Raw genomic sequence first — 72,089 nt, 5'->3', positions numbered from 1 at the left:
GAGTTTGAGACCAGTCTGGGCAACTGAGTGAGACCCCCATCTGTACAAAAATTTAAAAAAATAGCAGAGCGTGATGTCACATGCCTGTAGTCCCAGCTACTCAGGAGGCTGAGGTGGGAGGACCGCTTGAGCCCAAGAGTTGGAGACTGCAGTGAGCTATGGTTGTGCCACTGCACTCCAGCCTGGGTGACAGAGCAAGGTCCCGCCTGGTAAGAAAAAGCCCAGAATTTTACATGAAAGAGGGAGGCATCTGTGCGTGAGTGTGAAACAATGAATTCCATCATTTCACAGTATGTGAAAGAGAGAAAGAATCATCCAAGATTCCACAGAGAAGGAGAAAAAGAAGAAAACGGAATTTCTCTCCAAAACCTCTGCACAGACAAGTCTCTTTCCGGAAGCAAGGCAAGGGGTGGTGTGGGTGGGCCCGGGTCTGTCCAGAGCCCTGGAGAAGGTGCAGCTTACCTGGTTGGCCCCCGCGATGGATGCTATGGCATTAGAGACTTTAGCAGTGCGCAGGGACTCTGCAACTGTTTGTTGCTCAGAGACCAGCCAACCAAGGGCCTCTTCAGGTCTCTTAAGTCCGAGAGTGGGATGAGAGGCGGGGGACGGTCCGAGAGCGGGATAGGAGGTGGAGGACGGTCTTTGTTTTTCTTTTAAAGAAAGGAGATGGCTCTTTTACTTTCCTTCCTTTTTAAGGAAGGAAATTTCTGGTTATTGTCCACTCCCAATTTCCTTTCCTGTTATTTCCACTTCCTATTCCCACACATCATGTTAAGAAACACAGCTTCCTCCCTAAACAACTGCCCTGATCTGAGGCCTTATCTTGCTGTCTGACACAATCTTGAATTTTTCATGCCAAAACTTAAAAATCAGAGGAGAAGACAGTTAATAGGTACCAAAAAAAAAAAAATAGAGTGAATAAGATCTAGTATTTAATAGCACAACAGGGTGACCATATTCCAGTATGTATGTATGTATGTATGTATGTATGTATGTATGTATTTATTTATTTATTGAGATGAGGTCTCACTCTGTCACCCAGTCTAGAGTGCAGTAATGTGATCACGGCTTACTGCAGCCTGGAGCTCCTGGGCTCAAGTGAAACTCCTACCTCAGCATCCCAAGCAGCTTTGATCACAAGCACACACCACCACACCCAGCTCATTTTTTAAATTTTTTGTAGAGATGGGATCTCGCTATGTTGCCCAGGCTGGTGTTGACCTCCTGAGTACAAGCAATCCCCCTGTCTTGGCCTCCCATAGTGCTGGGATTAGGCGTAAGCCACCACACCCAGCCTCAATAATAATTTAATTGTACATTTTTAAAATAACTAAAAGGCTGGGCGTGGTGGCTCACATCTGTAATCCCAGCACTTTGGGAGTCTGAGGCGAGTAGATCACCTGAGGTCAGGAGTTCAAGACCAGCCTGACCGACATGGAGAAACCCTGTCTCTACTAAAAATACAAAATTAGCCTGGCATGGTGGCACATGCCTGTAAATCTCAGCTACTTGGAAGGCTGAGGCAGGAGAATTGCTTGAGTCTGGGAGGTGGAGGTTGCGGTGAGCCGAGATTGTGCCACTTCACTTCTGCCTGGGTGACAGAGGAAGACTTCCTCTCAAAAAAATAAATAATTAAAATAAAATAAAATAACTAAAAGAGTATAATTGGATTGTTTGTAATACAAAGGATAAATGCTTGAGGGGATGCATATCTCATTTACCCTGATGTAATTATTACCCATTGTATGCCTCTATCAAAATATCCCATATACCTCATTAATATATACACCTATTTAAAAATTTTTTAATTAAAAAATTAAAAATCAGAAAATCAGTCTTCAGAAAAAAAGTTCTTTAACAAATTTCAGCAAATGGTTTGTGAAAGTCAAACATTCCCAATGCCACCTGCTACAACCCTGTGAACTAGGTGTGCTTTTTTTGTTGTTTTTGTTTTTGTTTTTGTTTTGAGACAGAATCTTACTGTGTCGCCCAGGCTGGAGTGCAGTGGTAGGATGTCAGCTCACTGCAATCTCCGCCTCCCGGATTCAAGTGATTCTTGAGCCTCAGCCTCCCAAATAGCTGGGATTACAGGCGTGCACACCACACCCAGCTAATTTTTGTCTTTTTCATAGAAACAAGTTTTCACCATGTTGGCCAGGCTGGTCTCAAACTCCTGGCCTCAAGTGATCTGCCCACCTCAGTCTCGCAAAGTGCTGGGATTACGGGTGTGAGCCACCACGCCCAGCTGTGAAGTAGATTTTGTTTACAGGAAGAGTGTGGGGCTCAGGGAAGTTTATGAGCATCATGAGTAAGGATATTTCACGGTGACACCCGAGGCCAGGCTGTTGCACAGCCCCAGAGGCCTCAGTCTCTCCTTTGCAATCTGATAAGGACCTATCACTCCGAGGCATTAGGGTAATGGACATATGGAATATTTTTGATGAAAAACTCAGAGGGAAACCTCTTTGAAAAATTCCTGAGTCTCTCTGTTTTGCTGAATTTCCCTCTTAATGTTAATTTCTACCAGGGAACATTTCTAAAAGAAGGCTGGGAGGGTGCCTGTGATGATCTTGAAGAATCCTCCAGGTTTCCTATGGCTTCCGCTATTCAGTATCTGTGCTTCCTTATCCCACCCTGTCACGATCTGCTTTTCATTCCTTAGATATCTTAAGAGGGAAGAGCAGAGGATTCACATTTAGAAGTACTATGTGACCGTCACTCATGTGCACCCCACACACATGCACACGAAATTGTATGTGTGTGTATTGGTTTATTTTCTATACATTTGTTTCCTTTAATGCTCACAGTAAGCCCTTACAAGATAATGATATTGCCATTCCACAGATGGGGAACAGGAATTTTCAAGAGGTTAAGTAATTTGTCCTTGGTCACTGCTGCATTGCTGTGCAGTAGTTAACTCACTCTAAAATTAAAGTAAATTACCACCCTGGCTGGAGTGCAGTGGAACGATCATAGCTCACTGCAGCCTCCAACTCCTGGGCTCAAGCTATCCTCCTGCACCAGCTTCCAAAGTAGCTGGGACTACAGACATGCACCACTACACCCAGCTAACTTGTTTTGTTTTTTGTAGAGATGGGAACTCACTGTGTTGCCTAGGCTGGACTTGAACTCCTGGGCTCAAGCGACCCTCCCTCCTTAGCCTCCCAAAATGCTGGGAATACAGGTGGGAGCCACTGTATCCAGCCAACTTTAAAAATATGTCCATAAAGCAGTGTGATACTTGCACAAGACGCTTCTAATTTATACACTGCAGACAGTTAGTGAGCTTTCAAGGACAAATCATGACCTAGCCTTCCAGGAGTGGTTAACAGATGAAGTGACCTAATCAAGGATCAATATCTTCAAAGGTAGTTACTTAGCATTTAAGTTATAGATGAAAAGCTACACTAGAGAGTTTATTAGTTAGCATAAGGGACGCTAGAAATATTTGTATTGGCTACATGAATAGGTGATTCATTCTAAAAGAGGTCATTGGTTAGAAATATTACACAGCCTCCACTGGCCTTGCATATTTGAGGCTAAAAAGGTGGGCAAGTCGGGAATTTTCATGCCAGAGGACATTCCTATTGATTCTGTCTTTCCCATTCCCTGTGGACCTAACAAAAGATGTGCCCTGCACTTCTGAGCAAACCTTCCAGGCAAGGCGCCTGTCTGAGTGACACAGGACAGGTTGGGTGACCAGGTTGCAGGACTCTTTGTACCAGCTTGCTAATAAATATTTGTATGCTTAGTAGAATTTAGTTGAAGACTCTCTTTCATCATTATCCACTATTAGGAACATGGCTGAGGAAAGAGACCTCAGCCCGCTTATCTCAGAAGGTCGCTGTCTTTGCCAGGTGACCCCTGCTGCTTGCTGAGTGTCTGGACTGGCTTAGGTGTGTCAGCAACAGTCCCACAGCTGGTGAGGGACAAAGGCAGAATTTGAGACCAGCTCCATCTTCTCCAAACCCCATGGACCAGCTGCCCCTTGAAAGAAAGGATGGTGTTGTTGAGGCTCAGAAACGGATACCTAAAATACGGCACTTTGACGTGCTGGACTACAGAAGCAGCCTCCAGGTCTCTCTGACCTCCGCCTCCTGTCTCTCAATCTTCTCTCTGTCCCAAAGTGCAGGATGAAACTGTTCTCTGAAGTTCCCTTATCTGCCTAAAGTCTGCACCCACCAAAGAAGAAAACAATCACCTCTGGTCCCTTCCCTGAGTTTTCATTAACCAAGCTCATATCGCAGGAAGAAAGGCTGAAGCTTATCAACACACCAGGACAGACTTGTCACAAACCATTGTCTTCTGCTTCAGTCCCATTCAGTATTTCAAAGAGAATATTTTACCAGCTATTGTCTGCTCTGTGGGCCCAACAGACTTTGTCCCAGGCTGTCGTAGTTTCTCCAAGTCCATTGAATTATCCTAAAAATCATTTACTATACCTCTCAAAGCCATCCACATTTCTCCATCTTTCCCCTATGAAGGGTATACAAGCATCTGTAACCCATCAGGTTATGGGGTCATTGATTTCCTATGGTTCCCCCCACGCAGGTTAAAATAAATTCTGTATGCCTTTTTTCCTGTGAATCTGCCTGTTGTCAGTTGGTGTTCTGCAAACCTTCAGAGGGTGGTGAGAAAGTTTTCCCTTGGCCCCTGCAGTTTTGGCACTGTGAGCAGGACAACCAAATCCACTCTGCTTTTCTGGAAGCTACAGTCAAGGGAACCGAGGACCTGACAAGCTGGCAGAAGGGTAAGAAATTCTTACTGTTCAGATTCCTGGTCTCTTTTATGTGGAATCCAGTTGAGCGGATGATAAAAGTAACCGTTTGTCTCTTTTTCTTTTTCCAAGTTTAAGATGAATGGGACAAAAGTATTCGTGTGACTAGTGTTAGGTTTAGCAACTCTGATGTATTTATTGTTAAGAATATTCATAGTCTGATCTTTTCCCCCCTAGAAATAGTCCTTGTTTTTCCTGTCTTTGTGTTCCTGTGTCATTTTGTCACAAAGAGTGGTATCACAGGTAGAACATGAGCCTGATGCCCCTCTAAGCCTGTTCCTTGAGCCCTTACAGATTGGTGATTTTGATGGTTCTTGTCAGACTAGCAGACAAATTGTACTATGGGTCTCTGAGATAAAGACTGGATGAGGTTCACCTCTCATCTTCTTTGATGTCCTTGAGAGCTTGATTTGTGATCAAGTGGGAGCCCCCCACCATCTGCTATCCGAGGGGCATGATTTTCAAGTCATGTCTGGTGGCCAGTCCAAAATCACTGGGGATGACAAGACATGTTCAAATTTTAAGCAGCACACTCTCTGTTCCTAGCATGCCAAGCTCTCAGGGGAGTTTATCTTAATAAGAGGTTCCCCTCCATGAGGGGCTTTTGTTGTCTCAACTCTTGTTGCCTGGTACTCCTGGGAAAGTCCAATCCCAGGAGGGCCTACCTGGTGTCACAGATTAATGGGTCTGCAATTGGCAAGCCCTCCCACCCAACGAGTCTGTGGGTCCTGGAGGCACCATATGCACAAACACCATTCTTAACCATCTGTGGCAACAAGAGTCTTTTTGCTAGCTTAGCCTATTTCTGGTAGTGAATTTTTGGAGAATCATGGAGGCTGCATTTTCTGTGACCATTTTTTAAAAATATCACTAACATCCACGATATTCTAAACCTGGAAATTTACCTCTGGGACTTTTTATGAAAAAGGCTCATTGGCTTGAGTCACTTATGGGATAAGTATATTGGCCATGTATATTTTCAAAACTTTTTAGAGAGCTCACATCTTAAATAGCGATCTTACTGGTACCTATGAAAAGATAGGAAAGAAATATAGCCTTAAAAATTATTTTGGACCAGGCAGGCTCACACCTGTAATCCCAGCACTTTGGGAGGCTGAGGTGGGCAGATCACTTGAGGCCAGGAGTTTGAGACCAGCCTGGCCAATATGGTGAAACCCTGTCCCTACTAAACATACAAAAAGTAGCCGGGCATGGTGGTGCACACTTGTAATTCCAGCTACTCAGGAGTGTGAGGTGGGAGAATCGCTTGAACTTGGGAGGTGGAGGTTGCAGTAAGCCGAGATCACCATTGCACTCCAACTACACCTCAGCCTGGGCAAAAGAGCAAGACTCTGCTGGAGAAAAAAAAAAAAAAAAAAACAGAAAGAAAAAGAATTCATTTGGCAAGATTTTTAACAGATTGAAAACAAAGTGGCCAGGCATGGTGGTGCATGCCTGTAGTTGCAGCTACTCAGGAGGCTGAGATGGGCCTTGAGCCCAGGAGGACAAGGCTGCAGTGAGCTATAATTGCTCCACTGCACTCCAGCCTGGGTGACAGAGTAAGATCTTTCTTAAAAAAAGAAAAAAAAAAGTTAAAAATCCCTTTTATACTCACACTGCCTGCTTTGGGTTCCCTTGTAGTATTTGCAAAAAAAAAAAAAAAAAAAAAAAAAAAAAGGGCACTCACTCTACCCTGTTGCTTGCCTAGTGGTTAAGATTCTGCACTTTCACATTGTAGCTTGGGTTTGATTCCAAGTCAGGGAACCAATTTCTGGAAGACGTAAATCCCTTAACTCAGATCAAAACAAAAAACAAAAACAAAAACAACAAAAAAGAATTTGTTTGAATTATTTGTTTTGATTATGTATTTGTGTGACTCGACTTTTTGCACTACGTATTTGTTCTTGATCCTCTTCCCTCCTATGGACAGCTCTTGTCTTCCTGCTCATCTCTAGGTGCCTTTGTTTTGTTGTCTTTGTAAAGTGGCTCTGGATCTTGTGAAGACTCCTTCTTTGCACCTCTTTGGAGATGGCTCATGCATCCTTGGTTGTCATACAGGCTTACTGGTTTGGTTGAGTCACTTGGTAGGCATCTTTGATTCAAAAGGAAAGAAAAAAGGCTGGGTGTGATGGCTCATGCCTGTAATCCCAGCACTTGGGGAGGCCAAAGCAGGTGGATCACTTGAGTTCAGGAGTTTGAGAGCAGCCTGGACAACATGGTGAAATCCTGTCTCTACTAAAAATACAGAAATTAGCCAGTGGTGGTGGTGCATGCCTGTAATCCCAGCTACTTGGGAGGCTGAGGCAGAAGAATCACTTGAACCCAGAAGGTGGAGGTTGCAGTGAGCCGAGATTATGCCACAGCACTCCAGCCTGGGCAACAGAGCAAGATTCCATCTCAAATAAATAAATAAATAAATAAACTCTGTTGGGTTGTGGGGTAATCACACTCTTGTGATTCCCCCTGCTTCCTCCCACCCATGCACATTAAAGTAATTTGTATGCCTTTCCTCCTATTAATCTGCCTTATTTCAGTTGATTTTTCAGCAAATCTTCAGAGGGCAAAGGGATAGTTTTCCTCTGGCCCCGACAAAGCCAGCAAAAGGAAACGTTTGAGGCCATCAGTTCTGTTAGTCAACAAGTAGGAAAAAAGAAAATCTTTTTTATTGACTGAACGATCTTTAATCTTCAAGATCTTCCATAAAGTGAATCCTTCAAAATCCTATTTGTGTCATATCTTCTTTAAAGGTCAGGCTGAATATATAAACCACTTTAAGTCCTAACAGGAAATAAACAACGTTTACACTAAAATATGTACTCAGATATTTTATATGAAATTCAGTACAAGGCCATAAAATGAGAGAGTGGGGAAAGCCCTGGCCCCAAGGTTCTCAATGTTCCTTTGCAAAAGGTCAACTTTATTATTATTCTGGTGTCCTGGGCCCAGCCAGGGAAGTGCACCCTCTGTTCCATGTGGTGAAACTCCAGGCTGCTGCTTTTTCAAGCAATCAGATTGTCCAGATCATCAACAAGGACTTATTTTTAGACCTGCAAGGATGAGAATTTCCTACCCTTCTACCGCCCATTGAAGGCGTCGGGGCCTTGTTTGTGAGTTTTATCAACAAGGATATAAAACAGAAAATCTTCCAGGTTTTTTTTTTCCACCCACACTGACATATTGACTGAAAACATTTCTGAATTGGACCCAAAAAGAGAAAACATGAGCAGGAAAATCGCCTCAATGGCAATGACTGTTGAATTGTAGCCTTTAAAACATTCATCTCCGTCTGTGACACACATGAGCCCCCTGCAAAAAGATTGCTGGGAAGTTTCCCTCAAATGCATTTATAGTGGTGAGATCAATGGTATCTGTGCTTAGACTTCATAATACTAGAAGCACAGGTTTCTAGTTGGAAAGCTGGAAGGGGTCTTGGAGGCTGTCTAATCTAGCTTTCTCACTGTACAGATGAGGAAACCCACTCACTCAAGGTCCCATGATAGCTAGAGGCAGAACCAGAAGAATGCAAGAGTTTCAAATCCTAGTGTCCTTTTCCCAATATCTTTTATCAGAAACTAAATTGCTTGTGAGCTCCAGACCAAGCTGGGGCATCCGGAGTTAATAATATCTCTAGCATCTTCCATACTAATCTTTCCATGATAAAGAGTTATGCTGGCCCGGTGCAGCGGCTCACACCTGTGATCCCAGCACTTTGGGAGGCTAAGACCAGAGCATCACTTGAGCCCAGGAGTTCAAGGCCAGCCTGGACAATATAGTGAGACCCTCTCTCTATTTAGAAAAAGAAAATACAAAAATTAGTCAGATGTGGTGGCACGGGTCTGTGGTGCCAGCTACTCTAAAGGCTGAGGCAGGAGGATTGCCTGAGCCAGCAGGTTGACACTGCAATGAGCGGTGATTGCACTGCTGCACTCCAGCCTGGGCGAAGACTAGAATCTAGTCTTTAAAAAACAAACAAACAAACAACAACAACAAAAAAGTCATGCTGAGGTCAGAGTGCCTAATATACCTCCTCTTCTCCACACTTCTCTTGACCTCTTTAGTTCCTGCCTAGAAGAACTTAAAGTTTTCAGGATTTATCATTTAACAAAATATATTTATCCCTGCACTGGAGCAAACATTCTGAAATGCGGCCATATTTTCTATCCCTTGTGAAAGCAACTTCCCACCTAAAGCCAAGTGTCTGGTTTCCTGAGGAGCTAAATGGCTGCAGACCCTGGCTGGGTGAATGAAAGCTATTTACCATCTGCCTTTGTTTGATGCCTTAACAGAGGACCTGAAGCACCAGTCTGAAGCTACTCTGAGAAGTGAGAGAGGCAACAAGTCCTAGACATGACAGTGAGCCAACTTAGGTGAGCTTCCTGGGGATCTCCAGGTAAATTTCTTTTTTCTTTTCTTTTCTTTTCTTATCTTTTCTTTTATCCTTTTCTTTTCTTTTCCTTTCCTTTTCTCTACTCTTTTCTTTTTGAGTCGGAATCTCACTCTGTCACCCAGGCTGGAGTGCACTGGCATGATCTCAGGTCACTGCAACCTCCACCTCCGGGGTTCAAGCGATTCTCCTGCCTTTAGCTTCCCGAGTTTCTGGGATTACAGGTGTCCGCACCACCATGCCCGGGTAATTTTTGTATTTTTAGTAGAGACAAGCTTTCACCATGTTGGCCAGGCTGGTTTCAATCTCCTGACCTCAGGTGATCTGCCCACCTCAGCCTCTCAAAATGCTGGGATTACAGATGTGAACCAATGCATTCAGCCAGATGAATTTCTTGGTCCTAAATGGGAGAAGTGCTGTGCTTGGTTCTATCAGTATACAGGAATAAGAGCAATAAGGTATGGGGCTTGGAGGCAGGAGAGAGAACCCCTCTTATTCTTTATTCTGGAAACTCTCAACCTCCTGGTCCTTATCTCCAGCCCCATCCCCCAGACATTCCTCCCTATTTGACATTATCCTTTTGTCCCTACATCCTGGAAGGTTTGTTTTTCCAGGAAGTAAGGATAATGTGGAAGCAAGAGGACCAAGTGGATTCCACAGTGGGCAGTCTGCTAACTCCTTTTCATTCATTCATCTACACATTCTGAACATTTATGTGCTGGGCTCTGTGGTTAGCACTGAGGCTCTGGTGTGAACCAGCTCCTACAACTTCCCTAACACTCAGCCTTTCTCCTATCAGGATGACTGGGACTGATACCCCTAAGACCTCGAACTAGGATCGCAGAATTCTGCATACTCCTCTTCCTGACCTTTCATCCATTCAACCAAGACTTACTGATCACCCGCAATGTTCAAAACACGGAGAGTATGCAGACGAATCAGGTAAGCATCTGTCCTCACTGTCTAGAAAGGAAGATGCTCATATAAAAAATAAAATGCATGCCGGCACAGTGGCTCACGCCTGTAATCCCAACACTTTGGGAGGCCAAGGCAGGCGGATTACTTGAGATCAGGAGTTCGAGACCAGACTGGCCAACATGGTGAAACCCTGTCTCTACTAAAAATACAAAAACTAGCCGGTCGTGGTGACGGGTACCTGTTGTCCCAGCTACTGAGGAGGCTGAGGCAGGAGAATCGCTTGAACCTGTGAGGCAGAGGTTGCAGTGAGCCAAGATCATGCCACTGCACTCCAGCTTGGGCGACAGAGGGAGGATCTGTCTCAAAAAATAAAAATAAAATACAAATCTAGATTGTTTCCAATTTGGAGGTATTATTTTAAAAAGCTACAATGAATATACCTGTATGATTTTTTGTGGACATATGTTTTCATTTATCTTAGGTAAATACAGCATCCAAAGGACTGTTATTGGATGAATAGATAAATTGTGGTATATTAGTTTATTCAATGAAATATTATTCTGAAATAAAGAGGAAAGAACAACTAATATTTGCAGCAATGTGGAAGAATTCCAGAAACACTGTGATGAGCAAAGGAAGCCAGGCACAAAAAGAGTTCATTCTGTATGATTCTATTTCTATAAAGTTCTAGAACAGGCAAAACTGATCTGTGTTGAGAGAAATTAGGACAGTGGTTGCCTGTGGCAGGGAGCATTGACTGGGAAAGATGCATGAGGAAAGGTCTATATCTTATCCGGGGTGCTGGTGGCACAGATGTACATACTTGTCAAATCTTACCACATCGCACACTTAAAATCCATTCATTTTGTTATATGTAAATTATACCTTAAATAAATATTTCGTTCGAAAAACAAATCTGCACAGGGTTTATTTGTATCGGGAACAAACACGGCAAAAAGTTAGGATCTGGCAGTTAGGGGGTGGTTACGTATGCATTTGTTATTTGTAGCATTATTTTTGTGCCTTTCAGTATGCTTGAAACAAGTCCTAATAAAAATGTTTTAAAAGTTTAAAATAGAAATACAGAATAATCAAATCTCAAGTTAGAAAAGATCTTAATGTTCACTTAGTCCAACTTCCAATTTTGAGCTTGCATTCCCTTAAAACATCCCTGGTAGGTGGTCTTCCAGACTGGATGGGAACTCACTGAAGGAGAGTGCTTCCTACCTCCTAGGGCAGCACATTCCAAAACTAGCATGGTGAGTGCGGCAGGCAGAGACGTACAAGGATAGGATGCTATGGAAACTCAAGGGGAGAAGGAAGCACCTGCCCTCCTTAAAAGCACATGGGCTCCAGAACCGCCAGGGCTGGCACTGGAGATGTAATAGGCAGCAAAAGCTGACCCATCCTTGCAAGCAGCAGAGCTGCAGCTGATAGTTTGATACTGCTTAAAGGTCTTGTTCTTTCTTCTCTAACACTTTCCATGTCTACTAGCACTGAACTAGCTTCAGGGCTTTTAGGAGTAGATCAAGGAGGGAGACAGCAACCCTGGAGCCAGGCCTGTTAAGAGTCAGAGCTGGGAGGCCAGGCCGGACGCTGGGCACATACTGAGAGGGGCCCCCTCCCTTCTATCCAGAACAGGGGTAAGGTAAAATGGACATTCTGGAAACCGTGGTGCAAGCTATCAAGGAATTTTCTTAATGGCAACATAGACCACCCAGCCAAAGAGTAGGGGTAGGCCAGCTCTTCCACAACATCACAGGACAGGAGTGGCTCTGCCTGCTGGCCTTCCTCCTGCCAGGAATTCACCATCACTGGGGAAAGCAGGGCTCTGGGGACCCTGTGACACTGGCTGGACCTATTTCAACCTCTCCCTGTGCAGGATCAGGTCCAAAGGCAAGCCACAGATTGGCTTTCCTATCACTTAGGGTTCTCAGGTTGCCAGCAACAGAAAACAACCTAATCTAGGCAAGAAAATGAATGTATGAGACAGATATAAGGTAGTTCCCAGAGTATCAGAAAGAACTGAACAACCAGGCTTGGAGGGACAGGAATCACGGCCAGCTGGGATCTGAGTAGCACAATCACATGAACAGTCCCACTGGGACAAATTCATGCCAGCTGTTCCCATGTCTGCTCAAGAGAAAGAGAGTCTGATAGGCTGGCCTGGGGGCGGGGGTGTATCCATTGTAGGCAGGCATTTTGATTGGCAGTTCCACCAAGACCAGGGATTTCTCCAAGGGAAAATGATGGTGCAGTGGCCAGAAGAAGTGCTGGGCAGGTGAAAATGCTTCCAGTGCCCTCGGTGTCTAATTTGTGTCCTCATCTGCTACAGGGCATTTGCAAGGCCCTGCGATATCACAGAGCGACATGGCGCACTGAGCCCGAATGGCCCAACTAACCTCGAGGCTCCCCCAGGGCCCTCTCTCCTGTTTGTATCCCAAATAGCCCACCAAAGACCTGGATAGTGTGGAGTTCAGAATGAACTCTCCAAATCCACCAGACAAATTATTGTCCACAATGTGAGCTTCCCAGGATGTCCGTTTTGGCCCAACCTAAGCTCAAATTGCGTGGGAGATTTTCCTAAGCAAACCCCACGCTGACTCTTCCTGAGTCACCTCCGTCTCTGTCTGGCTGAGCACGTCCAGGTCTTCCTTTGCAAGCTCTGCCAAAAACCAGGCTTTAGGGAAGTCTGTTCCTTTTGGAGGCTGTGATGTGAGCCGTGCAGGTAGAAGAGGCCCACAGCTCCGGATCTAATCTTGGCCTTCCCTATAATTTGTACTGACTGCAGGGGTGGCCAGGACCAGGAGGCAAGATAAGGTAGCCCAGGCAACACAGGGTCTGGAGTGCAGGCAGGACACAGGATGGTGATGCCCCATCGGACAACCCCAGCTTCAGGCTGCATAGAATTTTCACGAATCTGGTTAGCATCACTCATTCATTCACTAGAAACATGTGATCCTCAAGTGCAGGGTTTCTCACTCATTTTTTTCACTGCTGTGGCTCCACTGCCCAGAGCAGCACCCAGCCCATCTGGGAGTCACTATATCTTTGTAGCATGAATGCGTAATAACATGGCATTGTCTTCTTTGCAAAACCAGGGTGGGATCCTCTTCCCCACCGGCCGGGACTGCCTGTGGAAAGGGGCTCCGAAAGCCCCCCTTCTGCTTGGTTCCGGCCATCAGAGGCAGCCGTGTGACCCAGCCAGGCAGCTGGCCAGCGGCTCTGCAGTACTCAGGGCTGAGGATGAGTCAGGAGTTCCTCTGCCCTCAGTACTAGGCTGAAGAGGCTGTGACACGCCTGGTGGCCCCTCTGGGCAGTGGCTGGCAGCAGAAACACACACGCAGCACACACACTCCCAGAGAGCCGGGAGAGAGCAGTCTCTTCTGTTATGTAAGAAACAGAAGGGGGACTGGGGGGCCTGCAGCTGTACAGGGCCTGCTCCCACTCGGCCTTCTTCCTGAGATCCTTTTCTTCCTTTGACTCCAGAGGATGTGATGAGGAGAAGGGAAACTGCTGCCGAGAGCAGCTCCATTCACTGAGCCCTGGCCCCTTAGGGGCTGCAAGGGCACTCACCTCCCACTCTCCCTGACCGAGGCCACGGCCTGCAGCGGCTGCCTGGGAAGCACCCTTGGCAAGGGCCCTGCTTGCCACACCCCTGGGCAGTTAGCACCCTGCCTGCCCACTCTGCACCCCTGGCGCTGGGGGCCCGCACCTCCCTGCAGCCTCTCCACTTCCTTCCCTTCTCCTCCTCCCCGGGATTTCCATGGTCAGGAAGGATTTCCCCTGAGTAACCAACTGTCTCTGGGTACAAAGAACTGCCTGTGAAGGCCGTTTCCCCAACAGCCTATCAGAGCTCACCTCCTGCTCACCCTCTGGGCCAGTCACAGAGGCTTGCTGTGTCTCTGAAGGGCTATCCACGGCCCTTCCACCTGTGCACATTAGTGAGCACTGTAGAGGTTTCAAGAGTCTCTGGGGCGAGCCCACCCGAGCTCACCACCTGCAAGCTCCTACCAGAGAACCTCGAGGAGTGACCTAAGCTGTGCATTCCTCACTGTCCTCATCTGTAAATTGGGAGCAATCGCAGGGTCCCCCTCATAGATCTGTGGTGAGGATCAACTGGGTTCGGGTATCACTTAGAACAGCTGCTGGCAGGTAGCATAGGCAAAAGAAACATTCACACCTGTCCTCATCCTACCTGCCCTTCAGGGCCTACCTGGAAGTCTCATCTGGTCTTTCTCTTCTTTTTTTTTTTTTTTTTTTGAGACGGAGTCTCGCTCTGTCGCCCAGGCTGGAGTGCAGTGGCGCGATCTCGGCTCACTGCAAGCTCTGCCTCCCGGGTTCACGCCATTCTCCTGCCTCAGCCTCTCCGAGTAGCTGGGACTACAGGCGCCCGCCACCACGCCCGGCTAATTTTTTTTTTTTGCATTTTCAGTAGAGACGGGGTTTCACCGTGGTCGCAATCTCCTGACCTCGTGATCCGCCCGCCTCGGCCTCCCAAAGTGCTGGGATTACAAGCATGAGCCACCGCGCCCGGCTGGTCTTTCTCTTCTCCAGACCCCCAGAGTACTTCCATCTGCAGCACACAAGACATCACAGATTGTCAACGCTGTCACACAGTACTGCTCCGGTTATTCCTGGTGGTTATCTTTGCTCCTCAGGGAGATGGTGAGTGTCCAGCTCCATGGAAGGCCTCTTGAGGTTGCCAGGTACACAGACCCCATGCGAGTCTCTGTGAACTTGGGCATTCTGTGTGCTGGGCTCTTGATTTCTTGCAAACTGATTTCAGAATTCACTTATATAAATTTTTTTTTATTTTACTTTTTCTTTTTTCTGTTTATTTAGAGACAAGTTCTCCCTCGGCTGCCCAGACTGGAGTGTAGTGGTGTGATCATAGCTCACTGAAGCGTCAAACTCCTGGGCTCGAGAGATCCTCCCACCTCAGCCTCCTGTGTAGCTGAGACTACAGGCATGCACCCCCACACCTGGCTAATTTTTTAATTTTTTGTAGAGACAGGTCTCACCACGTTGCCCAGGCTGGTCTCAAACTCCTGAGCTCAAGCAAACCTCCCATTTCGGCCTTCCGAAGTGTTGGAACTCCCGGTGTGAGCCACCACACCTGGCCCACTTATAGGTTTTTTGAGCTATAATAGCCACTGCACTCCAGCCTGGGCGAAAGACTAAGACCTTTTCTCTTAAAAAAAAAAAAAATATTTTATATATATATATATGTAGGTTTTTCATATTTTCATATTTAAGTGCAAACAAGCAAGGCCTATTTTTCAGGAACCTATTACATGGTAAGTACTATGAGGATGAAAAGACTCATCAACACATCTGCTCAGTTCCAGCCAGAAACCTGTGAGTTACCCAGGCCTGCCCTCCGCTAGTCCCCATCTCCAGCAGTCACTGAGCCCTGTGGCTCCCACCACGTCCTTCCCCTCCTGAACTTCCTCGCAGCCGCTGCCCTCATCTTGGCCCCCTGTTTCTTGCTGAAACCATGGCAAAAACCCCCCACTGGTCTCTCTGCCTCTAGTCTCTAACCCTAAGACCCCAGAAGTATCTTCCCCAAATACAGTTTAGATCCCGACACTCTTTCATCTCACGCACAGGTGGAATCTTAAAAAGTTGAACTCTTAGAAGCAGAGAGCGGAATGGTGGTGACCAGGGACTGGGGACTAGGGGAAGGGAGTGGGAAGATGTTGGTCAAAGCACACAAAATGTCAGTTACACAAGAGGAACAAGTTCAAGAGACCTATGGTACAACACAGCACGATAGTTAAAACAATGTGTATTGTGGTCTTGACAATCACAAAAATGTAGATGAGTGTTCTCACTACAAAAAGTAATAAGTATGTGAGGTAATTTATATGTTAATTATCTTAATTTAACACACAAGGCATACATACTTTTTTCAGTGTTTTATTTTGTTTTGTTTTAGACAGGGTCTCACTCTGTTGCCCAGGCTGGAATGCAGTGGCACGATCCTGGCTCACTGTAGCCTCGACCTCCTAGGCTCAAGTGATCCTCCCACCCCAGCCTCCCCAGTAGCTGGGACTACAGGTGCACGCCACCATGCCTGGCTAATTTTTTTTGTATTTTGTTGTAGAGACGGAGTTTTGCCATCTTGCCCCAGGCTGGTGTCAAACTCCTGGGCTCAAGTGATCCTCCTGCCTCAGTCTCCCATAGCACTGGGATTATAGGCGTGCGTAAGCCATGTCAGGCTGGCATACATATTTCAAAACATCATGTTGTGCACCATAAATATATACAATTTTTATTTGACTACTTAAATAATTAACTAATTATTTTTAAAAAGACTCCCAGCATTTCCTGTGGTCTCTGGGATAAAAGTTCAATTTCCACACAAGGCCATTGTCTTGTTTTTTTTTTTTTTTTTTTCGAGACGGAGTCTCGCTCTGTCGCCCAGGCTGGAGTGCAGTGGCACGATCTCGGCTCACTGCAAGCTCCGCCTCCCGGGTTCCCGCCATTCTCCTGCCTCAGCCTCCTGAGTAGCTGGGACTACAGGCGCCCGCCACCACGCCCGGCTAATTTTTTTTGTAGTTTTAGTAGAGACGGGGTTTCACTGTGTTAGCCAGGATGGTCTCGATCTCCTGACCTCGTGATCCGCCCGCCTCGGCCTCCCAAAGCCATTGTCAATAAAGTCTACAACCTTAACAGCCTCGGCCCTCACCTCCCTCCACTGCATGAATTCCAGACATCCCCCACCTTGTGCCTGGACACACTCTCTTTCTTCCATTGAGAACAACTTTCTTCCCTTACTCTACCTGGCAGCCACCACCCTTCCTTTACAACCATCTAAAATGCCACTTCCCTGGGCTTCTACAAAGCTTGTCTCTGCCTCTTTATGCTCCCACAGAACTTAGTACAATCCTGTATCAGAATACTTGTCACTTGGAATTGTCATTGTTTGCAGAAGAATTTCCTCTGCTGGGGAGTGGCTAGGCCTTGTTCGTCCAGCACCCATCCCTAGCCTGTAGTAAATGGTCAAGAAATATAGGAATGACTTCATTCAAATAGCACTGGAAACTCAAGGACTTACCTCCCATTTTTCTCTTGCCATTTTCAGCAATACTGAACAGAAGAGTGGTTTATAATCACTGTCTCCAATTCTGCTTCTCCCATCTTTCTTGAGTCCACCCCAATTGTTTATCTGCACTACTTCTCTCCAAGGTCACTGGTGGCCTCCACATTGTTTAACCCAGTGGTCAGACGTCGGTCCTCCTCTTCCTCAGGTGATCCCTCCTGTGCCTGATCACTTGCTTCTCTGGCGTTCTTTCCCATCTCATCTCATCAATGGCTTCTCAGATTTCTTTCTAATTCTCTCTTATCTCCCTAAACTCCTAATGTTAGAGAGTTTCAGAGCTTGGTCCTGGGGTCTCTTCCCTCTCTATTTTTTTTAGAGACAAAGGTCTCACTGCATTGCCCTGGCTGGAGTGCTGTGGCACCATCATAGCTCACTGCAGCCTGGACCTCCGGGACTCAAGTGATCCTCCCACCTCAGCCTCCCGAGTAGCTGGGACTACAGATGTTTGCCACCATACCCAGCTCTTTCCTCTCTTCCACTTGCACTCGCTTTCTTGGTTATCATATGCAGATACATGGCATTAAGTGTTATCTCTATGTGGATTATCCCCAAATTTACAACCCCTGCCTATTCTCCTCTCTTAAACCTAAGGCTCCTATGTGCAACTGTACACTCCGCTTCACCACTCCACCTCTCAAGCTTGTTCTGCTGGATTCCCGATCCTCTCCTCCCCTCCCCAACATCTCTTCTCCAGCAGTCTTCCTCGTGTCAGTGAATTGCAGCTCCCATCTTCTGGCTGCTCAGCTCAGACATCTTAAGTTAGCTTTGGGTTCTTTTTTACTCTTGAGACCCCACCCCCATCCATCGCCAAATTCTGTCACTCTACCTGCAACTTATCTGCAGATCTGGCTAGTCTCACCTGGACAATTTTCAGCAGGCTCCCAACTGGCTTACCCACTTTGGCCTTTGTCTCCTACAGCCAATTCTCAACATGGCGGCCTAATTGATCCTGGAAAATCCAATCCAGGTCATGTCACTCTTCTGTGCAAAACTCTCCAAAGGCTTCCATCACCCAATGGCCAGTGAGGCCCCAGGTGATCTGGTCCCTACCGCCTCTCTAGCACCACATATTCCCCTTCTCTCCCTCCTGGACTCAGCAGCAGCTACTCTGGCCTCCTTGCTATTGTTCAGACAGGTCAGGCATACTCCTGCTGAGCTGACCATCGTGCACATGGTCCCCTCAGCCTAGCATGCTTCCCAAAGGATGCAGGACTCACTCCTGCACCACCTTCCAGTCTTCCCCAACCACCTTTATAATATTTGTAATTTACTTTAAAATACTTCAGTACAATTAGTGGGACATTATATATGTGCCGGCTCACTGAAGCTTTAATTCTAGAGCCAGTCAGCCAACGTGCAGTCGAGAGCGCACGGTTCAGCTGGCCCTCTATCAAAAAGACCACCCTCCAAAAGCTGCTAAATCTGAAGAGTTTCTGTCATCTGCATCTCAAGCAACAACCAATACTTTGCTAATTAACACATTAAATTTTTTTAAAATGTCTTTATTGGCGAAACTAGCAATATGCTAAATAATGCGGTGAAAGTTAAAATCAAGGTAAAATTAGAATTTTTTTTTTTTTTGGATTGGCTCAAATCATTGACTACAATTATTTACAGACAACCCTCACTCTTTTTTTTTTTTTAGACAGAGTTTCGCTCTTGTTGCCCAGGCTGGAGTGCAATGGCGTGATCTTAGCTCACTGCAACCTCTGCCTCCCAGGTTCAAGCGATTCTCCTGCCTCAGCCTCTGGAGTAGCTAGGGTTACAGGCACATGCCACAACACCCAGATAATTTTTGTATTTTTAGTAAAGACAAGGTTTCACCATGTTGGTCAGGCTGGTCTCGAACTCCTAACCTCAGGTGATCCACCCACCTCAGCCTCCCAAAGTGCTGGGATTATAGACATGAGCCACCACGCCCAGCTCAGGCAACCCCTACTCTTACATAAACAGGGCATAAGAATTACACAAGGCTTATAACCTGTACTCATCAGGAGAGACTTGAGGCCTAATCCGCCCTGTGTCCATCTGTTGGTTTGAAAGAATGTGTGACTACCTGATCCCAACTACAAGGCCAGAACCTCCGAAATGTAGAGAGTGATGAGAATTCAGAACAGGTTGTGTGAACAATTTGTGGTCTGCTTTACTAATAATCATTTGGTTAATAAATACACAAGCAGAATTCCGTTTGAGATATGCTTTGATTATTCCCCGATGGTGGCATTATGGCTGAGTGGCTCATGATCTCGCCTACCTCAAACTCCTTAGTGTCTACTACTATTTACTAAAAACAAGTTAAGAATTTCACATACCCAAACTGGCTTAGGTCAAGCTCCCAAGACCTTCCTATTCAAAATTGGAAGCATTTTCCCACACTCCCTACCCCGTTCCACTTTGCTCCCAGCCTGTCACTATCTAACACACCATGTATGTCACTTCTTATGTTGTGGATTGTCCGTCTCTACCCATAGATGATGTAAGCTCCATGAGGTCAGGGATTTGTGTCTATATTTGTTTGCTTTGCTCAATACCACAACCCAATGCAAATAACAGAGCCTAGTGGAATAACAATGGCTCAGCCAGGTGCGGTGGCTCATGTTTATAACCCCAGCAATTTGGGAGTCTGAGACAGAAGGTTCACTTGAGCCAAGGAATTTGAGACTAGCCTGGGCAACATAGCAAGACCCCATCTCTACAAAAGAAACGAAATTAGCTGAATATGATGGTGCTTGTTGGTAGTCCTAGCTACTCAGAAGGCTGAAGTGGGAGGATGGCTTGAGCACAGAAATTCAAAGCTGCAGTGAGCTATGAGCTATAAGCACACCACCACTGCACTCTACCCTGGGTGACAGAGTGAGACCCTGTCTCAAGGAAACAAAAACAAAAAATAATGTCTGAGTATTTGTTAAATGAATGTATAAAAGAAGATGAGGGATCACTGCAAGAGAACAGATGGAACGCTGAAAACATTCAAAAGCAACTCCTTGGCTGGAATATCAAGAAAATATAGAATGTGGTCATGTCACGGAACAAAGATAACCAGTGCAGTCTCAATTACAGACACAAACTTGCCCAGTAAGGAGAGTCACATCCTTTAAGAAAAGTCAGTGAGTCTCCCTGAACTGAAAGTGAAAGGGACAGACATAATGTGGAAAAGAAGTTTTGTCCAAATTTCCGATTGATTCAGAAGTGAAATTTGAAGTCTCTCTTGAGATGGGTTCTTACTTTTGTTTTGCATCATTGAGACGTGGGGCAATTCTCAAACAGATCCAGGATTTGCATAAGGCTTCCGGGGAGCATGCTGGAGGTAACACTGAGGGCAGATTTGTACGTGCATTCTCCAAGCTGGGCAAAATCTTCCTTGAACTATCCCAAGAGGCCCAGGAAAAGGGCAACTGGGGCAGAGAAAACAGTGTGAACCAAAGCATTCAGGAGATAGAGTAGAGAATGCAGCCAGGAAGACACGTGGTTCAAGGGAGCTGAGCAAGGGGTGGTTCCAGATGAGGGGTGGGAGATGTTAGGAAGGGAGGTCAAGGTCCCACTGTAGATCCCATGAATGTGGGAGGCAATAGACAGTCCTAAAACATTTGCAACCAGGAAATAGAATTGGAATTGTGAAACTGGGGGCAAGAGGGCTGGTTTGGAGGCTGGTGTGATATTCCAGGTAAGAGATAGTAAAAGCCTAGACTCAGAGCCAGTAGACAGACATGCCAGCTGCCAGGGAGGGGGCCAAAGAAGAGGGTAGGAGGAGTCACAGATGGCTCTGGGACAGGCTGCCGTCAATCTGAAGTCCACCGATACGTATGCTTCTCCACACAGTCACTCTCTCAGGTAGTAAGGCTGTGGCTCAGCCAGGAAGCATGCTGAACTTCACAGGGGTAGGTTGGTGGCCTGGAGGGATTAACCTGGTTCGGATTAGCTGGTCACTGGGTGGAGGCAGAGGGAAGGAAGGGCAGGAAATGCAAATCCCAGTGGTCAGTGGTCAGTGTAACCGGCTCCAACACTAGGTGTCACTCTGGGGGTACAGAACCTGGTGGTTCATCCCCCCCCTTATTTAGGAGGTGGGAATCCAGTGAGCAGCATTTAGTTCCCCCCGAGGAAAGTCCTGACCACCAGACCCAGCCAAGGAAATAAGATACAGGCAGAAAGAACCCAGGCCCAGAGGGGGTGGAGCAGAAATTAGAAAATCATGGTGAAAGGTCAGGTCTGGGCCCTGCCTGGGCAGACCCAGTGTAAGGCTACCAGACCCATGCAGGGCTTAGCAGCTGGTGGGGAAAGAGCTCCAGGCACCCAGCCAGGCTTGGCTGAGGGGCAGTGGGGCTAAGTGCCTTCATGGACAAGTGGTGGAAGGCTGGGAAGCCTACTTCCAATCCCACATTCCCTTCCCCACTCCCTGGCAAAGCTTCATGCAGACAACTGGGCTATGGAATGGCCAATGATGACTTACCCTTTGTCTATGTCCTGTTGTATTGGGACGAAGGGGTGCTTCTGCATACACAACACCCAAACAGCTCTAACACAGCCACCTGTGCCAAGCAAAATGGACTTGCTTCTCTGTCACCTCTTCCTTTTTGTGCACCTTCTGAAGGTGGAAACCAGCCATTAAAGGGCAGGAAAAGGCAAGACAGGGAAGCCAGGGAGAATACGGCTACTAGCAGGGCAGCTTACCCCAGGCAGTGCTGGGTCAAACACGTGCAGCTGCCCTTTGCCTGGCTGGCTCTTCTCCACTCCCCCATCATTCTTCTCTCAGAAGGTGTTGCTGCTCAAAGTCCCCCAGATGCCGCTGCCCCTCAGAGCCCTGGACCTCAAGAAAGCCCCCACTCGTAGCAGCACAGAGCCATGGGGGAGATGTGTGGATGGCACTTGGTGCACTGATTCCAGCAGCTCTGCAACCTCCTTCAGAGAGAGAAGCTCCTTCCCTGTCTCCGGGGACATCCTCCACACACTGTCTTCTACAGCAAGGAGGGTCACGTTCTTCCAACTAACCTGGCACTCTCCCTTTTCTTCCCCACCTTCTTCAACTGCTCTTAGCAATTGTTTCTGACTCTCCTGACGAACAGGTCACCTAACCCAGCCTGGGGAATTGCTAATCACTGGAATCCGACAGCCAGTGCAAGTGGCATTGGCCTTGGCCCCAATTCAAGGCTGGAGGGCTACTATTTCAGGCTTCAGCCTCTCTGGCATCCTCACCAGATCTCTGCCTCATCCTCTGCTTGTCTTGTGGCATATACCTCTGGAGAATGGAGGCCCCTAGTCCTCCCTCAACTCCAAGCCCAGCAGGGTAAGGAGCTGCTGCTGTGGAGAAGGTTTGGGAGGGGTGAGACCAAGCAGGAAGCTGGCTCAGCTGTGCCTGCAGGAATCTGGAAGAGATGAGGGCCCCAGGAGACTGAGATCTTCCCTAGAGATTCAAAGATGTCATGAGATGGGCACAAGCCATTGACCCAGGAGACAGTTGCTCACCTTATCAGGAATAGATGTATCTGTCTGATCCCTGAACAGGTAAGTCCTTGGAGACCTCAGAGAAGTTAAGACATATTCCTGAGCCTAGAGTCAAGGTAAGAAAATTGGGTATTGAGCCAGACATCATGCGAGGCTGTTTTATATCACCTCATTGAATCCTCAGGCTTACCCTCAGGTGGTATATTTTGTCCCCATTTCAAGGCAGAGAAAACTGGAGATCAGAGACATTAAGTAACTGACCTAAGGCCACACAGCTGGAAAGGTCGGAGCTAGGGTCCAAACCCAGCCTTGGCTGACTCTAGAACATGTAGTCAAGCTCTTGTCAGCCTTGGCTTACTCTCTCTACTACACAGAACTGCCTTCTGGTAAGAGTATAAGAAAGAAGAGTGCTGCCAGGTTCAAGCCTCTTTCTGAGAAAATAGCAACAGTTCTGTTATGTCCTCTCCAAATTCATATATAGAGGTCCTAACTCCTGGTATTTCAGAATGTGATGTGTTTGGAGATAAAGTCTTTAAAGAGGTAATTAAGTTAAAAAGAAGTCATCAGGATGAGCCTTAATCCAATATGACTGATGTCCTTATAAGAAGAGAAGATTAGGACACAGACATAGACAGAAGACAGACACAGACAGAAGACCAGAGAGAAGACAGCCATGTATAAGCCAAGGAGAGAGGACTCAGAAGAAACCGATCTTGTGACATCTTGATCTTGGACTTCTAGCCTCCAGGACTGTGAGAAAATAAATTTTTGTTGTATAAGCCACACAATCTGTGGCACTTCACAACGGTAGCCCTAGTAGACTAATACGAGTTCCCATTTACTGAGGGTTTTTTGTTGTCTATTCCATGGTCTTGGACTTCCCAGCCTCCAGAACCATAAGCCAAATAAATTTCTGTATATTGTAAATGACCAAGTCTCTGCTATTCTTTTACAGCAGCACAAAATGGACTAAGACATGTAGGTAGGAAACCTCTCATAAAATTCAGCATGTGGCATATGTGGCATATGTCTCTGTCAACTCTCTTTCCATATTAATTCTCTTGGCCACAACTGCCCTTGGACTTCTCTCAAAACAGGACTTGACTTACAGGAGGAGTACAGAAGGGAGCGGGATAAACACTGGGTGAGACTTCCTGACTGTAGGCCTAAGCTGACCTTGAGGGCATTAGCAGGGTGGGATACCAGGCACTTCTTCGCTTGGCCTAATTTGAGCAACTGCCTTTCTCATCCACAATAATCACAGTGAAATGCAACATGCTCCACTCCTGGGGGTGCCCCCTGGTCTTTCCTGTTCCTGCCTATCAATCACCACTCAGTGACTGCTGATAACCTCCTCTAGTGAGAAAGACTCACTGAAAAGTGAGCAACTCAGACTGGAGGTGGAAGGAAATTGGTACCTAAATTTTGTGAGCATTAAATTTGAGTATATTCTGCGATGAATGAACGATAACATAAGTAACACTCACAGAAAGGGGGAAGGAGAAAACTCCTTTGAATTGCAAGGGGTGGAGAAGGAACTAGGGCTTTGTTTTTTGTTTTGTTTTTTACAAAAATGAATCCAGGGATAGAGGGAGAGGTTGGAAATGGGTGTTTCAAGAAAAAAAAAAATTTCAAGCACACATACATACATACTCTTCATCTTCTGCAATGTAAGGTCTTGGGGAACTTTATACACAGAGAAGGCCTTAGCCAGAACTGTCCATTAGGGAATATTTAAGCCCATCTCCAGCATTTTTCTTGATTCAAAAAAAAAAAAAAAAAAAAAAAAAAAAAAAAAAAGAAAGAAAGAAAGAAAGAAAGAAAGAAAGAAAGAAAGAAAGAAAGAAAGAAAGAAAAAAAGGCACCGGAATAGGAACTCTCAAAAGTAAGGGGAAATCTATGTTTTTAGCATTCTGCAGTTTGGTATTCTTCAAACTTGAGAAATTCCAAGTGGAAATCCTGGTGGGATTTTTTGTTGTTGTTGTTTGTTTGTTGTTGTTGTTGTTGTTGTTTTTGAGATGGAGTCTCACTCTGCCAACCAGGCTGGAGTGCAATGGCGTGATGTCGGCTCATTGCAACCTCCACCTCCTGGGTTCAAGCAATTCTCCTGCCTCAGCCTCCCAAGTAGCTGGGATTAAGGCATGTGCCACCATGCCCAGCTCATTATTTTGTGTTTTTAGTACAGACAGGGTTTCACCATATTGGCCAGGCTGGTCTCGAACTCCTGACCTCAGGTGATGGGCCTGCCTCAGCCTCCCAAAATGCTGGGATTACTGGCATGAGCCACCATACCCAACCGATCCTGGTCATTTTTATTTCTATTTCTGTGTTTTACACAGCCCAAAGACTGTGAAGGTACTGCTAAAAACCTCTGTCTTTCACCTCAAACCAATGATAGAGAAGTTACATTATATCTTCCAACATCCTAGAAAAAAGAAAAAATCTGTTCTAGAGTTGCCTACACTGACATGGGCATAAAATACCTAACAGCATGCTTTGTTTATTCCATCTTTATTCACATGTATAAAACAGAAGAAGGAAAAAAATATTTGCCTGACCTAATAGTCTAGACGACAATATGCTCTAACCACAGTTCATTCCAAAAATTAAAAATATCCCTTCTGAAAGGAAAAAAAAAAATGTATGTGATGCTTATGCCTTAGGCCAGGAAGTATATATCCTTTAGCTTAGGTTTGCTCTAAAGAGCCAGCTACACACATAAGCATGTTTCTGTGTGACAGACTTGTGCACCTCCATTGTGCAGAAGCAGCAAGTTGTGTTAGAAGTTCCTGCAAAGGGCCGGGTGCGGTGTCTCACGCCTGTAATCCCAGCATTTTGGGAGGCCTAGGCAGGTGGATCACCTGAGGTCAGGAGTTCAAGACCAGCCTGACCAACGTGGTGAAACCCTGTCTCTACTAAAAACACAAAATTAGCCTGCGGTGCTGGCGTGTGCCTGTAATCCCAGCTACTCCAGAGGCTGAGGCAGGAGAATCACTTGAACCCGGGAGGCAGAGGTTGCAGTAAGCCAAGACTGTGCCACTGTACTCCAGACTGGGTGACAGGAATGAAACTCTATCTTTAAAAAAATAAAATAAAATAAAGAAGTTCCTGCAAAGCATGCGAGAGCATGAAACCTGCATCTCTGGGGCAGGACTGGAAGTGCCTGAAGCTCTTGGACTGAGGATGGAGTAGAGGGAGCTTAAGGGGAGGTGGCTAGGGTGTATCAGTCAGGATGGGTATCTCCAGAGAGAGAGTCATGGTCCTGGGTACCCAGGCAGGAAACCTCAAAGTCATACAAAATGAATAAGAAATGGAAGCCAGCAACATTGATGTGTGGTAGAGAAGGTGGATTTGCAGGTATTTGAAAGAATGTAGGGGACACAAAGGGAACAGAGACACAGGCAGGGTGGGGAAGGTGGGGGATTGGTGCTTGGCATGTTTCCCGGGCACAAAGTCATAGTAATTAATCAGTTAACTGATCTCTGTTCCAAATATTTGGTGCACAGCTGTGGCCTGAGAATTGCAGAATGTTTGTCAGCATCCAAGAACAGATCTTACAGTGCCTGCTGGGTAGATAATATGGGCAGCCGCTGTAAGGTGAGTTGGCTGCAATATTTAGGAATACTTAATTTTGCTATAAAAAATAAGAAAAACTAATGTTAGCCATAGAAATAAATAGAATATGTGAGTATTGAACACTGATTTTAAAAAAGAATGAAACCGGGAGTCTCTCAAAAAGTTAAGCAGAATTACCATGGGACCCAGCAATTCCACTTCTAGGTATATACTCTCAAAGAAATGAAAGCAGGGACTCAAACAGATACATGAACATCCATGTTTGTAGCAGCATCACTCACAATAGCCAAAAGAAAGAAACCACTCAAATTTTCATCAACAAGTGAGTGAATTAAAAAATATATGGCATATGCAAATGATGGAATATTACTCAACCCTAAAATGGAATAAAATTTTGACACATGCTACAACACGGGTGAACTTGGAAACATTATGCCAAGTATTGAAATAAGCCAGACACAAAACGACAAATCCTGTATGATTTTACTTACATGAGGTCTCCAGAATAGGCAAATTCATAGAGACAGAAAGTAGAATCAAGGTTACTAGGGGCTAAGCGGAGGGGAATGGGGAGTTAGTGTTTAATGCACACAGTTTTTAGTCTGGGGTGATGCAAAAGTTCTGAAAATGGACAGTGGTGATGGTTGCACAACATTGTGAATGCGCTTAATGCCACTGAATTATACTCAAACATCGTCAAAACAGTAAAGTTTATGTTCTGTGTGTTATATCACAATTCTTTAAAAAGAATAAAACGAATAAGAATGTTGCTTACGTTACAGGAAAGGGGTCCCAATCCAGACCCCAAGAGAGAGTTTTTGGATCTTGTGCAAGAAAGAATTCAGGGCAAGTCCATAGAGTAAAGTGAAGCAAATTTATTAAGAAAGTAAAGGAATAAAAGCATGGCTGATCCATAGGTAGAGCAGCCCCAAGGGCTGCTGGCTGCCCATTTTTATGGTTATTTCTTGATCATATGCTAAACAAAGGGTGGATTATTCATGCCTCCCCTTTTTAGACGATATAGGTTAACTTCCTGATGTTGCCATGACATTTGTAAACTGTCATGGCGCTGGTGGGAATGTAGCAGTGAGGAAGGCCAGAAGTCACTCTCTTGGCCATCTTGGTTTTGGTGGGTTTTAGCCAGCTTCTTTATTGCAAACTGTTTCATCAGCAAGATCTTTACGACCTGTATTTTATGCTGACCTTCTATCTCATCCTGGGGCTTAGGATACCTTAACCATCTGGGAATGCAGCCCCGTAGGTCTCAGCCTCATTTTACCCAGCTCTGATTTAAGATGGAGTTGCTCTGGTTCACACACCTCTGACACTTACAGTGAGAAAAAAGATGAATGAGCCAAGTTACAACGTGTGTATTATGTCACCTCTATATGACAGGCACATTGTCGCTGAATCAGCCGTTGGTGAAACTACGTTAATCCCATCTGTCCCCACATGAGCTTTGTCTAGAAACACAGAGAAAAGCAATGGCTGCTTAGCAAGCTCTTTATTGGCCAGGCATACTTGCCCCTTCATCTCTCTGGTAGAGCAAGATCATTCTGGCTTCAGGCAGTTTTCTCTGCAGAGCCTCCTTGTTCCAAAGTAACTACCCCATGAGCTTGGAAGGTCAATGTAGCAGAGAACACCGGTCACATGAACAATGAGTCACTGATGATCTGGTCGTGTGGTCCTGCCACCTGCTTGCACCCCAAGCTAAGTGGGCGAACCTATCTCACATCTTTCCCCTTGAAAATACTGGATATTTTCAGCTGATTCAATAAACCTTGCTATATGAGTGACTTAACTTGGTCTGAGAGCCTTTCTGTTCCACGACCTCTGGGCTGGCTTGCCCAGTAGCATAATTGGAGACTACCATTGTATCAAAGAAATTGCTCATACAATGTCAGAGAAAAGACAAGCACTGTGCAGGAAATAGTAAGAAATAGATGTGAAAAGAAGGAAGGGTGAGAGAAAACTAAAAGAGGGAAGGAGCACCTTTCTCTGCTTGGATAAATGGGGGTAGCATCGAGTTGAATCAAGGAGACAGGGAGGATGGGAGATGGAGCAGTCCAGGTGGATGGAAAGCAACAGAGAGAATCCAGGAGCCTTTCCTGTTCTGTTGACTGACAGGCAAACACCTGGACTAACAGCTGGGCCCACTGAGCAGCCCAGCCTGATGGCACGAAGACCCACCTGCGCGTTTCCGTGCACCTGAAGTTTTGCCAAATGCATCTCCACGGAGAAAACAATGTATAAATCAGAAGTGTTGCCCTATTGACACCTCTCAACTTAAGAAGAAAAAATTGTCTAAGAGAATAATAATGCATTTTTTGAAAATGTTCCCAATGATGAATCTAGGTGTTAATAACATTCCCCGCTGGGCGTGGTGGCTCTCGCCTGTAATCCCAGCACTTTGGGAGGGCGATGCGGGCGGATCAGGAGGTCAGGAGATCGAGATCATCCTGGCTAACACGGTGAAAACCCGTCTCCACTAAAAATACAAAAAGTTAGCCAGGCATGGTGGTGCGCACCTGTAGTCCTAGCTACTTGGAATGCTGAGGCAGGAGAATGGCGTGAATCCGGGAGGCAGAGCTTGCAGTGAATGGAGATCGAGCCACTGCACTCCAGCCTGGGTGACAAAGCAAGACACCATCTCAAAAAAAAAAAAAAAAAAAAAAAAAAGAATAAAATAATAATAACATTCCCAATGACAAGATGTGAAAAGCAACGACCAGAAACGTACCCAAAGTTCCCCAGCTACTTAAACAGTGGCTCTAGCATCAAAACCCACATCTCTCCGGCTACAGAGCCTGTGTCCTTTTTCAGAGCAGAAATTAAGCTCAGGTCTGCAGAAGATAAAACTCAGATTCAAGGCAGGGGCATCCAGACAGTCCTTGGAAAAGGGATCTTGGGCTCCTGGAAGAGAAGACAGACCTCTTCGCCTGGTTACTTGATGAAGAGTTTTAGGACTGTGCGACAGAGAGGACACAGCATTGTGAGTTTAGGGGAGGAGATAGAGAAACAGATTAGATTAAAAATGGAGTTGGCAGGGTGCTAATGAGTTAACCTCCAGTAAATGGGCTGAATAGCAGGATGTAATTACCCGCTGCTTAAAGGGGACTCTTGGTGTTTCCCTCAGTGGGTAAACCCTTGAGGACTGTTATGCTAATTTCAACGGAAAAGGTAGAGAGAGACTATAATTCTCTTCTGCAAAAGAAAACAGCACATTTTGCTGTATTCTTTTTGTATTACTGATTCCGGAGAGCCCAAATAATTGTTTTAAAATTAGATTACATAAATGAAATAAGTCAGGCACAGAAAGATAAATACCGCATGTCCTCATTCATATGTGGGAGCTAAAAAAACGTTGAGCTCATGGAAGTAGAGAGTGGAGTTGTGGTTATTAGAGGCTGAGAATATTATTAGATGAGGGAGAGGAAGATGGGGAGGGGTTGCTTAAAGAATACAAAATTACAGCCAGATAGGATGAATAAGTTCTTGTGCTCTATAGCAACGTAGAGTGAATATAGTTGACAACAATTTATTGCATATTTTGAAAGAGCTACGAGAGAGGATTTTGAGTGTTCCCAAGACAAAGAAATGATCAATGTTTGAGGTGATGGATATGCTAATTACCCTGATTTGATCATTACACAATGTAGATTCATGTATGAAAATATCAGTCTGTATTCCATAAATATGTACAATTATTATGTGTAAACTAAAAACAAAAGGAAAAGAAATTTAAAAATTTAAAAACTAGACTCACAGAAGATTAGATTACACAGAGGAGAGACGAGCAGCTCCATGGTGCAGGATGACCAAGGCACCCGTGGGTGCTCAGGCAGGTGGGGCTGTGGCTCTGCAGGTGTCATATCAGAATGGCAAATGGTTGAGAAGCGTGGGGTGAGATAGGCTTCTCCTTTTGTTGCATTCCAGGGCTGGTAATCTGAGCGTCCCATCCAGTGGGGAAAGGCTGTTCATGCCTTGACTTCAGAAAACCATTATTTCAACTGAAGTGAGTTGATCAATCTCATACAGTATTAAAGGCCTTTTGCTTTTAGCTAAGGTGGAAATTTCTTATTTAGAAATTGTTCGTTGTTGGCCTTTTCCTTCGGCCTACCAGAAAAATCAGAAGGAAGGACTTTAGGGTTTCTGAAGGACTCCAGGGTTTCTAAAGCCACTGATTAGCTGCAGGAGACCTACTCACCATCCAATCAATGCTTAAGCTGAAAGCTCTGACACCTTTCTTTGCACAGTCCAGCACCTGGTCAGCCATGATGTGCTTACAAGAAGAATTAACTGACCATTAGACAGGGCAGGGAAGACTGTCCAGGACCTCTGCAGAATTAATGTGGAGACATCAGTGGATGATGATGGCCTGGGGCTCTGGTAGCAAACAGGTGTCATGACAAAGGTCTTCTATCACTTTGTCTCATTTATTATTTTGTCAGTGAAGACGTAAGTCCCAGATTTTCTCTGATAGACTTGCTTTCAGGTTGTCTTATTGTTTTCAATAAAAGAAGATTTAGTAAACATATAAATAAATGTGTTTTTTGTGCTTCCTCCTTGGTAAGAATTTTTATATAAGTAATTTCACAAGTCCAAAAGACATCTTTTCTGACCATGTACCCCAACATTGATTTGGAAAATACATTCACTGTTGAAGCCTTGGAAAGGTGATTTAGACATTTTGTTGTCCTGAAAAAAGTAAATATAAAATGTAAACAATAATTACATTATTTTCCCTTTGTTTTACAGACGGTAAAATCAAAGTACAGAACAACTGACTTGGTTAAGATGGCAATGAAAGAGTCGGGCCCTTACTTAGGTCAGCTACCATCTAGGTCGGTTGCTCTTCCATGGCACAGATTTTCTACAGAGCTTTTGCATCATCTTAGCTCCCTTGTAGTTTCACACCAATTGCTCATCTATTTTTAGCAGGCAAACCCACTGGGGAAGAGAGATGCTAACAAACGAGAGGAAAAGAATACAAGGCACAAGGGCAGAATGAATGTCAGAGGTGAGATAACAGTTTAAAAAAAAAAAAAAAAGAGCCTACAAGAGAACTCAAGGACATTTCAAGGATAACATTTAAGTAGATGAAATGCACTTTATTCATGATGGCCTTTTCCTCCATTTCCCTAATCCCACAACACGGCTCCATCCCTTTCTCTTCTGACTCTTCCTGGCATGCTGTTTGTTCTCTAATGACACTTTGTTAGATCCTCCTTTCTGGCAGTGTACAGTGGCAATCACACCCTGACTAGACCAATGAGACTGTCAGCTTTTTGAAGGCACAGTGTTTTGGACAAATTTGTCCCCCTACTTCCTGCACCTCTTGCTGAGTCTAGCACATTTGTTGAATGAATAAGAGAATCTGCACAGTTAGAGTGACCCCAAACAACCGAGTTTTGTTTTGTATTGTTTTGTTTGTTTGTCTTTTGAGATGGAGTCTCGCTCTCTCGCCCTGTCCAGGCAGGAGTGCAGTGGCCCAGTCTTGCCTCACTGCAACCTCTGCCTCTCCGGGTCAAGGGATTCTTTTGCCTCAGCCTCACGAGTAGCTGGGACTACAGGCACCCACCACCATGCCTGACTAATTTTTGTATTTTTAATGTTGGTCAGGCTGGTCTCCAACTCCTGACCTCAAGTGATCTGCCAGCCTCCCAAAGTGCTGGGGGATTACAGGCATGAGCCACCATCCATGCCCAGCCTCCGAGTTCATTTTTATCCTGTTTGGAGAAGTGTTTCTTTCCAAAATTTGTTTCTGAAATTTTGAAGACATTTTATCAAAATGCTTGGGACGTTAGCACGTGACTAAACAAATAAATAAAAACTATGAGCCCTGCTCTCCATGAGTTTATCTTCTAAAGCAGGGACAAGAAGGAGCTAGAGATCGTCCTTTATCTTATGGCATTATAGCATGCTTGGCTCTTCAGAGGGCGAGATGGGAAACCTAGTGAAACTTGGACTTGGAGCTGACAAGTCTTCTTCTGCTCAGAATCATACAGGGTCAGAAATAGACCAGACCTGAGAAACCATCCTGCCCAAACTCTTCATTTTGCAGGTGAAGAAAGTGAGGCCAAAGGAGACTGTCTTGCCCAAGGCCACCAAGGTAGATGGTGGCATAGCCTAGATTGAATAGTTTTAAAATAAAGCAGTAAATAAAGCAATGCATTAAAACCTTTCTGCAGAGACCCTGGGTTAGAAACTTAAACTTTTATTATTTTTTATTTGTATTTATTTATTTATTTTGAGATGGAGTTTTGCTCTTGTCGCCCAGGCTGGAGTGCAGTGGGGTGATCTCAGCTCACTGCAACCTCCGCCTCCCGGGTTCAAGTGATTCTCCTGCCTCAGCCTCCAGAGTAGCTGGGATTACAGGTGTGCCCGTCATGCTGGCTAATTTTGTATTTTTAGTAGAGATGGGGTTTCACCATGTTGACCAGGCTGGTCTCAAACTCCTGACCTCAGGTGATCCGCCCACTTCGGTCTTCCAGAGTGCTGGGATTACTAGCGTGAGCCACCTCGCCTGGCCGAAACATAGCCTTTAAATCATTAATAAGTGCTAGAGTATCAAGCATAGAAAACAAATAAGATCTGTGACAAAGTGAGGACTTAAAAAAAAAATCCTCAGGCTATGTCTTTGAGGGTTTTTGGTTAGGTTCAGTGTGAACTTTGAAGACTTTCCTCCGCTTTCAGTCCTGACTTGATGGGCAAAGGTACATAGGGAAGGACAGGCATTTCTCAATTCCATTTCTAAACGTTGCCTAAGAACACGCTGTGTAGCCCACAGGCTTCTCTACTTTCAGGAGCAGGAGAGGGTCTCCCAGTTCTTTTGAGCCTTCCCACTACCAGGGGCAAGTTCCCTCATTAGTTGATCTAAGAAGCCTAACCAACAAGATCTGTGCAAAATAGATTATTCCTGTTCCAGTTCGGCGTAATAGCAAGGCTCCCTCTTTGCTCAGGAAAGGAAAAGCCACAGGACTTTTCTTTCCATCACCACCTTAATTAATTCATTAATGATTTTTCAGGCAAGTTTTATTCAGGCACTTTGGGACAGAGCAGTGAGTCAGAGGTTGGCATCAAAACTAGAATAGAAGCTGTACTTCTCTCTGGGGATTCTCCTCCGGGCTTTAGATTCCCCGATCATACAACTTCCTAATTGGAAAGAAAGGTTCCTAAACAAGAGCGGGCGTTTTGCTGGAGCCTGACAGTGACTAATAAGGTCGGTCTAAGGACTGTCTGATGAAAGAGAAGCTGGATTTACTTGTCACAGTGAATTTTCTAAAGTTCTTTCACCCCGAGGTTTACTGCTGAATATAAATAAAAGACCTCTCCTTGGGCAATCCCATCCCAATTCCTACAAATATGCCTCAGTTAATTAAATTAACTTTGAAATGACATTCCATGTCTTGCTCCAAATTGCCTTTATTTTCTCCAAGATCTGCTTATTGACAAGCTGTTTCACAAGGTTCCTGTTTAAACTGGTTATGTTTCGTCCACAGACTGCAGACGAATTGGAGACAGGTTTTATCATTATCTCTATAGCCGGCATGGAGTAGCCCTTGCGTTGTACTCATTTAACTGTGGACCAATGGCTCACAAACATACAATTAAAAATATATATATCTAGGGTGTTTACACAGTATCCCGATAAATACAACATGGTAATTTAAATCTAATTTGCTGAAATTCACACAACTGAAGGCCAATTCCTGAGTTGGAAATAGGGTGTGGATTTTAAAAATTAGTCTTTTTTAAAAATCAGGGCTTCGCTTTCGCAATTCAAGTGGCTCTGGGCTTAAACACATTAAGTCCCAAACTGTGACTCCCTTCCAGGGAACAGCCGCGTAGGCGCGGGCACGCACACGTGGACACACACACTCACACGCGCCCTCCCACACCCCTTTCCGTGTGAATCGCCTGCGGGATTTAGGGCTTCTCCACCAGCGATTACTGTCAGGTGCAGAAAGCAAGCCTCTTTGTTCTATGGGTATTTTCTTTCCCCTGGATTTGACTGTTATTTACTGGCCACGTGAGCGCCAGGCGCGGGTCTGGCGGGGGAGGCGACCCCAGAGCAGGGGAGACAAAGGCTGGCCCAGAGCGCGACCCATGCGCCCCAGGGACGTCTCCCCAGCTCCTGCGACACGCGTGAAATTGGCCCGGACCTGCCTCCTGAGAGGCTTTTTCCAGAAATGTCTTGTTAAAGCCTTTGTCAAGGAATCGGTGTTTACTTGCGCCGGGAGAGCTCCGGCCCTGGGTCCTGGTAGGCGGCGGATTTCTGAGCTGCTGGAGAGCAACTCGGGAAAGCAAAATCAGCCTTGGACTGTCGGGGCCCCTGGGGCTCCTTGCTCCTTATCGAAAGCGAGTTATTAGATAGACCCCCACAGTCCCATTCAGCAGAATGGGAAACTGGACTCAGACACCTTTTGCCCTCCCCACAGGGAGGCCACGCAGTGCGGCTTTGACCACTGATCTCCCACCCGGAGTGCCCGACGCCCAGGGTCCTGCCACCGGGCAGCCTCGGTCAGTCCACAGTTGTGGCCCCTTCCAGGGCCTAGCCTAGGGTGAGCACAAGCCTTGAGCGCAACATTTAAGAAGGGCGCCGAAAAGTCAGTAATCAAAAGAAATATCTTGATGCAATGCCTCTTTAAAAGAAAAAAAAAGATGCAAAAAATCCATGATGAATAAAATACTAAATTTTAAAAAGAGAAAGGATCCGTGCAGTGCCATCTTAAGCCATTTTGGAGCCCGGAGCAAAAGGAAATACCACCTTGCCCAAGCGGTGCCCCTCACAGCCCATGCGAGTAGAGCCCGGGGGTCGAGGCATTCGGGGCGCAGGCCAGTCGAAGGTCTCGGAAGTGGAGGCTCCGCCGAGCTCCGGTCGGGGAGTGCAGGGATGGCCCCCGGGACCGGAGGTGAGAGCTCGGGAGAGCCGCTCCGCCCGGAACAAAGGCATGGGGAGAGGGCGAGCTGGAGCGGGAGAGACCCGGCGGGTTCCGCTGCCCTCGCTGCCTTGGTCGGGCTTCCACGCGCGCCCTGGAATGGAATACGCTACTCTGCAGCCTCCGAAACTGCGAGCGAGTCCTGTAACTCCCTTGCTCTGTGATTAATTCTCACTAACAAGACTTGGCAAGATGTCGGGCGAATGATTTTTGGCTTCTGCACGGTCCCCACCGCGTGCGTGCACAAACCCCCAGCCAAAAGCCGCCTCTGGGAAATTAAATGCAAAAGAGAAATGGGGATGAGGAGGGCCGCTACGTGACCAGGAAAAAGGGAAGCCCAGAAACCTGAATCGCACCCAGAGCTGCTGAAGTCCTTTCAAAAGGTCATTCTTTGCGGGTACATTTTCCAGGGTCCAGCTCCGCAACAAATGTGGACCCTGTCATTTCCTGAGAGGATAATTCACAACTATGCAAGACAGGGTGAAGACGTTTCCCAAACCCGACCAGGGTTAAATAAACATCTTTTAGGAAGCGTGGAAAGGAGTGCAGCCTGCTCTCCTCCCTCGGAACACCATTCCGGCAATTAATGCCTCCCTTTGGGTCGTAAAGCAACAAACCCCACACCTCACTCGGATCCTGGGCTTCGGGCGTGAGGACTTTCTCTTTCATCTTCCAAGCAGGGGGTTGCCCACGTTCCTGGGAAAGCTATAAAACTGATTGAATGGCTTTAGATGAAAATCGATCACGCTAATGCATACGCTAACGTCTCAGGAATCGCATATTCAGAAAGGACTGGCCGGGCCGAAAGCGCACGGGGAGTCTGGGGCTAGGAGGTGTCAGGCCCCGCTGGGTGGGCAGCGGCGCTCCGGTCCCCTCTCTACTTGGGTAACCGGGAAAAACCTACGGGGCTGTCACGCGGGGAAGCGCGAAGGTGCCAAGGGATGAAAGCTCAAACCCGAGCCCTGGCCTCCTCAGCCGGCTATTCCCTTTGGCGCCGCCCGCCTAGCGGCGGGGTGCAGCGGCTGCACAGGTGCCGGTGTCGGGCTGGAGGCGCGGCACAGGCTAGGCCCGCGGGCAGACGGCGAAAGGCGCCGCGCGCTCCATTCACAAAGTCCAGGCGCTGCCCGCCGCTGGCGGCGGGTCGGAGGCCGCCTCCCTCTTCCTCTCGGCCTCGGTTTTATGAATGGGCCTGATGGCGAGCACCCGGCGCCCTGTTTACTCCGCTCTTTGTGACGTCGAGTTCCCGTGACCGGGAGCCAGCGGCCGCGCTCCATTCAAGCTCCGGGGAGGGGGTGGGAGGAGGGGCCCGAAGAGGGCGGGGAGTCAGCGCGGGGGGCGGGGGACGGCGCGGGGCACGGAATGGAACGGGGCGGGGCTTGGCGGGGTAGTACCTAGCGCCCCCTCCCCCGGGAGCGCGGAGGAGCATTAATAAATCTCTAAGCCGAGGAGGAAACTCTGGCTGGGGCAGTGCGCTGAGCGCCGGGGGAGCTTGGGGAGCCGCAGCGCCGGCGCCAGTGGCGACAGGAGCCGCGCGACCGGCAAAAATACACGGGAGACCGCCGCCGAAAAGAGTCTGCGGTCCTCTCTCGTAAACACAGTCTCCTCCACCGGCGCCTCCCTCTCCGCTCTGCGCGCCGCCCGGCTGGGCGCCCGAGGCCGCTCCGACTGCTATGTGACCGCGAGGCTGCGGGAGGAAGGGGACCGGGGAGAAGAGGCTCGCCCGCGGGAGCCCTTGAGGACCAAGTTTGCGGCCACTTCTGCAGGCGTCCCTTCTTAGCTCTCGCCCGCCCCTTTCTGCAGCCTAGGCGGCCCGGGTGCCCTTCTCTTCCTCGCGCGCCCCGCCGCGTCGGTTCCCGGCGACCATGGTGACGATGGAGGAGCTGCGGGAGATGGACTGCAGTGTGCTCAAAAGGCTGATGAACCGGGACGAGAACGGCGGCGGCGCGGGCGGCAGCGGCAGCCACGGCACCCTGGGGCTGCCAAGCGGCGGCAAGTGCCTGCTGCTGGACTGCAGACCGTTCCTGGCGCACAGCGCGGGCTACATCCGAGGCTCGGTCAACGTGCGCTGCAACACCATCGTGCGGCGGCGGGCTAAGGGCTCCGTGAGCCTGGAGCAGATCCTGCCGGCCGAGGAGGAGGTACGCGCCCGCTTGCGCTCTGGCCTCTACTCGGCGGTCATCGTCTACGACGAGCGCAGCCCGCGCGCCGAGAGCCTCCGCGAGGACAGCACGGTGTCGCTGGTGGTGCAGGCGCTGCGCCGCAACGCCGAGCGCACCGACATCTGCCTGCTCAAAGGTAAACGAGGGCTCCGGGCGCTAGCTGGAGGCGGGGGAGATGGAGGGGGTCTTGGCGGCCTGCGCCTTATTGGCATGGGAAGGAGTCCCCGGCGTGATTCGTGGTTGCGGGGATCCCCGCGCGCCCCTTTGTGTGTGTTGGTGTGTACGGGTTTGTAAGGTTTCTGTGCAAGTGCGAGGTTCAAGTCCTCAGGGACAGTGCGGACGGGTTCCTCCGGTCACCTGAATTCCGCACGGTCCTAGCGAGGCCCCGTTTATTGACACTAACGGTCCTAGCCTCGAGGATGAAGCGACTCCTCTGCGAGGTCCATCTCGAGTCCCGGGAACAGTTTCCAAGTACCACGGGGCGCGTGGGGACAAGATAGGTCTGTTGGTTTGGCGTGCTGGGGCCCTGCACTGAGCCGGACCGGGAGAATCCCAGAGGTGGAGAAAAGGGTGAAGAGGGGTAGGCACCGAGGTACAATTGGCCCTGCCAGTTTCACTGAAAACAAGACCCTGGCAAATGCAGAAAGGGAGATTGGATTGCACACACTGTGTAGAGCGATCCGTATCTGCGTTCCCGCTGCCCAACTCCGAGCTCAGCTTGGAAGGTGGCCAATCCTTGTCCCGGGCTAGATCCAGGCTCTGGAAGCGGGAGGCTGAAGGACTGGGTATCTGGGGGACGCCAGGCGGAACTGGTCCTCTAGCTCCTGCAAATCCGGGCAGCGGAGAATGACCACCTTTTGTTCAGCCCGGATTTTCGACTATCTGATGGCGGCGCGTGCCGAATTTTAGCGAGCCCTGGCGAAACTCTCGGCGGCGGGGCTGTCTTGTCACATTTGGTAGTCGGAAATCCTGGAAAAATCGCGTGCTGTCCGAGTCCCTGGAGGGACCGGGCGCCCGCCACACCTGCAGGACCGGGTGGGTCCGCGGCCCTCGGGCTGGGGAGCGGGCAAGGCGCGTGGGGTCCGGGCGCCCCCTGCCGCGCTGCGCCCCCGCCTCCCGCCGCCGCATTCCGCGCATTCTTTCGCGCGGGTAGGGTCTGCGCTTCCGAGCCCGGGAGGCAGTTCAGACCCCCACGCACACACCCATCAAAGAGCCGCTCCTCCCCCCGCAGGCGCCTTCGCAGCCTCCCTCCCTTCCTTTCCTTTCCGCTCCTCTTCCGACCTGTCCACCAGGGAGGAAGGGAGCTGGAAAGGGGGTGGAAACCTCTCCCCTCCAAAAAGCACAACAAAACTGCTCAGTGCGGAGGAGCCGGGTTCGCCCCTGCCGAACAGCGGGGGGCTTTGTTCTCCGCAGTTGTTTCCTGCCCATTTGACCGGTCAGCTGCTGGGGAAACGCTGCTGTTGACCTTTGGATGAACTGCTAAGGCGATTTTGCTGATTTTTCTTTCTTTTTCCGCGAGGGCTGTCTTTTGCTCCTCCAAATGAGCCCAGTCCCCCTCCCTTCTCCCCAAAGCGCTCCAAGAGAAAGTACCAGGAAGGGGCTTTCCCCGGAAGGCCTGGCCGCTGAGCGGGACCAGGTCCTGGTTAAGCCACCAGGGTGGGCGTCCGCGCCATTGTTTGAGCTTGTCGGCGCTGGTGGGAGAGATGAGTGCAATTCCTCTGGGACGCAAGTCCCCTCGAATGGCCGGGGCTGGCCGGGATGTTCCCCGCATGGCGCTGCCCTCGAGTCCCCCCGATGGAGAGCGCGGGCGCGCCTTCCTTCGCTGGCCTCCAAACCCGGGACCCGCGAGAACACAGCAGGGCTGGGACTGGGTTCCAGCCCCACGTGGAGTCTGGATTTGTTTTGTTGTGTTTTGCTTTCCTTCCTGGAAGAAATCTCGAGGGGACCGCCCTAGAGCGGCAGCTCCGGGACCTCGGCCCTTGGGCTTCCGGGGGTGCAGCCACTTAGGGCCCGCTCCCGGGGAGAGAGGGATTATTTTTTAAGGTTTATCCCCAGGGCGCGCGGCATTTCCCTGTCGCTCGTGAATCCTGTTGAGAGTCCTCCCTCCCCAACCTCCTCCATTTCCCGAGCCAGACCGATTCGAGAGCCCTGGAGATTCTGGGCGAGGCTGGTGACTGGGTAATACAGGCCTCTAGGTAAAATGACAGCCCTCTGGTGGGTGGCAAGGTGCCTGGCCAACGGAAGAGAAGTACTTTAAGGGCCGTTTCCTCCTGGAGCCTGCACTGCCTTTCGTAGTCGGCCCCGATGAGGGCAGGGAGGATCATCTTCTGCATCTCAAAGTGGACATCCTTGCAGATGGAGGTGTGCAGGCCTGGGCCACAGATTTAGCTTCGGTCTCTTCTGGAATAGCCCCTCCTAGCCAGAAGTTCAGCTTCTGCTTCCAAAGGGAGCCTGCCCTTGGAAGCAAGCACCTAAAATTGAGAGATGGGGGAATCTTCCAGCCTGCTCTGTTGTGGTGGTGAACATCTTTGAGGTTAACTGGGCCCTATTCGGTTTAGCTTAGCTGATTTTGACATATGTATTCAGCAGAGGCCATCTTTAACCCAGTTCCTCTTCTTCCTCTTTGCCCTCTAATGGAAAGGCATCCCTAGAAAGGTCAGAAGGAAAAAGTCAGTATCTGCTCCCACAGCTCTGCGGGAAGGGGCTGGGGAAGGAAATCAAGGTGTCTCCCAGGTCTCCAGATACACCTCCCTTCCATGCCTGGAAGCCAGTGCAGTGGAGCAAAGGTGGCTTCCCGGGAGGGGGCTCTGGGGCAGAGACCTAAAGGGGAATTTTGAGAAGCAAAGGAAGAAAAAGCCCCTTAGATTATCTCTAGTAAATGCCTGAATTGGTGAAGGGTTGGAGAATGTGTTTCCTAGTGGAGTAATTCATTTTATTTTCCAGCGAGGGAATGTATGTATGTCTCATTTCAGGTGTGCCTGTGCATGTCTGTAAAGCAGGACAGGAAGGCAGTGGAAGGCCTGATGGTTGGTGTCTGCCATTCTTGGAGAGGTTAGGGGAAGCAGTAAAAGCAACAGAATATTTTCAGAAGTGATAGTAGCATTTCCAGCCAAAGCTATCTAATTCTCGTAATTAATTGCATTTTAAAATTCAGTTTTTCTATTTCTGCCACATTGAAGGGTTACTTCAACCATGTTGAACTGGTTACTCCATGCAGGTGGCAGGAGGTAAACTTCACTTAATATCAATAAAGTACAGCCTAGTCTTTACATTTCCTCAGATTACCTGACTTTTGCTAAAAGCAATAACGAAAAATCTAATGTTTTCTATCTTTGCTAGTAAAGGATTTCCAGTGGGGTAATTTTTTAAAAACTCATTTAATTTAAAATCCTGTAAGGCATTTTTAGGGTCAGTTTGGAAATTTCAGTTTTTCAGATTTTATCACAATACACTTCTTGAAATCCCTTTCTCTCTCATTCATAAATCCTTGGATTAGAGTTTGAGACTCCCCTGGTCATTAGAGAAAGACAAAAAGAGCTTTTTCCTACCCTATTATTTGCCTTTAATAACCTCAAATAATAAAATAGTCTGTTATGCAAAAAGATTTCAGGTACAAAAACATTACCTTCCTTTCCATCTACCTAAAACTTCCCTCAGCCTTTGTCAGTTCTAATTTAAAAGCTGTCCTGGAGCTGTCCCAGAAATGGGGAAGATCATCTAGATATTCCAGTTTCTCCTTCCACTCACCCTATAGTACCCGATAGCATCCAATAGCCCAGGGCCTGACCATACAGCCGGTGATATTACCCTTTCTGTAGAAAACAGTCACTAAGGCCACTGATGAATGTGGGGGAAGAGGGACACAATTAACAGCTCTGGAAACTCTGGTGACATTTTTCTGCTTTTTCTCTCTCTAGCACCACCATTGCTATCTCTGTCTTCAGTTCCCCAGGAGGGCAATGGCATCAAACAGCACAGCTCTGGGGGATGTCAATATTGCATACCTTTTCTACCTAAAGGGAAAATGACTAGCTTTTCTGCTTGCAAATATAATAGCCTTTCTGCTTGCAAATGTAATACAATGCCCATGACAGCCAAGGATTGGAAGTGTAAGTGCTAGGTCTTACAGGTGATTTTTTACAATGAAGCAAACTCACTATGTTAGGCATCATTTACATTGGATGTTTCCAACTAACAAAAGTAACTAAAGACAGATGTAGGTGTAAACTGAGAGTGAAATTTGACCGTCACAACTTCCTTGGGCTTATCCTGGGTGGTTATAGGAGAGGTGGGCTCCACCCACAAAAATGGACCGCTCAGAAAAATGAGGGAGAGAAAAAGGGTGGCCACTTTACTGAGTCAAGAAATTCCTTGAAAAAAAATCAGAACATCTGAAACCAGATAGCTGATTTCCTTACTGGGAGGCAGTTCCTGGCTAACAAAGAGGAAGCACGATGGGAAGAAAAGTTCACTCCAACGGAAGCCAGTTTGCTGAACATAGCAGATCGCCCAGGAGGACTGGGAGAGACTGCAAACCAGTTCGAGCCCCCAGCACGGCGTTAGGTGTCAGCCAGCTGGCAGGAAGGTCCAGGTGTCTGTGTTCAGAGTCTCAAGGTGAGAAGTTCACTTAGTTGGATTTTAAAAACAGCTCAGCATTTACATAGGTGTTTACTAAGTCAACAGTCACACAGAGTTCCCAAAGGCAAATGGCCTTCAAACAACCCCAGACTTTCATGCAAGAGCATGACTTTTCTGGCAAGAGCAAGGCCATGAGCCCTGCCTGGGATCTGGCACTATTCTGAGTGTTGGGGGCGTAATGGGGAAAAAGTGGCGGCCACATTAAGATCCATGACCAAGGCCGGGCGTGGTGGCTCACACCTGCAATCCTAGCACTTTGAAAGACTGAGGCAGGCAGATCACTTGAGGCCAGGACAGCATGGCAAACTTGGTCTCTACAAAAAATACAAAAATTAGCCGGGCAAGGTGGCATGTGCCTGTAGTCTCAGCTACTCAGGAGGCTGAAGCAAGGCGATTCCTTGAGCCCAGGGAAGTCAAGGCTACAGTGAGCCATGATCGTGCCACTGCACTGCAGCCTGGGTGAGAGAGTGAGAGTGACAGACCCTGTCTGGGGAAAAAAAAAAAAAGATCCATGACCATAGTCACCACCAAAGGACAGTCTTCCCATTAACAGTCCTATTATGGTGATACTATCAGCGCTACATCAATCTGCCCTTTGTAAAGTACTTTTACATACATTATCTCCTACTCCTGCAAGGGATGGGGGAGTGCAGTGGAGAGCTTCTGATGAGGGGTCCTCATTTCCACTAAACTTTGAAAATTGCCTCCGTGTATGTGGATGTGAGAAGGACAAGGCACGGCGGAGTTGAACTGTAGATGGAGTTATTCTTCAATTAAGTCTGATGAAAATCACACTCCTTTTTTTCTTCCAGACTTTCAAATTGTAAAATAAAGGTGATAAAATGAGAGATTTCGGAATAGAAAATATATTCTTAAATAAGGACATGGGAAAAACAGGTTGAAATTAGTAAGAAACCTCTTATGGAACTGCATTCAGTAGGACACAGACACGTTCAATACATTCATTTCATACATTCAAAGGGCATAGGAAAAACAGAATTCATTCGTTCAGAATGGCACATTTGACAATGAAATTATTCAAGAGATAGAAATGCAGATTTTAGGCACCTGCTGCCTCAGAGCTGGCAAAACTGACCCGCAAATAAGTAGATCCTGGATATTTAGAAGCAGAGGATACTGGAACTTAAAGATCATTATAATCAGAAATTCTTAGATTTTGAGAGTGGGAAAAACCAGAGTTGAGGAGGGAACATACTTGTCCAAGTTCCACAAGTCGAGATGGACTTACACCTGGATCTGTCTCCAATTCTCCTTGCACACCTGCTAGGGGCACGGGATGGAGCCCAGCCCCTTTGTAGACAACGAGGAGAAGCTTTCCCTTTCATGATTTTTTGGGATAAAACTTGGTGATCTAAATCTAGCTCTTGAAAGAGCTGTAGCTATAGTACTTGCATGGATTTGGGGATGGGTAGGAGGGACTGAGTGGAAGTCGCCTTAGAATAATCTTGTTTGACCCCACCCACAGTAAGAAACACATTTTAATTTATATTGTGACCCAGAAGAGGGATACATGCACATCTGAACAAAAGTTCCATGAAATGATATCCTCTTTAAGGGCAATGCATCCTCCTAATTCCTATTCTATTGTATTCCATTTTAAAAATGTGGGTCATGACTCTTTAATGACAGCCTGGATTAGGAAACCAATGGATAGAAGCAGAGTTTGGTGAAATATCAGCAGTGCCCTATTTGGATCAGTTCTGTTTTTGCATGAAAAGTCTGTCTTCACTTGATGAAACCTGCAGGCAGTGCCCCCTGGAGAAGGGCCCACCAGGAAGGGGTGGAAGGCAGAGGTGGCATAGATTGACACCCAGAGATGACTTACTGGGGCATGGCCCTGTGGGGGGTGGACTTGAGCAGCTTCTTCCACCGATGGATAAATGCTAACTTGCATGCATCCTCCCACGTCACCTTCACTGTGTCCTCCGGGCTCCACCAGCCCAGAACACATAGTTCTCACCCATGAGTGCTGGCCTGAGTACAGCCCAGGGCCCACCAGAAGGAACTCCCTTTAGTGTGGCATCTTGTGAAACCAGCCACAGACCCCCAAAAGCTGGCCACCACTGTCAGGGACAAGAACCTTCCAGTGCTCCTGCCCCTTGAGCGAATTTGCTTCTTCACCTTGTTCTTTTTTTTTTTTTTTTTTTTGAGATGGAGTCTCACTCTGTCACCGAGGCCGGAGGAGTGCAGTGGCGTGATCTCGGCTCACTGCAACCTCCACCTCCCAGGTTCACGCCATTCTCCTTCCTCAGCCTCCCGAGTAGCTGGGACTACAGACACCAGCCACCACGCCCAGCTAATTTTTTGTAACACGTTTCACCGTGTTAGCCAGGATGGTCTCGACCTCCTGACCTCGTGATCCGCCCGCTACGGCCTCCCAAAATGCTGGGATTACAGGCGTGAGCCACCGCGCCCGGCCCACCTTGTTCATTTTTGCTTGTTCTTTAAAACTCCCTCAGAGGGAACTGACTTTTCCGTAATCATTTTTCTGCTGCCTTCTAATGGTGCCTTTTCCAGACAGTTGCAATCAGCCTGGGGGAGATGACGAACGACCCCCTCAGGCCAGATCTAGCCTGTTCCCCAGCAAATGGGTCACTTGGGCCCTCCTTGCCCCCCACACCACTCCGTGGCCAGCAGCCGGTGCCAGGTCCCTGACAAGGGTTCTGCTGAGTGGCAGCCATGGCCATGCCTGGGAGAGAAGATGGAGGTCTGGAGGTCTCCGGAAACCAAGAGACAGGTTTCTGGGAGAGCAGGCTGTCAAATGCCCAGTACCTTACCAGCATTACCCTGTCCCTGATTCCTCTTTGGCCTTTGAGGATCTCTGCTGAGGGCACCCAAGGGCACCCCTCCATGTAGACACCGAGAAGGGAAAACTTCGTGATCTGTCTCCTTGATGCCAGGCACAGAGCCTGGCTGTTGGGACCAGTCCTCAAAGGCCTCTGTGCAGGGGACTTTCATCACTTACAGATGAGGAGGAGGCTCTGAGAAGTTCAGGAGGCCCGGGCTGCACAGGTGATACATGCTCAGTGTGGGGTGCAACCTCATGGCAGAGCCTGTGCCCTTTCCGGAACTTCACTCCAGTGCCCTGTTCCATACCCTCAGCAATGGAGACAACATCGTCTCAACTGCTCTGGGCTCTTCCTGCTTCTCCAGCCCCAAGGGCCACTCTGCTCTGTGACCGTGAGGCCTGCCCTGGCACTCCTGGGCCACCCAACCATTCACTTTCGAGTGCAGGCGACAGCTTGTCTGTCTTGGTGGTGAGTTTTTGTAGGACACAACCTGTGTCTAACATGTCGTTTTAAAATGTGTTTTAATAGCTCAAATTATGTAATAGACAAAAGGATCATGTAGTTAGAATTTTTGCAAATCCTAGAGAAGTATATATAGAGAGTAACAAGTGATGGCTTGGGATACAAGTGCGCAACCTCTGTTAATGAATGAGTTTCCCTTCCACTTTCTCTGAAAGGGAGCATGGACTGAAGTTTCCCATCACTGAGGCCCCTGAAGGACTTCAGCTGCAGACAGATATTTCCTTCCTCTTCCCCCATCCTCTAATTACTGCATTTTGGGCAGCAGTGGTGGCAGCCGAATAAGGAAAGGGGTTTATGATGGGAGGGAGGGGGTGCTTCTGTGATGAGGTGGCTGCTGAGGCCACCAGCATGACCGAGGCTGACGGTACCAGCCCCACCAGCAGGTTTTCCATCCAGGGAGGCTGGTCACTGTGACTCAGCAGGAACAAGGGCCTGTGACCAGAGAGAGATCCATTTATATCCTGAGGGAGGGAGAGGAGGGGAATAGAGAAGCCTCTGGTCAGAGAGGAAAAAATGTACGCCCTGTTTCTATAAGCCTTATGATGTGGTAGAGAACCGTTTCCTTCCTCTCAGTAGGAAGCAGTCTTTAGGTTTGGGATTTGGGGCAAGTGACTGACTCACCGTCACATGTCTGCCCACTGGAAAATTTCTATGAATGGCCCTAGGGCACAGAGGTCCTATGTCACTGTCATGAAGACCGCAAAGGTAGCGACATCCGGGACCATCCGCCATCTTGTCATTGGAGTCAGTTGAATGGGTCTGTTGGAATGGTGGTTCTCCAACGCACAGGCCCTACTGAATCAATCGAATCCATTTCTCGCCCTACAGAAACTGCAAAATAAAAATAAAAGCAGGGCCATCCATTGATAGCACTGTGGATTGGAAGTTGGCCACAAAAGGAAGTCCCAGAGATCACAAGAAAGCCAGAGATAGGGCTTGAAATGTTGCCTTTTTGGATGGCCTCCCTGTGGCCTTTCCCTGTATCCCACCTGCCTCCACCCCTCCTGGATAGGAGCACTCACCCTATCCCAGCTCAGCTGGCCATTTATCATCTTCTTCTTTTATTTAAAAGATCTCCCTTCTCTGGAAGATAATCCCACAGATAACCATTCCAGGGCTTACCCACTCTCAGGTCAGGAAATTCTCCCTTGCCCCAAACCTGCACATAGCATGAGGGGTTTATTTAGATTTAAGCCCATTTTCCTCTTGTTCTGGCCTCTAGGTGACGGAACAGCTGTTCATGAGGATGTGCAATGGACATCTGTTCCGTTGCTGAGATCCAGAAGAGTTTGTACCAGGGTCATTTTTTTTCCTTCTTTCTCACATTGGAGAACCTCCCCCAAGGAAGGGCTGGAATCGGGTGGCAGGTGTCTCTACAGGTACTTAGTGTCCTTGGAAGCCCAGCGTGATCTTTCCTTCTCTATTTTGTCATTGTCCTGAGGAGCTACTCCACAGAGTCCCTTCTGCACATCCCCCTGCACGTCTTCCTTTGTATGTCTACCTCTCTAACCCAAGTCTTGTCCATAAAGCTTATCCTTCCAGCTTTGCTGCAGTCCTGGCGAGTGTGTCCTCTCCATCTCTGGAAACCGCTCCATGGCCATTCTCTAGGTCCACAACGCCGCCTAGTGGCCAATATGGAGCACGCCAGCCCCTGCCTTCCTAGCAGCCCGCCTGAGTCTGTAGGAGTTCTTTCTGACTTCCTGCTGGCTTAGTGACCCCATTAACCTGAGCTTCTTTCTCCTTTACAGGCGGCTATGAGAGGTTTTCCTCCGAGTACCCAGAATTCTGTTCTAAAACCAAGGCCCTGGCAGCCATCCCACCCCCGGTTCCCCCCAGCGCCACAGAGCCCTTGGACCTGGGCTGCAGCTCCTGTGGGACCCCACTACACGACCAGGTAGACTTGGGGGGCAGGGCTTGGAAGTGGGGGGCAGGGACAGCTTAGGGGCCAGTGGATGCCTTCTTTTCAGAGTTCTGAAGGTGTTTTTTGTCTTTGTTTTTGAGACAGTCTTGCTCTGTCACCCAGGAGTACAGTGGTGTGATCATAGCTCACTGCAGCCTCGAACTCCTGGGCTCAAGGGATCCTCCCTGGTAGCTGGGACTACAGGTGGCGCTACCATGCCTGGCTAATTTTAAAAGGTTTTTGGTAGAGATGGGGGGGGGGGGGGTCTTGCTATGTTGCCCAGGCTGGTCTTAAACTCCTGGCCTCAAGTGATCCTCCTGCTTTGGCCTCCCAAAGTGTTGGGATCACAGGCGTGAGCCACTGCATCCAGTCCTGAGATTTTTTTAAGTCTTTGAATGTTATGCCTCAATTTGGGGAGAATGCGGTGAACCCTGAATATTGGGGTGGGATGTTAGGTAGGGCCCATTTACTCCTTGGAAATCTTCCCCTTCCCTCTCTAAATATCCTCCTAAGAAAAAAGTCTAAAGACGTGACTCCTTGGCTTGGCCTCTAACGTGGTGTGCGGACAAGTGAGGAGGCCTCCAGAAGCCCTGGGAGACCTGCTCTCTGGGAAGCTGAGGTCATTCTCCTTTGAAGTAGCAGGCCATGAAACACATCTTGGTCCCCAACAGGCAGGCTGCTCCCATGTATCAGCCAAATGAACATAGATGGTCACCTACCCTTCCTCCAAGAAAACCTGCTTGAGCCACTGTGTTTCTTACAAGCCCACCCTCCAGCCCTTTGAGTTAGATGGACTCTGCTGCCCACATCTCATGTGCTAAATTTAAGCCACTGTTGCCTCATTTTACCAAGATCCTTTCTCTTGTCTCTGTGGCCATGATGAGGGCATCAGCTTATTTATTTGTTTATTTTTAGAGACAGAGTTTCACTCTGTTACCCAGGCTTGAGTTCTGTGGTGCAATCATAGCTCACTGCAGCTTCAAAGTCCTGGGCTCAAATGATCCTCCCATTTCAGCCTCCCAAGCAACTGGGATTACAGGTGTGCACCATCATGCCAGCTTCATTTTTTGAGAGATGAGGTCTCATTATGTGCCCATGCTGGTCTTGGAACTCCTGGCTCACATGATCCTCCCACCTCAGCCTCCTAAAGTGCTGAGATTACAGGTGTGAGCCACCGCACACCTGTTTTTGATATGCCCAGTGAATACATATCAAAACAAATAAGTATCTAAACCACACAGCAAATGGCTTGATGATTAGCAGATATACACTCAGTGTCACAGATGGTGCTATAAGGCCAGCATTGTCCTGCCGCTTATTTTGCCATGGGGGAGGTGCAGGAGAGTCCTACAAGACTTTACCTGCCCTGGCCTCTCTGCCCACAAGTAGAGGGCAAAGGCTGGAGAAGTACCACTGGGCCCATCGCCCCTCCAAGAGTTCCAGGAGGCTACAGCGGGAGCCTGGGAGGGCCAGGCCCAGCAGGCATTCTTCCTGGGCTTGGAAAGGAAAGCTCTTCTCAGACAAGCTTCCACTCCCTGTGCCAAGCACTTTACCCTCATGTCATTCAGGGGCCTTTGTTTCCCTTTCTGTGCAGGGGGGTCCTGTGGAGATCCTTCCCTTCCTCTACCTCGGCAGTGCCTACCATGCTGCCCGGAGAGACATGCTGGACGCCCTGGGCATCACGGCTCTGTTGAATGTCTCCTCAGACTGCCCAAACCACTTTGAAGGACACTATCAGTACAAGTGCATCCCGGTGGAAGATAACCACAAGGCTGACATCAGCTCCTGGTTCATGGAAGCCATAGAGTACATCGGTAGGCTGGCCCTGCTCTAGGGTTCCTGGGTCTGAGGGCGGGTGGGAAGGATGAGAAGGAACCCCTGTGAGCCTGGGTTGAAAGTGGACATTGGAGGCACTGAATCCAAGGGTCCCCATTCCCCCTCTTCCTCATTGGGAAGGCTTGCACATTGGATGTTGGGTTGGGAGGGAGGAGAGAAGATGGACCTACACCCAGGCTTAGCTTGCAGAGCCAGTCACCTTCCCCTTGCATGGCTTCGGTGCCTAGATGGTAAGAGTTTTTGGATGGAGAGGAAGACACAGGGAGCATTGAGTCACAGTTTTTATTTTATTTCTATTTATTTATTTATTTATTTATTTATTTTGAGATAGAGCCTTGCTCTATCGCCCAGGCTGGAGTGCAGTGGCGCCATCTCAGCTCACTGCAACCTCCGCCTCCGGGGTGCAAGTGATTCTCCTGCCTCAGCCTCTGGAGTAGCTGGGACTACAAGTGCGCCACCATGCCCAGCTAATTTTTGTATTTTTGTAGAGACAGTTTCATCATATTGTCCAGGCTAGTCTTGAACTCCTGAGCTCAAGTTATCCGCCCTCCTCAGTCTCCCAAAGCGCTGGGTTTACAGGCATGAGCCACCACCCTGGACCCCACTGTTTTGCTTCTGCAAATGGAAATCCTTGAACAGATAATGGGATTTAACCAGCTCCAGCATAGTGATTCGGGAAAATAGACCTCAGAATGGGGGGCATTCTAGAGACCCTCCTACATGGGTTTTCTTCCTCTCCAGTCCTTGGTCTAGCATGGCTAGTCCTTCCATCAGAGCCCCCCAAACCCCAGGGGCTGGCCGGTGCCCCTGGTCGGGGCTGGGGTCTGCAGAAACGCGCACTAACCTGTTGAACCCTGTCCGCAGATGCGGTGAAGGACTGCCGTGGGCGCGTGCTGGTGCACTGCCAGGCGGGCATCTCGCGCTCGGCCACCATCTGCCTGGCCTACCTGATGATGAAGAAACGGGTGAGGCTGGAGGAGGCCTTCGAGTTCGTTAAGCAGCGCCGCAGCATCATCTCGCCCAACTTCAGCTTCATGGGGCAGCTGCTGCAGTTCGAGTCCCAGGTGCTGGCCACGTCCTGTGCCGCGGAGGCCGCCAGCCCCTCGGGACCCCTGCGGGAGCGGGGCAAGACACCCGCCACCCCCACCTCGCAGTTCGTCTTCAGCTTTCCGGTCTCCGTGGGCGTGCACTCGGCCCCCAGCAGCCTGCCCTATCTGCACAGCCCCATCACCACCTCTCCCAGCTGTTAGAGCTGCCCTGGGGGCCCCAGAACCAGAGCTGGCTCCCAGCAAGGGTAGGACGAGCCGCCTGCGGGCAGAAAGTTGGGACTGAGCAGCTGGGAGCAGGCGACCGAGCTCCTTCCCCATCATTTCTCCTTGGCCAACGACGAGGCCAGCCAGAATGGCAATAAGGACTCCAAATACATAATAAAAGCAAACAGAACACTCCAACTTAGAGCAATAACGGCTGCTGCAGCAGCCAGGGAAGACCTTGGTTTGGTTTATGTGTCAGTTTCACTTTTCCAATAGAAATTTCTTACCTCATTTTTTTAAGCAGTAAGGCTTGAAGTGATGAAACCCACAGATCCTAGCAAATGTGCCCAACCAGCTTTACTAAAGGGGGAGGAAGGGAGGGCAAAGGGATGAGAAGACAAGTTTCCCAGAAGTGCCTGGTTCTGTGTACTTGTCCCTTTGTTGTCGTTGTTGTAGTTAAAGGAATTTCGTTTTTTAAAAGAAATCTTCGAAGATGTGGTTTTCATTTCTTAGTCACCAACAGGTGAATAATTATGCTTAATAATAAAGTATTTATTAAGACTTTCTTCAGAGTATGTAAGTACAAAAAGTCTAGTGACAGTGGATTTAGAATATATTTATGTTGATGTCGAACAGCTGAGCACCATAGCATGCAGATGTCAAGGCAGTTAGGAAATAAATGGTGTCTTGTAGGTATGTGCAAGGTAGCATGATGAGCAACTTGCATTTGTTGCCACTGAGAAGCAGGCGGGGTGGGTGGGAGGAGGAAGAAAGGGAAGGATTACGTTTGAATTGCCTTTAAAAAAAAAAAAAAAAAAAGACAGGATCTCACTATGTTGCCCAGGCTGGTCTCAAACTCTTGGGCTCAAGAGATCCTCCCACCTCAGCCTCCTGAGTATCTGGGACTGCAGGTGTGTGTCATCATGACCAATGTGAATTGCTTTTGAAGCTGGTTCATGGGCATGTAGGCCACCGAAGCAATTTTAGACCACAGTAAGTCAAGCTTTTTTCTCTCTGATGATCACTGGGTGATTGGAGCATTTTTCGCATAAACCTGCCTAAGATTTGTCTATCGTCTGTGATCAACATGCCATATCACACTAAGGTGCTCCTGGAAAATTGGGTGCAGTTCAAATTTTCCTACAGCAAATCATTTGGCAAGGCCAGCCATTGGAGAAACCAGACAACTAGAGATAACCCTGAAATGAATCCTTTTGTAAATTGAAGCACCATCTGTTCTTTTTTTGGCATAAATTGGAGGTTTTAATTTTAGGGCAGTTACCTGAAGTGAAATATACCAACAATTTCTTGTGTTCTTTAAATTCCTAGTTAGGTGAATATTTTTGAAGGTCCTCTTTTGAATAAAGAGGGGAATGGACACCACATTTCAGGTCTCCTTGAAGTGGGGAAGGGCAAGAGAGCATCAGTGAGCTGACTGTGGATTGCTTACATCGGATTCCATTGGTATGAATTTCCCAAACTGGAAATTAAAGCACCAGGGTGGGGTTGGGGCTGACTGCTGGTGAGGGGGCTGGCCGCTGGCTCCCGTGACGTGTGTCATGGGCACGCAGGCGCCATTTTGAATCTATCGTGGGCACGTGGGTGCCATTTTGAATCCTTAGTTGGGCCTTTCTAAATAGGGAATGGCTTTGGAGAGAGACACGTTTTCTGTGGGGAGGGTTTGGGGGGAGGGAGGAGGGAACAAGCTACATGCTATTTTGTTTGTAGTATTGTGGAACAGTCTTATTATGGAGTGCCAGATTAGAGGTTATTGCAAACTTGTCTAGAAGTGAGAGCATGGTTTTTTTTAGCTCTTTGAGAATCTACATCTAATGAACATTCTTGCTCACCCATAAATAACGTCAAACCTCAATGTCACCGTCACGTTGGGATACTCTTTCTCATCTGGCGTCCTAGACAGGACCAGGTTGGTTACCTTTCCTTTCATGAACCATGAACCTGTGATGACATCATTCATCCCGACTTCGCCAAGCTCTGCCGTTGGGTGAGGCCAGAGCTCCCACTGGCAATTTTTAGAAGAGCCAGAGGCTCCCTGCTTCCTCTAGAAATAACAGTTCAGGGTGAAGCATGGAGGGGTTGGGTTCCCGGACAATGGAACCATTTAGAGACAACACAGTTGGACATTCCCACTTTTCCCTTGATTCCTGAAATTCCAGTGGGTTCTGCAGCTGAGAAAGCCCTGGGTCCCAGCAGCAGAGACAGGACAGAGGGGATGCTTGGGCGGGGAGGGATGGTAACCTGCAGAACAGATTCCATTTTTATAGAACGAGTACACATTTGCCAAAACTGTCCTGCTTTCCCAGGCTGGATTCCCACCACAGGGACCGTCAGAACTCAGGACTAGCTCCAGCGACATCTTTCCTCCGAATTCAAGCCTTCTATCACAATGTCGAAACAGCTATTTATAAAGCCATTTTCATTGTACTTGATAACAGCACGAGTCCCAAAACTTTTAGAAATAAAATAGGACGTTGGCTTGATTGGAAAGAGGGACTTTTTAAAAATTGTTCTTTCGTCAGAAGCCTTTTGGATGACTTACAATAGCTCTGATGAAGATACCACCCCAGGGTCAGTCCAAAAGGTCAGTGAGTTTCAATAGGCATCCATCCCTCCCATGAAGGGATTCTGGTGATGGGAAGTTTCTGTAATGACAGGAAAGCATTGACCCTCATTGATTGCCAACTTTGCTGTTAGCCATGAAAGACAGGATGCTCATTGGGTATTTTGTAGAGTGAGGAATGCTGCCTATTCCCTCCCAGAATGTCTGACCCAGAGGTGTGTGTTCAGGAGCCGTGGGAGAAATGGACCAAGTTTTCCCACAGAGCAGTATTAGGCTGAAGAGCAGGTGACTGGTAGACCCCAGCTCCCATCATTCCCTCCTGAGGCCATTTTGTTCAGTTGCTCGTCCACACTGGATTCCAGAGAGTTTTCCAATTTGGGAAGCCATGAGAAAGGTTTTTAAATCTTGGGAAGATGGAGAGAGGGACATAGGATAGTTGACTCCAACGTGACAGGAAGAGGCTGGAGATTGGGAATTGGCCACCAACCAAGCCTGTAGTAGTAAAGCCATGGTCCTGCGTTGGAATTACCTGGGGAACTTTTACAATTCTGATACCCAGGCTCTCCTAGACCAGTTCAACCAATTCTAGGTGGAGGACTCAGGCATCAGTGTGTTTCGTAGCTCCCTGGGTGCTTTCCCTGTGCAGCCAAGCTTGGGAAACCGCCATGCTTTCTGGATGTCAAGGCGCTGTTGGAGGCTGGGTGTGACAGCACAGAGCCAGGTTGTCTTGTGGAAACCACAGACATGGGTTTGCCACTGGCTCAGCCTGGCCTCACCGCCAGTCCCAGCCTGGCTGAGGGACAAGATGGTTTCTCTTGGGAGTTCCTGAGTGGAGCACCCTTCCAGGCTTTTTGAAAGACAGCTGATCTGTGGAGCCTTGTTAAGGGACTCAATACAGTGTTTGGGTATTGATGTTTTTCCTTGAGACTGTCTTGTCCATCAATAAAGATGGAGGATGACTCCTCTTTGAACCCCGCTTCCCCACCAGTACCCTCTCTCCCTTAGAGTTTATGAGTTATTCAAGGAGGAGACTTCTTAAAGACAGCAATGCAATTCTTGTAGCTTGTGTAAATAGCCCGTCTTTCAGAGTGATATCATTTCTACATTTGACATGCCTGTATTTCTGTAGGATGTATATAGTTTAGGGGATTTTTTTTTTGTTTGGTTTGGTTTTTTAGAAATCAATATGTCTGGTTTTATTTATTGCTTGAAAAAGATCATTTGAAAAAAATAAATACATTTTCAACCACTTCTGGCTTGGTTAGACCTTTACTTGAAAACTGTTCTGCTGTTATGACTTGGAAGGGGAGGAAAGAACCGCTGGGTCAGTTAATAATCTTGCCCACTTAATAGCACAGTGGAGATGGAGTCCATTTGTTTCCCTTCTTTTCTTTTTTTTTTCTGTTGTTTTCTTCATGGAGCCCTTTTCTTTTCTTTTCTTTTCTTTCTTTCTTCTTTCTCTTTCCTTCTCTCTGTGTCTCTTTCCTTTTCTTCTTTTCTTTTCTTTTTTTCTTAGACAAGGTCTCACTCTGTCCCCCAGGCTGGAATGCAGTGGCACAATTGTAGCTCACTGCAACCTTGAACTCCTGGGCTCACGCAATCCTCCTGCCTCAGCCTGCCAAGTAGCTGGGATTATGAGTGCACGCCATCATACCAGACTAATTTTTTTTGAGATAGGGTCTCACTCTGTCACCCAAACTGGAGTGCAGTGGCGCAATCTCGATTCACCACAACCTCTGCCTCCCAGGCTCAAGCAATTCTCCTGCCTCAGCCTCCTGAGTAGCTAGGATTATAGGCGCGTGCCATTACTGCCTGGCTAATTTTTTGTTTTTGTTTTTTGTCTTTTTGAGACACAGTTTTGCTCTTGTTGCCCAGACTGGAGTGCAATGGCACGATCTTGGCTCACCACAACCTCCACATCCCAGGTTCAAGTGATTTTCCTGCCTCAGCCTCCGGAATAGCTGGGATTACAGGTATGTACCACCACACCTGGCTAATTTTGTATTTTTCGTAGAAATGGGGTTTCTCCATGTTGGTCAGGCTGGTCTTGAACTCTCAACCTCAGGTGATCTGCCTGTCTCGGCCTCCCAAAGTGCTGGGATTATAGGGGTAAGCCACTGAGCCCAGCCTCCACCTGGGTAATTTTTAGTAGAGATGGGGTTTCACCATGTTGGCCAGGCTGGTCTTGAACTCCTGACTTCAAATGATCCACTCATCTCGGCCTCCCAAAGTGCCGGGATTACAGGTATGAGGCACCACACTCAGTATTTTTTTTTTTTTTTAGAGACATGGTCTCGCTATGTTGCCCAGGCTGGTCTTGAACTGAGCTCAAGCCATCCTCCTGCCTCAGCCTTGCCACCGCACCTGGCATGAACCCTTTTGCTCCCTGAACACTCTTCAAAGCAGGCAAGAGGAGAAAGCTGATACTCATCTCTAAGAGCCTGATTTCTCCACGCCATTCTCCAGTAGCAGAGAGACAAGGAAGAAGTAAATGATGAGAGATAGACAGCACTTCCTCTTAGCCTCTGCTGTGTGTCATCACTTAGGCCTTTAAGATTGACCTGTCCCGGCCAGGTGCAGTGGCTCACGCCTGTAATCCCAGCACCTTGGGAGGCCGAGGCGGGCAGATCACGAGGTCAGGAGATTGAGACCATCCTGACCAACATGGTACACGGTGAAACCCCATCTCTACTAAAAAAAAAAAATACAAAAAATTAGCCAGGCGTGGTGGTGGGCACCTGTAGTCCCAGCTACTCAGGAGGCTGAGGCAGGATAATGGCGTGAACTCGGGAGGTGGAGCTTGCAGTGAGCCGAGATTGCGCCACTGCACTCCAGTCTGGGTGACAGAGGGAGACTCCATCTCAAAAAAAAAAAAAAAAAAAGATTGACCTCTCCCACTGAGGAGCCATCATTATATCCTGTACTTGGTTGTAATAGAAGAATGCAAAAGGAATGACCACTCCTGGAACACCCCTCCCCATTGGGGAGGAGGTCCAGCCTGTCTCAGAGAATCTGAAGAAATTTTACTGACCTCTTATTCCACTGGGATCGTGAAAATGAGCACTATGTATCAAGGCCAGGTTGAAGAAGTAAGCTGATAAAGGTGGTGTCACATGTCAGTGGTACCCCTGGTGCTGATTGTGGGTTGCTTGTATCAGATTTCATTGGTATGAGTTTGCCAAACTGGAAACAAAAGGCATTAGTAAACATGCATTCCTACCATATCATGACAATTTAACGGTATTGTGGAAGCACTGGCCAATGTAATTAGCAAGGGAGAGAAATGAAGTATACAATTTGGAAAGTGGGAGGTCAAATGATTTTCAGATGATGTGTGTTAAACAAAAGGGAACCAACTGAGAAACCATCAGAGATAAGGTAATTCAGTAAGTGGTTGATTACAAAGTAAATACAAAAAAACAGCTTTCCTATAGGAAATATCAATTAAAAATTAACTAGAAGTGGTAGAAAATCCCATTTGCAATCATAACACACCTATGATAGACCTTAACAGAAATAGGTAGGATGTATACAATGGACATGGTATGGCCCTGCCAACGGACACATAGAGACACTTGGAGAAAGCAGAACATACAGATGGTCCCCAATTTACTAGTGTTTGACTTTACAGTGGTGGAGAAGTGATATGCATTCAGTAGAAACCATTGAAAAAGGAAAATAAATCTCAGGACCCCCAAACCACTAAGCTAAATGGAACTCACTAATAAATCTTGGGACCCCAAATATCACTAGGCCACAAGGAAATTCCTTGTGAACAAAGAACAGAACTCAAAGTCCTCTCTTTGCTCACCATGAGACAAATGCTTATCTGATTGCTTCCTTTGCCATATTGTTTCACTAAGAGACTAAGGCCTAAGTGACTATTCCTGTAAATTGTGTTTTCAGTGGAAGGCTTATCAGAAACTCAAAAGAATACAACCGTTTGTCTCTCGTCTACCTATGACCTGGATGCCCCCATCCCCACTTTAGGTCATCCCACCTTTCCAGATCGAACCAATGTACACCCTACATATATTTGTTGATGTCTCATTTCTCCCTAAAATGTATAGAACCACCATCAGGACCTCCTGAGGCTGTGTCACGGACACATCCTTAACCTTGGCAAAATAAACTTTCTGAACTGACTGAGACCTGTCTCAGTTATTTTGGGTTCACACCGCAGTACCCGTACAGGCATCCTGACTTTCAATTTCAGTATAGTACCCTTTAAATTACATGAGATATTCAACACTTTGTTATAAAATCGGCTGTCTTGGATGATTTTGCCAATTGTAGGCTAATATGTCTTCTGAGCACATTTAAGGTGGGTAGAACTAAACTATGATGTTCAGTACCTTAGGTGTATTAAGTGCATTTTAACTTACGATATTTTCAATTTACAATGGATTCATTGGGATGTAGTCCCATCATAAATCGAGGAGCATCTGAACTGTATTCTAGGATAAGAACACCCAGTATTGAATAGTATTTCTTCATAAATTACCCTATACAGATAATGGGATCGCAATCAAAAGAGCAACAAGATTTTGGGAGGAACATGGCAAAATGATCTTGAATTCACTGGAGAAATAAATATTCAGGAAAACTTTGAAAAAAAATAACAGAAGGGAATCCCATGGTGGAGGGAGAGAAATTCATGTCCTTTTGACTTGTCCATTTACTACTATTGTGATACAAGTAGTTTAGCATTTCCACAGGAGATTATTCTTAAAATAAACATTCCTGGGCCCACCTAAGACTTAGAGACTCTACAGATTCCCACAAGATTCTGATTTACAAGCCAATTTAGGAATGTCTGACACAGGTTTCGCCTCTTCCATTCCCTTTCATTCAGTCCCCTCCTAGCATAACAGTCCACAAACCATAATGCCTTCGATTACTATCGCTGTATAACAATTTACCCAAGAAGTTTTGTAAACTAACAACGATTTGTTTCGCTCACACATTTGTTAATTAGGAGCCTGAGAAAGCCTCTGTGGGCATTTCTTATTTGAGGGTCTCTCGCGTGGTTGCAGATGGGTGTTTGCTGGGGCTGCCATTACTTGAAGGTTTGGTTGGGTTGGCCATCCACAATGGCTCACTTACAAATGACTGTTGATGTCGGTCATCAGCAGGGAGTTCAATTGTGACTGTTGACTTGAGTGCCTGTAAGTACTGTCTCCATCATGGTGGTTCCGGAATTGTCAGATTTCTTACATGACAGATCAGAGCATGAGCGTTCCAGTGAACAGGATGGAAGCTACCCGCCTTTTATGATCTAGTTGCAGAAGTCTCAGCACATCACTTCATCTCTACTAATTGGTTTTAAGCCTGCTGAGATCCAAGGGAGGGGAGACAGACCCTGCCACTTGATGGGAAGAGTGTCAAAAACTTTGTGTAGCCATTTTTTAAAAACCACCACTCTAATAAACAGATAGTTATCTAGAAAACCTGAAAATGCAAGTTTCACCACTAATCCAGAAACATTTGTCAGCTAACATCCCACACACTGGATATTAGTAGTAATATCGCTGATACCATGAATAATATCAAAGTGTGTTAACACTGCACATCAGTAGTAATATCGGCGATATTGTGAATAATATCACAGTTTGTTTAATATCACAGTGTGTTAACACTGGACATCAGTACTAATATCGGTGATATGGTGAATAATATCACAGTGTGTTTAATGTCACAGTTTGTTAACACTGGACATCAGTAGTAATATCGGTGATATTGTGAACAATATCACTCTTTAATATCACAGTGTGTTAACACTGGACATCAGTAGTAATATTGGTGATATTGTGAATAATACCACACTGTGTTTAATATTACAGTGTGTTAACGCTGGACATCAGTAGTAATATTGGTGAGACTGTGAATAGTATCACACTATTTAATATTACAGTGTGTTAACACTGGATATTAGTAGTAATATTGATATTTCATTAAAATCACAGTATGTAAACACTGGATATTATAAATATCACAGCAATATTTTATTAGTATTACAGTGTGTAAACTGGATATTATAAATATCAGGGTGATATTTCATTAATATCACAGTGTGTAAACACTGGATATTATAAATATCTGGGTGATATTTCATTAATATCACAGTGTGTAAAAACTGCATTTTATAAATGTCAGGGTGATATTTCATTAATATCACAGTGTGTACACACTTGATATTATAAATATCAGGGCTATATTTCAATATCTCAGTGTGTAAACACTGGATATTGTAAATATCAGAGTGATATTTCATTAACATTACAGTGTGTACACATTGGATATTATAAATAACAAAATGGTATGTCATTAATATCACAGTGTATAAACACTGTGTTTAAACACTGGATAATGTAAATATCAGAGTGATATTTAATATCACAGCGTATAAACACTGGATATCATAAATAGGGCAATATTTCATTGATATCACAGTGTGTAGACACTGGATAGTATAAGTATCAGAGCAATATTTTATTAATATCACATTGTGTAAGCACCATGTGTAAACAATGGATATTATAAGAGCAATAATTCATTACTATCACAGTGTGTAAACACTGGATATTATAAATATCAGAGCAATATTTAATTAATATCGGTGTGTAAACACTGTGTAAACAAAGGATATGAGAAATATTAGATCAACTTATTATTAATATCACACTGTGTAAACACTGGATGTTACAAATATCAGAGGGATATTTCATTAATATCACAGTGTGTAAACACTGCATGCAAACATTGAATATTATAAATATCAGAGTGATATTTCATTAAAATCTGTGTAAACACTGAATATTATAAACATCAGAGCAATAATTCATTAATATAACTGTGTAAACACTGGATATTACAAATAGAGCAATATTTCATTAATATCACAGTGTGTAAACATTCTGTGTAAACACTGGATATTAAGAATATCAGAGCAATATTCAATTAATATCACAGTGTGTAAACACGGGACATTATAATTATCAGAGTGATATTTCATCAATATCACTGTGTAAACATTGTCTGTAAACACTGGATATTATAAATATCAGAGCGATATTTCATTATTATCACAGTATGTAAAAAGTGTGGGGAAACTGGATATTATAAATATCACAGCAATATTTCATTAATATCCCAGTGTGTTTACACTAAATATTATAAATATCTGAGCAATATTTTGTTGATATCTTACTGTGTAAACACTGAGTGTTAGCACTGGATATTATAAATATCAGAGAGATTTTTCATTAATATCACAGTGTGTGAACACTGCATATTATAAATATTAGAGGGATATTGCTGTTTATAATATCTTCAATGATATTACTGCTAATATCACAGTAGGTGTACACCCTGTGATACTGTTCATAATATCTTTGATGATATTACTGCTAATATTACAGTGGGTATACATCTGTGATGCTGTTCATAATATCTTCGATGATATTACTGCTAATATCTCAGTAGATGTACACCCTATGATGCTAAAAATAATATCTTCAATGATATTACTACTAATATCGCAGTGGGAATACACCTTGCGTGTACACTTTGTGATACTGTTCATAATATCTTTTATGGTATTACTGCTATTATCAGAGTGAGTGTACACCCTGTGTGTACACTCTGTGATTCTGTTCATAATATCTACAATATTACTGCTGATGTCACAGTGGGTGTACACCATGGGTGTATACCCTGTAATATAGGAGTAATACAGTGGGGTACACCCTGTAATATTATTAATAATATCTTCGATATTACTGCTAATATCACATTGGGGGTACACACTCTGATATTATTCACTATATCTATCAAGGATATTACTGCAAATGTCACAGTGGGGATACAACATGTGTGTAAACCCTGTGATATCATTCATAATATCTTTGACATTACTACCATCTTCGATATTACTGCTAATATCACAGTGGCATTATTATGTGACATTATCCAAAATATCTTTGATATTACTGCTAATATCACAGTGAATGTACACCCTGTGATATTATTCATAATATCTTCAATATTACTGCAAATATCGCAGTGGGTGTGCACACCCTGTGTGTACTTTTAATGTCACAGTGGGTTTTCCTCATGTGTGTACACCTTGTGATATTATTCATAATATCTTAGGGAGATATTACTCTTAATATCACAGTGGGTGTACACTCTGTGATATTAGGAGTAATATTTCCCTAGAATGTAGTGATATTAGGTGTAATATCTGCCTAGAATATTGCCAGTAATATCACAGGGTGTACACACACTGTAATATGAGGAGTAATATCTTTTTAGGATATTATGAGTAATATCACAGGCTGTACACCCACTGTGATATTAGGAGTAACATCTTTGTAAGATATTACAAGTAATATTACAGGGTGTACACACAAGGTGTACACTAACTCTGATATTAAAAATACTATCTCCCTAGGATATTATGAGTATTATTACAGGATGTACACCCACAGTGATATTAGGAGTAATAGCTCCCTAGGATATTAGTAATATCACAGGGAGTACACACATGATGTAAACACACTGTGATACTAGGAGTAACGTCTCCCTAGTATATTATGAGTAATATCACAGGATGTACACCCACTGTGATATTAAAAGTAATATCTCCCTAGGATATTACGAGTCATATCACAAGTTGTACAAACATGGTGTACAACCCCGTGATACTAGGAGTAAAATCTCCCCAAGTTACCACAACTAATATTACAAGGTGTACACCTACTGTGATATTAAAAGTAATATCTCCCCAGGATACTACAAATAATATCACAGGCTGTACACCCGCTGTGATATTAGGAGTAATATCTCCCCAGGATACTATGAATAATACCAAATGGCATACACCCACTCTGATATTAGGAGTAATAGCTCCCCAGGATAGTACAAATAATATCAAAGGGTGTACACCCACTGTGATATTAGGACTATTATCTACTTAGGATACTATAAATAATATCAGAGTGTGTACACCCACTGTCACTGTGATATTAGGAGTAATATCTTCCTAGAATATTATGAGTAATATCACAGCAGGTGTACACCCTGTGATATTACTCATAGTATCTCCCTAGGACACTATGAATAATGTCACAGGGTGTACACTCAAGGTGTACACCCACCGTGATATTAGAAGTAATATCTCTTCAAAATACTACTAATAATTTCACAATTTGTACACACAAGGTGTACACCCACTGTGATATTAGAAGTCATATCTCTTCAGGATACTATGAATAATATCATAGTACACATTGTGTACACTCACTTTGATATTAGGATTAATACCTCCCTAGGATATTATGAGTAATATCACAAGGTTTACACACATGGTGTACACTGTGATATTAGGAGAAATAGCTCCCTAAAATGTATGTGTACACCCACTGTGATAGTAGGTGTAATATCTCCCTACTATATTATGAGTAATATCACTGTGGGTGTACATGACTGGTGTACACCCACAGTGATATTAGGAGTAATAACTCCCTTGGATATTACGTGTAGTATCACAGGGAGTACACAAATGGTGTACACCCACTGTGATATTAAGAGTAGTCTCTGTCTATGATATTACGAGTAATATCACAGTGGTTGTACACAGCTATAATACTTGTAATGTTACAAGTAATATTACAGGTTATACACACATTGTGTACACCCACTGTGATATTAGAAGTAATATCTACCTAGAATATTATGATTAATAACACCCTGTGTACATGCACTTTGATATTAGGAGTAATAGCTCCCTAGTATGTTACAAGTAATAAAACAGGATATACACTCACTGTGATAATAACAGTAATATTTCTTAAGAATATTACAAGTAATATCACAGGGTGCACACCCACTGTGATATTAAGAGCAATATCTTCATAAAATATTACAAGTAATATCACAGGGTTTACACACTTTGTGCACACGCACTATGATACTACTCGTAGTATCTCATTAGAAAATTACTCCTAACATCACAGGTTGTACACACATGGTGTACACCCACTGTGATATTAGGAGTATTAGCTCCCTATGATGTTACTAGTAATACCACAGGGTGTACACCCACTATGATATTAAGAGTAATATCTCCCTAGTGTGTTACTAGTAATATCACAGGGTGTACATTCACTGACATATTAAGAGTAATATTTCCCTAGGATATTATGAGTAATATAACATCCACTATGGTATTAGGAGTAATATATTCCTAGTATTATGGGTAATATCTCCCTATAATATTAAGAGTAAGATCACTGGGTGTAAACACATGGTATACACCCACTGTGATATTAGGAGTAATATCTCCCTAGGATATTGTGAGGAATATCACAGGGTATACACACATGGTGTTCCTCCGCTATGATTATGGTAGAAATATCTTCCTAGGATATTACAAGTAATATCACAGAGTGCACAAACATAGTGTACATCCACTGTGATATTAGGAGAAATATCTCCCTAATACATTATGAGTAACATTACATGGTGTACACACACTGTGATATTAGGAGTAACATCTCCCTAGGATAGTACATGCAATGCCACATGGAATACACACATGTTGTACACCTACCGTGATATTAGGAGTAATATCTCCCTAGGATACTGCAACAAATTTCACAGGGTGCATGCACACGGTGTACTCCCACCGTTTTATTAGGAGCAAAATCGCCAGAGGATATTATGTGTATTATCAGAGGGAATACACACATGTTGTACACCCACTGTGATATTAGGAGTAACATCTCCCTAGGATATTGCGAGAAATTTCACAGGGTGCATGCACAGGGTGTACTTCCACTGTTTTATTAGGAGCAAAATCTCCAGAGGATATTATGTGTAATATCAGAGGGAATACACACACGTTGTACACCCACTGTGATATTAGGAGTAATATCTCCCTAGGATAGTACATGTAATATCACATGGAATACACACATGTTGTACACCCACTGTGATATTAGGAGTAATATCTCCCTAGTGTATTACGAGTAATACCACAGTGGGTGTACGTTATGTGTGTACACCCTGTGATATTAAAAGTAATATCTCCCTAGAATTTTATCAGTAATATCACAGGGTGTACACCCGCTATGATATTAGCAGTAATATGTTTTTAGAATATTACTTGAAATAATGCAGGGTGTACACACATTTTATACACCCACTGTAATATTATAAGTAATATCTTTTCAGGATATTGAGTAATATCACAGAATGTACACCCACTGTGGTATTTGGAGTAATGTGTTTTTGGTTATAATGAGTAATTTCAAAGGGTGTGCAACCACTGTGACATTAAGAGTATTATCTCCATAGGATGTTAGGAGTAATATCACAGGGTATACACCATATGTGTACACCCACTCTGATTTTAGGAGCAATATCTCCTTAGGGTATTAGGAGTAATATCACAGGGTGTACACACACAGTGGATGCCCACTGTGATATTAGGAGCAATATCTCCTTACTATATTATGAGTAATACTACATAGTGTACACACATGGTGTACACCCACTGTGATATTAGGAGTAATATCTTCCAAGTATATTATGAGTAGCTTCACAGGGTGTACACACATGGTGTAAACCCATTATGATAATAGGAGTAATATTTGTCTAGTATATTATGAGTAATATTTTCCAAGTCTATTATGAGTAGCTTCACAGGGTGTACACACATGGTGTACACCAACTGTGAAATTAGGAGTAATATATCCACAAGATATTATGAGTAATATTACAGGGTGAACACCCACTGTGATATTAAGAGTAATATCTCCCTATGATATTACTGGTAATATCACACCATGTTCACCCACTATGATATTAGGAGTAATATCTTCCTAGAATATTACTAGTAGTATCACAGAGTGTACACCCACTGTGATATTGTGAGTAATATTTCCTTAGGATATTATGTGTACCACGTGTGTACACCCTCTGTGATATTAGGGGTAATATCTCCCTAGGATATTATGAGTATTATCATGGGGTGTGCACACGTGGTGGACACCCACTGTGATATTAGGAGTAATATCGCTCTAGGATATTACGAGTAATATCACAGGATGTAAGCACATGATATACACCCACTGTAATATTAGGAGTAATATCTCGCTAAGATATTACAAGTAATATTAGAAGGTGTACACACATGGTGTACACCCATTGTGATATTAGGAACAATGTCTTTATAGGATATTACATATAATATCACAAGGAATACACACATGTCATACACCCACTGAGATATTAGGAGTAATATTTCCCTAGGGTATTATGAGTAATATCACAGGGTTTACACAGATGGTGTACACTCATCGTGATATTATGAGTCATATCTCCTTAGGATATTGTGAGCAATATCACGGTGTGTGTACACACATCGTGTACACACACTGTGATATAAACAGTAATATCTCTCTAGAATATTATGAGCAATATCATAGGGTTTACACCCACTGTGATATTGGGAGTAATCTCTCTCTAGGACATTATGCATAATATCACAGGGTGTACAAACATGGTGTACACACTCTGTGATATTAGGAGTAATATCTCCCTAGAATATTACGATTAATATCATCGGGTGAACACTTACTATGATATTAGGAATCATATCTTCCTAGGATATTATGAGTAATATCACATTTAGTACATACATGGTGTACACCCACTGTGATATTAAAAGTAAAACCTCCTCGAGATATTACAAGTAATATGATACAGTGTACACCCACTTTGATATTAGGAGACATATCTTCTCAGGATATTATGAGTAATATCACAGGGTGTACACACATATTCTACATCCACTGTGATATTAGGTGTAATATTTCCCTAGGATATTACGAGTAATATCACAGGGTGTAAACACATGGTGTTCACCCACTGTGTTATTAGGAGTTATATCTCCCTAGGATATTCCAAGTAATATTACACGGTGTATACACATTGTGTACATCCACTCTGATTTAGGAGAAATATCTCCCTAGGGTATTATGAGTAATTTTACAGGGTATACACCCAATGTGATATTAGGAGTATGTCTTCCTAGGATATTACGTGTAGTATCAACGGGTGTATGCCCACTGTGATATTACAAGTAATATCTCCCTAGGATATTATAAGTAATATCACAGGGTGTACACCAACTGTGATATTAGGAGTAATATCTATCTTGGATATTATTCGTAATATCACGGTGTGTACATCCACTGTGATATTAGGAGTAATATCTCCCGAGGATATTAGAAGTAATATTACAGGGTGTCCATCCATTTTGATATTAGCAGTAATATCTCCCTAGGACTTTAGGAGTAATATCACAGGGTGTACAGCCACTGTGATATTTGGAGTCATATGTTTCTAGGACATTACATGTAATATCACAGAACATATAACCACTGTGATATTACTCATAATATCTGCCTAGGATATAACGAGTAATATTACAGTGTATACGCATATGGTGTATGCCCACTATGATATTAGGAGTAATGCAAAGCTTATAGCTTGCAGTGAACGCCAAGAATGAGTTCTCAGACAATTCCAGCTGAGCGGGGTGGGGGTCGGGGGGACAGCTCTTCTGAGAGAGTGCTACTCCAGCATCGGTCCTCCAAGTGTTGAAAGGGCTTGTTAAACCACAAACATCCACTAGATGGCCATTTGAGGTCGGTTACTTTAGGCACTTAACGGCGTTGTAAAACACTCAAACCGCATTCTCAGGAGGCTGTTTTCAGCATTCCTTATTACACACTCCACCCCTTGTCCTGTTCTCAGGGTCAAGGAGTTACATTCTTATGCAAAAATAACATACACACAGTGCCTCAGTATTTTTCCATGCCCCGACCTCAAATGCCACGTACATAAGCTTGAATACGTTGATGTGCACCCCGCCACATCTCCCCCTTCTTCAATTCTTAGAGCGCGCTGGTCATCCAATGCAAGGTAAGGTTCTATCATTCTTCCCTGTTCATAGATGTGCCGGGTGGCAGCACAGAGCCATCTGCAGACACCTAGCAAACAGATACAAAAAAGAGTAAGTATAGCGGCCATCGCCCAAATGTGTATGTATTGTTGTACCTGAGCGAGTGAGAGAAAACGCCACACTTTGAGACGAATTAAGAGTCCGTTTATTTAGCCGGCGGCCAAGAGACGGCGAACGCTGAAAGTTCTCTCGGCCCTGAAGGGGCTAGATTTTCTTTTATTCTTTGGTTTAGAAAGGGGATGGGGGGGTCTAGTTAAAACAATTTTACAGAAGTAAAGTAGGCAAAAAGTTAAAAAGATAAATGGTTACAGGAAAGTAAACAGTTCCAGGTGCAGGGGCTTTAAGACTATTACAAGGTGATAGACCCGGGGCTTTGGGCGTTATCAATCGGACGAATTCCTGGGAACTGCGGATATAGCTCGCCACAGTATCTGATCAGTTAATTGCATTCTTGGATGTGCTGGGAGTCGGCTTGCACAAGTTAAGTCCTTGAGGAAGGGGCTGCCAGTGAAAGAGCCAAGATGGAGTCTGTCTGGCTCTCTTAGCTAAGGGAGAGTCAATTCAGGTGGAAACAAGGCTAGGTGATTAAAGGAAAGGGAGAGTCTAAAAACAGGGTTAGTAAACACCAGGTTGGGCGTTACAGTATCACCCAGACAACCAAGTGTTCAGGTTTAACCACAAAGCCTTCTTGTAATTGCTGAAGGGTACTTGTTTGTAATTACTGCGACCATTCTTCAAGTTGTTTCTTTAACTCACACTCAAGAGTAGAAATTTGAGAAGAAAAATGGTCGTGATAAGCCCCTTGCAGGTGTGCTTTCACTCTCTCCCAAGCATATTGGGAGCTATTATATGGCAGAGGTGTGACACAGATAGGATTATATTGCCAATCACAGTGTAAATTTTGATGGGTAATGCATGCCTGCTGCTGACTCCCCAGCCATTCAACTGTGGCTTCAAGAGCCTCCAGGCAAGACAGAATAGTTTTATCAATATTTACCTGTTTCTGAAATTCATGGGTTACATTATATACCATGTGGTTCACCACTGAGGCTGTGTGAATAGATTCTGTTAGAGAGACAGCTGCGGTAGCAGCAGTTGCTAGTATGATAATAGCTGAGACTAAAAAGTCAATTAAAGTGGCCAGAAATCTTTTTTTCTGAGCATGAGACAGTGCTTTTCTAAATAGCTGCTGGGAGGAATTTCCTTCCCAGCTTCAGGTTAAATTTATGGGCAGCCACCATTCTGCATGCTGTTTTAAGATCATGACATAGGTTATATTTAACTGTGTAACGTTTTGATAAGACAAGCATGTAGCATACCAACTACTGGAAGAGACTTTAATACTATAAAAGGACTGATTCTGTTTCATGTTAGGAACACCTCACCCAAACAAAAGTATACAGCGGTGCATAGTACAAATCAGGACTGTGTCAGTAACATTATTATGCAGAGAGGGTATAGGTGCTGCCATTAGTAATGTACTCACCATGTGAAAGAACTCATTCAAAAAAAAAAAAAGGAAGTCCTAATCTCCAAATTTGGGTATGAAGAGGGCTTAAAGCTTGTTTCCCTTTTAGTTGTAATATTGGTCCTGAAAGCCCATACTCTGACCAGGTGATAGAACTATTGGAGGGACTCCCAAAACCAATAGTCTGATTTGCAAACGTAAGATAACCATGGGGACCCCAATCAAGTAAGGTGCCATTATTAAACAGAGGCCCTTGACGCAGTGCAGATTGTCTGCATGGAGACCACTGGACAGCCTCAAACTTATATCACCAGTCCCTACTCGAACGGCATATAGGAAGATCAGGCACTTGTGTAGCTTCATTAGAGACCTTAGTAAGATTAGTAGTAACAGCAGAAATAAAGGTCAAGTTTGCAAGCTTAGCATCCCTTTTAGGCTGATAGTTAAGATACTCCTGAGGAATGAGAGTAACACACTTACCATGTGCTATTGTGGAAAAACGAAGAGGGGATTACTAGACAATAAAACCAAGGAGTCATTAAGTTTAATCCATCCCAAATTTTCAGTTAAGGGGTATGACAGGGACACCTATCGACCTCCTGTCCAAGAAGTATCATTAGATAACAAAGGCAGGTCAGCATCCCACCATGCAATAACATTAAAAACAAGGGGATTTAGCCAGTCGCGGTGGCTCACGCCTGTAATCCCAGCACTTTGGGAGGCCAAGGCGGGCGGATCACGAGGTCAGGAGATGGAGACCATCCTGGCTAACACGGTGAAACCCCGTCTCTACTAAAAATACAAAAAATTAGCTGGGCGTGGTGGTGGGCGCCTGTAGTCCCAGCCACTCGGGAGGCTGAGGCAGGAGAATGGCGTGAACCCAGGAGGTGGAGCTTGCAGTGAGCCGAGATTGTGCCACTGCACTCCAGCCTGGGTGACAGAGTGAGACTCCATCTCAAAAAAAAAAAAAAAAACCAAGGGGATTTAGAAGATGACTCCAATAAATATGTTCTTGAGCTGATCCCACTTGGCAAAGGACAAGAATTACCAACCACCCCAACATCCATGTCTGTCTTACTTTCTCAGAAGTTTCCCCAATTACCACCAGATACATAAGAAACCAATTCTCTGCAGTTGCAGGGGCCTCCACGGCAGCAAGCCGGATAGTTGCCTGTTGGTCCAATTTCTTTAGCGGTCCCCAGGTAATGTCAGGCGCCTTCCAAGTCATCACCGTCATTGTCAGTCAATTCTCCAACGACAGGTCCTATTTTAGAGAAGAGAGCCCCATATTCCCCCTCTTTTGTTTATTAAGATATACTTTAAGAGTTTGATGAGTTTGTTTAATAACTGGTTGAGTTATAAGGAATACCAGTTTTGTGTTGTATGTGCCAAAGTTGCAATACATGTGCAAATCGAGGACTAAGATAGCAAGGTCTTTTATCAGTTTTAATAGTTTGTGGAAGACCTAAAGTCATAATAGATTCAAAAAGATGAGCAATTGCATCTTCAGTTTTTTTCTCCAGTCCGGGGGTAGCACGTATTAAGCCTGTATAAATGTCCATGGTAACTTGGAGAAATTTGAAATGTCCAAAGGATGTATACTAGTAACATCAGTTTGCCAAATAGCATCAGGTACCAGACCTCATGGGCTGGCACCAAGCCCTAAGGAAAAGGGGGAAAGAGAACGCCATTGGCAATCAGGACAAGTTTTAATAATCATGTGAGCTTGAGCAAATGTCAAATGAAACTGTTGTTTAAGACTGCGGGTGTTCTGATGAAAAAAAAAGCATGATCAGCTTGAGCTCGCAAAAAGGCAGGAGAATCTGCAAACCACATCTGTGTTTGTATCAGAGCACCAGCTTGATTGTTCCCTTCTGATAAGAGACTTGATAGCCCAGAATGAGAGCGAATATGTGTGATGTAAAGAGGGTGATGACAGGCACAGAGGAGCTCTTGCGCTACAAGAAACAAAGCTAGTAGGGGTTCATTAGTAATGCCTTTCACATTTACAAGATCTAAGTGAGTGATACTATACACCACATAAGTGGAATCACTTTATCATCATATTTATGTCTTGGTGAGGAAAACTTTGTAAGGCCAATATGAGGGCACCTAACTCTGCCTGTTGCGTAGTTTTAAAATGTTCCTGGATTTTGTGCTGCCAGTTCTGCGTGGCATCTTGCCACACTATAGTTGCCCTTCCAGTTTTTCCTGAACCATCTGTAAAGACAGAAGTGGCGTGAAGCAAGGGCTCAGAGACAACATAAATACAAATTTAACAGGCACAGTTTGTAAAAAGTTCAGGAGCTTAGAGGCTGGTCAATGAAAGCTGATATTACCAATAAAGTCTGTCATTGCTACTTGCCAATCAAGATCACAAGCTAGGAGAGTATGAAATCGTTTCTTGTTCAACAGTAGGAAAAGAGTAGCGGGGTTATTTTGGCCATATGCCCGGTTAGGCCACAATTATAATATGTGGCCCCAGTCATCACTGCAGCAAAGGTCTGAGCCAGATGGGTTGTAGTGCCTATATTCTGGCACACTTTAATAAACACGCTGATTTCAGTGACAGTGGCTCAGACTGGAGTTATTGCTGCCTGACAATCTTTATTTGCATTTTCAAAAGCCAATTACAATATAAGCAGTTTGGCAGCTTTAGGATAGGGTGCCTGTTTTTTATTGCAGCCTGCAATCAGTTGATAAATTCAATGTATGTTTCTGTGGCACCCTGTTTAACTATCATAAAGGAACCCTGGGGTTGTCTTATGGGTATTTTTTGTGCTTGTATTGTTAGCTGTGAGCATTGAGGAAATAGACGGCTATCTGCCTGAGCCTAAGGCTGAGCCTGAGTTGAAGCAAAAGGCCCTGTTCCCAATAGCATATCAAGTTGTATCAGGATATTATTATCCAAATTTTGTAAGGATTGCTACACGGCTAAATCACTGGACTCACTCCACCACACAGTATAATCAGCAGGTGAAACCAAAAGTTTTACTAAAGTTTTCCAGTCATGGGGAGTCATCTTATAACCATTTCCCAAAGCCTCAATCATCCCCTACGTAAAGGGTGAATGTGCACCATTTTCATGAATACTTTTCTTTAACTCTTCAAAGGCAGTGAAAGGCAAACTCTCATGCCATCTCCTGTTGTTTTGAACAATAACAAGGAACGAGCCAAAAAGCGCCTGAGTCTCCCTTCAGAAGTCCCTCTTGGAGGCCCCCGTCTACTAAGGAAGTTTGACGAGGAGTCGGCAATCGGCCGACGCCGCCACCCCCACCCGATCATACAGATGTTCACTGACCGAGGTCTTATCCAAGAACCATCTCTTGGGCGGCCTCCAATCTCCTCAAGGCGGATGGGAGGCGCTGTTGGCTGAATGGGGCCAACGGATGCAGGTCCCTTTAAGGGTGGAGGAAAGGAGGGCAATGACTTTTCTATAGGGGAAGGAAAAGGCTCCGGTCCATCCTCATCCTCACTAGCAAAAATCTCTTCCTTATTCCCCATAGAAGGGAATGAAGAGTGGGGAGGATTCTCTCCCTGTTGTCTTGGTTCCTGTTTTTCCTTCTCCTTTAAATCTCCTGAATTCCCTTCAGGCGGAGAAGACGGGCGGGCTGACTCACCGCAATCCGGCAGATAAAGAGGATACAACACGGAGTGTACCAGCGCTCAGGTGGTCAAAATAGTAACCTTAGTAAAATGACCTTGCTCATATCCTCTTTCCATGCAGCGGACTACCTGCACCC

General features: G+C 45.8%; 1 protein-coding gene across 1 annotated transcript; it reads left to right on the top strand.

The window, feature by feature from the left end:
- The first annotated feature begins 36,545 nt into the window (after window positions 1-36,545).
- Window positions 36,546-50,996, top strand: DUSP4 (dual specificity phosphatase 4). Its single transcript, XM_032143731.2, has 4 exons — window positions 36,546-37,439; window positions 47,022-47,167; window positions 48,768-48,987; window positions 49,874-50,996. Exons 1-4 carry the CDS (start codon window positions 37,007-37,009, stop codon window positions 50,257-50,259), a joined length of 1,185 nt encoding a protein of 394 aa, XP_031999622.1. The 5' UTR covers window positions 36,546-37,006; the 3' UTR covers window positions 50,260-50,996.
- The last annotated feature ends 21,093 nt before the right edge of the window (window positions 50,997-72,089 follow it).

This window comes from Hylobates moloch, unplaced genomic scaffold (assembly GCF_009828535.3).
Source record: "Hylobates moloch isolate HMO894 unplaced genomic scaffold, HMol_V3 SCAFFOLD_22, whole genome shotgun sequence".
Taxonomy (NCBI): Eukaryota; Metazoa; Chordata; class Mammalia; order Primates; family Hylobatidae; genus Hylobates; species Hylobates moloch.
Note: the sequence above shows the minus strand (reverse complement) of the source record. Positions and strands in the feature narration are given on the sequence as shown.

What these genes read in the sequence shown, in the direction of transcription:
- DUSP4 (XM_032143731.2), top strand. Translation starts at nt 37,007, where the DNA reads ATGGTGACGATGGAGGAGCTGCGGGAGATGGACTGCAGTGTGCTCAAA. An exon ending in CGACATCTGCCTGCTCAAAG is followed by an intron (nt 37,440 to 47,021) that starts GTAAACGAGGGC and finishes TCTCCTTTACAG; the next exon opens with GCGGCTATGAGAGGTTTTCC. An exon ending in GGAAGCCATAGAGTACATCG is followed by an intron (nt 48,988 to 49,873) that starts GTAGGCTGGCCC and finishes CCCTGTCCGCAG; the next exon opens with ATGCGGTGAAGGACTGCCGT.